At 43.1% G+C, this 60,948-nt stretch overlaps 7 protein-coding genes across 8 annotated transcripts; 2 read left to right on the plus strand and 5 right to left on the minus strand.

The window, feature by feature from the left end:
* Positions 1–3,001: 3,001 nt before the first annotated feature.
* Positions 3,002–8,609, minus strand: LOC115674448 (calcium uptake protein, mitochondrial). The gene is made up of 7 exons (XM_030596841.2): positions 8,072–8,609; positions 7,663–7,730; positions 5,759–5,982; positions 5,590–5,673; positions 4,991–5,204; positions 4,150–4,446; positions 3,002–3,661 (listed from the first exon to the last, which is right to left on the minus strand). The coding sequence occupies exons 1-7, from the start codon at positions 8,487–8,489 to the stop codon at positions 3,446–3,448; spliced, it is 1,521 nt and encodes a 506-aa protein (XP_030452701.2). The 5' UTR covers positions 8,490–8,609; the 3' UTR covers positions 3,002–3,445.
* A 3,755-nt stretch (positions 8,610–12,364) lies between these two features.
* LOC115674251 (uncharacterized) lies at positions 12,365–13,401 on the minus strand. The gene has a single exon (XM_030596595.2). It carries the CDS (start codon positions 13,308–13,310, stop codon positions 12,615–12,617), a length of 696 nt encoding a protein of 231 aa, XP_030452455.1. The 5' UTR covers positions 13,311–13,401; the 3' UTR covers positions 12,365–12,614.
* Positions 13,402–18,054: 4,653 nt separating this feature from the next.
* LOC115674363 (uncharacterized) lies at positions 18,055–21,984 on the minus strand. Its single transcript, XM_030596730.2, has 10 exons — positions 21,852–21,984; positions 21,605–21,747; positions 21,087–21,277; positions 20,372–20,553; positions 20,007–20,291; positions 19,849–19,907; positions 19,704–19,740; positions 19,476–19,547; positions 18,837–19,161; positions 18,055–18,677 (listed from the first exon to the last, which is right to left on the minus strand). Exons 1-10 carry the CDS (start codon positions 21,860–21,862, stop codon positions 18,321–18,323), a joined length of 1,662 nt encoding a protein of 553 aa, XP_030452590.2. The 5' UTR covers positions 21,863–21,984; the 3' UTR covers positions 18,055–18,320.
* Positions 21,985–25,167: 3,183 nt separating this feature from the next.
* Positions 25,168–27,084, plus strand: LOC115674364 (40S ribosomal protein S11-like). Its single transcript, XM_030596732.2, has 6 exons — positions 25,168–25,251; positions 25,351–25,391; positions 25,872–25,972; positions 26,358–26,502; positions 26,579–26,668; positions 26,764–27,084. The coding sequence occupies exons 1-6, from the start codon at positions 25,240–25,242 to the stop codon at positions 26,855–26,857; spliced, it is 483 nt and encodes a 160-aa protein (XP_030452592.1). The 5' UTR covers positions 25,168–25,239; the 3' UTR covers positions 26,858–27,084.
* Positions 27,085–27,874: 790 nt separating this feature from the next.
* LOC115674447 (uncharacterized) lies at positions 27,875–28,276 on the plus strand. Its single transcript, XM_030596840.1, has one exon. The coding sequence runs from the start codon at positions 27,875–27,877 to the stop codon at positions 28,274–28,276; it is 402 nt and encodes a 133-aa protein (XP_030452700.1).
* A 4,186-nt stretch (positions 28,277–32,462) lies between these two features.
* On the minus strand, positions 32,463–37,308 carry LOC115666465 (homeobox protein knotted-1-like 3). Of its 2 annotated transcripts, none has more exons than XM_056310708.1 (6): positions 36,467–37,308; positions 34,120–34,240; positions 33,459–33,652; positions 33,251–33,382; positions 33,016–33,152; positions 32,463–32,932 (listed from the first exon to the last, which is right to left on the minus strand). In XM_056310708.1, the coding sequence occupies exons 1-6, from the start codon at positions 37,169–37,171 to the stop codon at positions 32,929–32,931; spliced, it is 1,293 nt and encodes a 430-aa protein (XP_056166683.1). In that variant the 5' UTR covers positions 37,172–37,308; the 3' UTR covers positions 32,463–32,928. The 2 variants fall into 2 exon arrangements, with proteins under 2 accessions (XP_056166683.1, XP_030444045.2); XM_030588185.2 differs by having other exon boundaries at positions 32,463–32,940; positions 36,467–37,307.
* Positions 37,309–50,051: 12,743 nt separating this feature from the next.
* LOC115674296 (trafficking protein particle complex II-specific subunit 120 homolog) lies at positions 50,052–58,608 on the minus strand. Its single transcript, XM_030596651.2, has 10 exons — positions 57,917–58,608; positions 57,399–57,605; positions 57,086–57,268; positions 56,645–56,754; positions 56,372–56,431; positions 55,072–55,360; positions 53,870–54,150; positions 52,524–53,386; positions 50,893–51,852; positions 50,052–50,625 (listed from the first exon to the last, which is right to left on the minus strand). Exons 1-10 carry the CDS (start codon positions 58,493–58,495, stop codon positions 50,405–50,407), a joined length of 3,753 nt encoding a protein of 1,250 aa, XP_030452511.2. The 5' UTR covers positions 58,496–58,608; the 3' UTR covers positions 50,052–50,404.
* Positions 58,609–60,948: the final 2,340 nt, after the last annotated feature.

Below are 60,948 nucleotides of genomic sequence, written 5' to 3' on the forward strand. Positions count from 1 at the left end.
TTGGGCTGAAATTTAGGGACCTCATTGAACAAATTTAAAAGTACATAGACCACAATGCATATTGGATCAAAGTTAAAAGTACATGAACAAATATAAAGAAAGATGGTCCCCGAGTCCCAAGTCCAAACCAGCATATTCCGCAGAGGATGTTCCAATTTACATTTTTGTTTTTTGTTCCAATTTACTTTATTTGCCGACATAATAGCACAAATAGTCTCTAAACATTAAATTTAATGTGTAATGTTATCCGTGAATTTGTAATCTATTAGGTGTGATTTCTGAATTTTAGCTCAATGTGTAATGTCGTCTTGAAATTTTAATCTGTTCGTTGGTAAATATTCAAACTAGTCCAAATATTCAATGTTGTCCTTCCATTAATTTAAGTTCAGGGACAACATTGAATATTTTCGTACAATCAAGGGATTAGAATGTTCGAAGATCATATTAAACAAATTAAAAGTTCAGGGATAATATTGCACATTGGGTTGAAATTTAGGGACCTCATTGAATAAATTTAAAAGTTCGTGGACCATAATGCATATTGGGTCAAAGTTTAAAGATCATTTGCGTCATTTTGCTTTTTCTTGCCTCTTCGCATCAACTCTTCCCATGATTTTTCTCTTCCTTTCTTTTTTCCTCTTTTTTTGCTTCCTTTAATTAATTGCAAATTGATCATTTTGAGCCCCGATGTCTTAGATGGTAGAACATTTCGATATTTATTTATTTTCCCCTATTTCACTGGGGAAAGAAATCGAGCCAAAAAAAAAAGGGGGGAAGAAAATCGATAATTAAGATGGAATAAATTGGAGTGATTATTTTCCGGAATGGGGCAGGCACCTATGGCTTTCCCTACACCACATTTTCTGGTCACTGTTGCCTCCAATCATTGAATTGAGGAAACCCCCTTCCATATCTTCTGTTTTGCTAATAATTATTAAATCGATTCGCTACACACACATATATATATATATACACACATCTTTCTATATGGCATGTCGGACCCGCAAAGAATTTGAAAAAAAATTTACCCACAAAAAAAGTAAAAAAATAATTATTTAAAAAGAAAATTAGCTGTAAGTGGGGAACAATGGTTTACGAAAAGAGGAGGGGGAAAAAGAAATCATTAGGGCTAATTAAGCTTTATTTAAAAGCTCCATGATCGAGGAGGTGATAAGAAATCATTAGGAATGATGGTTGGAATTGACCACCCAACCACGTGTTTTTTTTTTCTTTTATGGTTTCAAATGCTTAGATGGAAGATGATATGGAATTGATTTGGACCGATTCTTTTGTCCCTTCTTTTAATGTGCCAAAGGAGGCTTCTGTGATCGGAAAGTTAAAGTCAATGCCATGTTAGGAAGGGACTTTGAAGAATTAGGTTGTGCATGGCAATCATTCTGTACCCGAAAATAGACTCTGCATAGAAATGATTCTTTTTTATTCCGTGCCTAGAAATAATTTCTAAGCATTTGAAGGCGTTTGGTAACTGCCTAAAATTTCTGTTCTTAAAATAGAAAAAAAATAAAAATGCATTTGGTAACTACACAAAATTTCTTTTTATTAATAATATTTTGAATTTTTTAATATTTCTTTCTTTTTTTCCTTTTTTTCTTTTTTTTTCTTTTTTGTCTTGGCCACCGGCCACAAGCCAGGGTCGGCGAGAGCGTCGCGGCCCTCACCGCCGCCCTCATCGCCGACCTCACAGTCGCTAGATCTGGGTAAGGTCGAGCCTCGCCATGGCTGGGCGAGACCTTGCCGTCGCGACCACGAGCTGCGCTCGCCCAGGCGGCAAGGGTCGCGACGCCCTCGCTGACCCTGGCCTGTGGCCGATGGTGGCGGCCGACCAGAGGCAGGCAGCAGCAAGCGGCGATAGGTGGCGGCAGGCGGGTGGCAGGCAGAGAAAAAGAACAACAACAAACCAAGAAAAAAGAAGAAAATCAAGAAGAATCATAAATGGAAAAATTGTTCCAGAATCAAGAAGCTACGTTTTTTTTGCTTCTTGATTCTGTTCCAAAACTAATTCTGGGAATAATTTTTTGCAAAATTGTGCCTAGGCACAAAAAATTTAACAAACTGATTTCTGTTCCCAAACTTATTCTGGGAACAAAAGAACATAAATTTTCATTATTTGGCAAGTTGTCAAACGGCCCCTTAGAGTCTACTTGCTCTTCGAAACCACTCCATTTTACTAGAGGTTGGATCGAGTCGAGTCATGTTGATACGTTGCCATGTTCGAATTCGAGTCGATTATAACGGAGTCATGTGCAGAAACTCGAGCTCGAGCTTTATAAACTCGACTATTTTTCGTGCATTTGTATGTATGTGAGTATATTATTATATAATTGAAGCACTTTTTATCCTTTATGTAATTATAATATGATTTTCGAAAAAAAAAAGGTAAGAGAAACTCGATTAGGATTCCGTGTCGAGCTTTAATATTGGTGAGCTTGAGCTCGATCCAACATGATACACTCGAGTAGCTTGAGGAGTTGATCTCAACCAGTCATCGAATCAAAGCTCGAACTGCTCGGGAGTAACTTAACACATCACATTCCCAGTATCAAACTTAAAGCTACTCCAACGGTTCAAGCTCACACGTCTAATGTCTCCATAAAGATATTATTAAAAAGTTAAGAAAAATATCACCACGGCAGAAACTAGAGATCAAACATGGACAACAAGCCATTCCATCGAATATCAAATTTGAAAAGTGCCCCCTCGAACAGTTGTTAAACCTTATTAAACATTGTTTGGGGATTTAAGATTTACTATTTGAAATAAATGATCTGACTAAAATGGGTAACTCTTCTATTTTCAATGTCTTAGAAAGTGTTAATTCCTCTTTTATTAAACTTAACGAGTACCTTAGGAAGACTGATTAACAATATCCCTCTACGAAAGCCAAAATCTTAGCACATGTTCACTGAATGCTTGCATCACAAGAAATGAAGAATTCTCCAATCACATCAAGAGAAAAGCGGCATATATCCAACATGACGGCTCACAGGACCGCATCTATTTCAATGCTCACTCCAAAGTTTGCGAAGCCAATGAGCTCGAATAATCCGTGTAATGTCCGAAGCCATACTCGATTATTTTTCTGTACATTTGTAGTGAACCATACCGCTTTGCTGTTATAAGCCAGGGTAAACAAGCCGGCTATGATTGATTAAACATCGGCTAGTGCCCGGTGAGAGCCTCTTCTCTGTTATTTTTGACACCCCCAGTGGTTCCAATGTGAAGCTATTGCTTGCCTCCATCAGTACCTCGCTGCTAGGCAACACTCTTCGGCATCAGATCACTGGAGTTGCTAAGCAGTTCGAGATTCATCACCAATCCCGAGAGGAGTCATGGGATCATTGAATCTCACCAACACTTCCAGCAATCAAGACCACAGAGAAGTCGTCGCGGAAGATTATACGGGACCATGCACCTGAGATAAGACTCAAGAAAGCAAGCGCTCGATTGTGTACTTGTTTCCACAATTGTGGCAACAAGACAGCAATCCCATGAGACCATCGCCCTCGGGATTTGCAATGTCCTTTTCTCGTCTGCGAAGGACTCTAACAAATTCCTTCGAACTTAAGTTTCCATCCTGATTGAAGTCGAATATGTGGAATATGACCTCGACGACATTATCCGTGAGCGAGATACCACAGACCTGGAATTGAGTCAAAATTCCCACCAAACAATTTAGAAAGGATTCATTGCAGATAGTAACAACAAAAGGAGTCACGTGGAGTAGGAGAAGCAAGCATTCATTCACCATTTCCATGGAAAATCTAAAGGTTTGCACTACAAAATTGCCGAATCACATAGCACAACAACATTGATGAAATCGAATTCGTTCTCTCAGTGTTGTTTGGTAAGAATGTGAATCCATGTTTGTAAACCAAAACCATTTCCATCAAATTGCGTGTGCTGGCATCATGTTATAAGTTAAAGCTATGATATCTGCTAATGTGCTACAAGCTACGGCATCTGCTAGTCCTGAATGCTAAAATTACACAACAAAAGAGACTCCCCATGCAAAATAGGTAGATAGCTTAACTGGCTTTTAAAGTGCAAAGATTTATCTATTGTTAACGTATCCATTCATACCATGAATAAAACATGTGTTAAGGTATGGAGAAGAGACAGATGTCTTACCTGAGATGCAGCTCGCTGAAAGTCTTTTCTTGTGAGCAAACCACTTACTTCTCCGTAACTGAAAAGGGCCAAGGAAAATGGCTGCAATTTTTTGCGTAGCTCTGCAAAGTTCTTAAATTCCTCTAGTGAAATATGCACATTTGTAAGATGTGGTTCTTTGTCTAATCGATCAACTCGATCCAGCAAACGGTGCAAATGCTTCATGTCAGCAGAAGCAACCATGGACAATGCAAAATCTTTAGCAGATATAGTCCCCCTTTGTTTGTAGTCATAATGAGCGAACTCCAAATTAAGCATCTATAAGATGGAGATAGATTGCTCATATTAGCAAATGTAAACCAAAGTGAATCGAAGCCGGCGAAAGAAAATCAGCTAGTTTACTTCTGATCTAAGCAGGTTCCATTTAACCTAAAGTAAAGAGAGAGAGAAAGGATCAAGGCCGTCTCCTTACAAAAAACCAATAATGTGATACAAAAATTTAACGAAGGATAGTGAAAGCATTGATGAACAACCAACTGGTCTTGTTAAGCTTATTTATCCACGATGTGCTCTACCTGCTTAAGATTATGGTATTAACCTTGCAATTGGAAAAAGAACAAAGATCAACAAGCAGAAACGTTCTATCTGGGCCACTTTGAAACCTTGATTTCTGATGGTAAAAAATAAGGCATTACACATGAGATGAGCTAATTATAAGGGACAAGAGAACCACGGCACATATCAAAAGTAACAAAAGTTCCTCAATTCATAATCAATTAAGTGAAGAAGAAAGCTTGATAACAATTCAAGTATCAGATTCCGAGTGTCCACAGTGTTGAGAATATTGGAAGTGCCGAGTTACCTCATCATGCAAATCTCTCATGAACTGGACAAATTTATCATGCCGAAGACATGCCTTCCCATCTGTGCCAAAGAAGTACTCAACCAGGCCACCATCTTCAACAGAGCCACTAACTTTTAATCCAGTTCGACGTCCATCCCTATGGCGTGCCCCATGTCTGTTGTGAGCCCGCATGAGAGACATCACTTTCTTAAATTCTTGCTTGTCTATCTCCCTGTGGAATGATAAAGTTACCAGCAGTTGATAGAACCAGCAACAAGAAATTTATAGAAAGATAGGCAGTGGCACATAAGGGAGTTCATTCACATTTAAAAGCAACACATATAAAAGCAATCGCACCACAAATTCCCAGAGTTTAAATATTGTAGTTGCAGATTAAGAATAACCGAGTATTTGAGCATTAAACTATGACATTTGTGAATATGAACAAATATGTCCAGAGAGTTAAGAAACGATGCTTACAAGTCAAACTTGACTATGAATAATACAACATATTTATGAGTCAGTATCCAGAAAGTAGAAGCAGTAAAAAATTAATGTTTACAAACAACAGACTTGTGGGAATAGGCACAGGAAAGAAAAGGATGCTGTATACAAACCCGTTATTGTCTATGTCAAACATTTTGAATGCGACTGAGAAGCTTGATTCTGGGATACCGAGTAGCGTTACAAAAAATATGTACCTGGTAAAAGTACACGGAACAAAATTATATTCCTGAAAGCAAATAAGATGTAACAGAAAAAATCAACGTAAGTGGTGCAACTAACTCTTTAAACGATATTAGTCCATCATTGTTCACATCAAAAAGCATAAAGAACTCTGATGGACCGCATCGTAGCTCCCCAGGATTCCTCTCTCCAATCAAATACCCATCTCGAACCAGGTCGGATTCAGAAGGAGGGAAAACAGGAACAACTGCACGCATCAAATCTGCTGGTTTCATGAGTATTTCTCCTTCTGGGGTTCGGAAAGATGCAAAATATTCAAAAACCTACGTGAAAAAGGCCAGCACACTTTAATTGTCAAATCGACATCCCTTGACAATGACATTTAAACATAAGCTCTGAAACTATGGATTTTATGCATAGACTAGTGACGCATTCAAGACCCCAAATCTAAAGAATTTATCGGCCCTATTCTCCAAAATGTAAGATCAAGGCCGTATATAGTAGCGAATAGCTGCAAATTTAGCTATTTAACAAGGATTTTGATAAAAGTGTCCCCAGCAACCAATTAAGGAAACTTCACAGTCCAATACACTGTCTGTCCTTATGTTCTGTGCAACCACTATATTTAACCAGTGCCCGGAGGGCACTCGTTAACAAGATCCATTTTATAAACTTGGATCCAGCATCATGATGTTAAAGTTGATTTCATTTCACATCACCGAGAAGCTATAAAAGGAAACCAAGATAACATAACTGCTATGAGTTAAGCCATAATAGTGCAGTGTGAGACAAAAATAGGAAGATGGTAAAATCATGTGCAAGCAACAGTAGTTTTCCCATTTCAATCTAATCAACCCGAATAGCATTACTTTTCTACACGTTAAAACAAATTTATAAGCTAAGGTAAATCCTGACTCTCCTGATGCAGTCGTTAGTTTCTTGTGCATTAAGAATTTAAACAGCCATAAGGTTCTGCCTTATACCATGTATTTTCAGCTAGATGGTTGTGTAGCCTTTATCTTCATTAAAATTCCGACATTTTCTTTTTTCCTTCATGACTTGTTTTCTTAACAATCATGAGAATACTGACTGATCTTAAATGCCTACTAGTGAAATAAAACCCTGTGACAGAATGTGTAAAGAAGCATGACAAGCACAAGCAGATTGTCAAAATAAGGCCTACACGATGTAAGAACATTTATCTAGATAGCTAACATCAGCCAAATGCTATAAACCCATGCTCTTAACTATTTAACTAGGTTCTCAAAATTTCAAGAAGCTCTCATCCTAGAGTGACCAAATAAACACACTCCTATGGTTCACAGTGATTACAGTCTGGACTAACCCAAGAGGAACTGACTTTTGTGTGTAGATTAAGTACCCAACACCTACACCACGAATAATCCAATCTTTGGGCCATCAGTGACTGACCATCCAAGCTTCACGCCTTTAGTGATGCATATGTTTGATGGGTCACAGTTGTCGACACAAGGAACTTTGCACATGATAAAAATAAAAACTTAACCAAAAAAAAAGGAATCAGCGACAAATAATTATCAACGATAATTAAGTTTCCAGCAATGGAGATCTTATCAGAAGATATCACGCGGCTGTAAAAACACTTTCATGGACGCCAAACAGCATAAATGACTTTGATAATGTCCACTTGATAGTACATATCATAATCACGACTAGCCTTTCGTAAAACTACCATGCCTATCTAGATGATCCGTGAAATTATCCCATAGAAACCAAATAACTATAGTTGTCTAAAAGAACAATGCATAAACAAATAAATAAATAAGCACAACATGCGCATTAGATTCAGCTCAAAGAAACATACACGACCGTGTTAAAGATTTTCCTTAACCAGGTTTCTCTTCTCTTAGCAGTTTGTAATAAGTGCCATAGAGTAATTATACACTCAAAGCTAGAAAAATTGGGATTTGGAAAAATTACAGTGCAACCAGTGAAAACGCGCATAATCAAGACAGAAGCATCACCTTCTCAGGAGGACTTCGCAGTCGAATTCGCTTCTCATAGTTGAAGAAGACCTTCCTCCTATACGCATCTGCACCACGGAATTAAACAAGAGGCCGCACAATCAACACATAAATTTCATTATGGACACGGAAATTGCAGATGCGAATTTTTATATTACGCATTATATTTCCAAGCTCAAAGGTCGAAACATGCTCTCCAATTCCTGCTTATCAAACCAGGTTGATGAAGGAAATAATCTTGTGCCTGAAGATCAATCAAGCTAAAAACAAAACTACCCTTAGCTGAATCAATTAGTTCAACTCTCCTATCCGGGGTTTGAAATCCACTGTTAGCTCAAAACTTTTACAAATTCCACTCAAACCGCGAGGATTAAGCTATCGGACGCTCAACAGTTAACAAAACGCGTACCTCCAAAGAGATACTTGGGGCTGTAATCGGGCAAAGACAGTTTCCGGAACAGCGAGCGCGACCAGCGACCGTCGACCGCAGATTCAGCCGCGGCCGCCGCCGACGAGTCGGCGAAGGCCACGAGCGGCTTCAGACCGCCGTCGCCGCCCTCGGAAGCGCAGCGCCAGTACGCGATCCCGAGGCCGGAGCCCAGGGCGACGCTGGAGAGGAGCTGCAGGAGCGTGCCGGAGGCGAGGCCTCGGCGCCGATCATCAGCCTCAGCCTCAGCCGCCGCCGCCGCGGCGACGGCGGTGGGGATCGTCGGCGGCGGCGGCGGCGGTTGGGCCGAGGCGGAGCGGGCTGAGAGGCGGCGGCGGAGGAGGGCGGCGGCGGGGGAGGAGGGCGGAGCACGGTGGTGGAAGGATCGCGAGGCGAGCATAGTGAGAGACTGAGATGGCGATGGCGGGCGGAGAGAGGGAGGGGATAAGGCGGGGTCGTTTAGATCGAGACGAGTAAGATGACTTTTAGGTACGGGGATCGACGGGTTGACTTTTGACCGGTCGGGCTTCCTTCCTTCTCCTTTTTTTTTGTCCATGACTAGAGGTGAAAAGAACTAGGATATATGAATTTTCGAAAACGCGTTTTTTGGCAAAATCGAGGAAAAAAGTATTTTTTCCATCTTTGAAAATATCGTTCGAGTTTGAAATAATATTATTATTTTGTAATTTAGTCAAAGCCTCGAGTCTTGCGGAATTTATAAAATGTCAAGGCGCGTGAGCCGTGGGTTTTCGATAAAGTAGGAAAAAAAGTGAGAAATGGAAGTCGGTCCAGTCGGGATAACGGAAATTTTCTGGGAGTTTGTATTATTTGTAAAGTCGAAATGATAAAAGTAGAAAAAGAAAGAACATTGTCTCTTTGCCTGGAAAGTCGAAACAAAAAGGGATAACGATATAAACGGTTTTTGAATTTTGGCTCAACGTGCAATTTGGTCCATGAACTTTTAATTTATTCAATATAGTCCCTGAATTTTATATTACTGTTCAATGTGGTCCATGAATTTTTATGCTGTTCAATGTCATCTCTGAACTTTTGGTACATGTTCAATTCGATCCATAAATTATATGAAAATATTCAATGTAATCCCTGAATTTGAATTAATTGAAAGGACTGCATTGAACATTTTCATGTAGTTCGGGGACTGAATTGAATATGTACCAAAAGTTTATGGATGACATTGAACAAATTAAAAGTTCAGGAACCACATTACACATTTGGTTAAAGTTCAGGGACCACATTGAACAAATTAAAAGTTTATGGACCAAATTACACATTAGGTCAAAGTTCAGAGACTGTTTGTGTCATTTTCCCAAACAAAAAACTACTGAACCCACGATTATCGTTGTCGGATCGTTTTTCATTTTATGCTTGATTATTCGATTAAAGTATAGCGACGTTTCTCTTCTAAAACGAGTCTATCACTGAATCTATCGATACAACAGATATCGAGCGATTTGATCGATTATCGCTCATTATATTTTGTCTATCAAAAGACATGGTTCTTTTTATACTAAATCGTGTCGTATATTAGATTAATGACATTTTTGAGATAATATAAAGTAAAACCCGTGAAATTACAACCCAATCATACATACGTCGGCACGCGGACTTTCCTTTGTACATTTAAATGCGGAACCTTTTAAGACAAGTAACGTGCCGCAGCATCTCATGTCGTGCTCATAACACGTACTAGAAATCCAATATATTTTACTTTCGAAAATGAAGCTCACCGAGAACTCCTAATTTTGGCAATCGTTTTTAATGTGCCCGAAATTCCAAGCTTAATATGGCCAAAATTTACTAAATCAGATTCAATTCTCGAGTCACAATTTTCGAATTTGAGATTCCGATTCACCATTCACACCTTGATCTAATAATCATGTCCGGATTGAATTGATCAAAAACGGGGAAAATTGTCCAAAAAGTCATAAATTTATTGCACTTTTACCAATTCAGTTATAAACCTTTCGATTTTGGTAATTGAGTCCTAACCCTTTTCACATTTTACCAATTGAGTTCATTCGGCTAATTTTGACCGAAATTCGCTGACATAGATGCTAGCCGTCTTACGTGCCACGTCCGGCAACGACGCTGAAGTTGAGAATTTTTAATAATTTTTTTATTATTTTTTTCTATTTTTTTTCCTTTTTTCTTCCTCTTTTACCAGTGGCCCGCCACCAGCCATGATGATGGGTGGGCGGGTTGGCCTCACCTGAGCGAGGGTCACCATGCCTACCATAGGCGAGACCTGGCTAGGCGAGGGCGAAAGTGATGCTTAGCGAGGCCGCCCTAGCTTGGGCGAGAGCCGACCTCGCTGGGGCTCGCCCTCACCCAGGCGAGGCAACGAGGCCAACCCTCGCCTAAGCTAGGGTGGCCTTGCCAGCCACGCTAGTTCTTGGCGAGGGTCCCCTTGCCAAGGCTCACCCTTGCTCAGCAGGGGACGACGACCCTCGCCTAGGTGAGGCCAGCCAGCTCAATCATCGCCTGTGGTCAGTCACCGGCAAAAGTAAGAAGAAAGAAAAAAGAAAGAAGGAAAAGAAAAAAATCGAAAAAAATATTAAAAATATTATTAAAAATGGCTACTTCGGCACCAGTCGTGCCATTTAGGATGCCCGACATCCACGTCAACGAATTCCTCTCAAAATTGGTCGGATAAATTCAATTGGCAAAATTAAAAAAAATTTAGAATTAAATTGGCAAAAGTGCAATAGATTTAGGACTTTTTGGACAATTTGACCACCAAAAGCGAGAAGATTCGGTTCCGTTCGTTCGGGTTTCCAAATCCCTATCGCAATTTTCCATCCATACTTAGTCCAACCCCCCACGATATCAGTATCTAGAATCATTTTCAATTAGTCCGTCATGTCACGAGGGTATCGTGTATTCCTCCAATTCAAAGCTGTGGAATGTCTATTTCTAGATGTTCAACGCAACATCAACAATTCAAAATGGGTCATAAGATTCGTTAGCACGATAGGCCCGATCGAAGGAGGTCAACGGCCAGCCACGGACGGGGGGCCCCCGGGGGCCATGGAGATCGGAGCCGCACCTTTCGACCGAGGTCACTAGCGGGGCCAACGGTCATTGGGTCCCAATCGTGCCCCGCATTCCCCCGCGCCAATCACTGACCATTCCCCACCGCTCCCCACCTTCATGCCTTTCCCACCTTTGCCGCTTCCACGCTTTCGAATTCCTAATGCCTAGTCAAATCATGTCTTGAAGCACTGACCCGAACAAAAGAATAGCATGATCTGAAAGTCACTCTTCCAAACTTGCCCTATAGAACAACGTCCCATCGTGATTTCATCTCCGCCGTACGTTCCAATGGCCGTGATCAATAATACAGTTCACAAACTTCGTAGTTCGAATTTTAATGCCAAATGTCCAGATCTTATCAAATTGAGTCTCCAAAACCACACGATCTGGAAGGATCGAGATGAATCATGGCTCCTCCCCCACAATTTACGGTCCAAAGCCCGATTTTTCCTATCTTTTTCCTCTCGATTTGGTTAATATCTACGATGGACCCTCATATCGTGCGGAACATTCAAATATTATTCCTTTCATCGGATTAATCAAATGCCGATGCGACGCCAGCTGGCATCATTCGGGGCCTTCCAATGTCAACGAATCAGATTCAATTTATTTTGGTTTCATTATTGCCAAGTGGGGGAGGAAACTTCCCCTAGCTGTCCCCGTTTCGTCTCCTGATAATATTTTTTTTAAAAATTTAATAATTATTAAATAAATTCGGGGCCGTCATTCCAGGTGGCCTAGTTCTACGCAAATGGCATCACACCCACCTGCACCAGCAAAAAATACATTAAAAATAACGACAACAGAAACAATAATAATAATAAGCGAAATTAAATGAGGAAAAAAAAAAGGGGGAATGAATTAGTCAGCAAGCATATACGATATACCTCCCTCGAGCACCGCGACGACGACGACGGACGGAACGTTGCGGCGGCCAAGTCAACGGAGCAGGTGACGGACGGCGACGGCGACGGCAACGGCGACGGCGACGGCGAAGGTCAACGGCGACGACCCAATCAAAAGTCGTACGGTGGGCGAGACGAGACACGCGACCGAACGTCACGACTCTCCGGCCAACGGTTTCAGACCTAACGAGCTTTTTTCTTTGGCTTGCAAGTTTGGTTGGTTTAATTAGGTTAGAAGTGATCCGGATTCAGGGGTTAGAGTCGAAGTTGGCGGTTGCTTTTGGGATTCGTGAGGGGTTTGATTCACGGCAAAGGGTAAAGTCCAAAACTTTCTTCCGTCACCGGCCGTCAACGGCCGTCAAATTATTATGTACAACCAAAAGTCAGCTCTCGCGGCGAACTCCGCCGCTCCTTCGAAGCCAAATGAAGCCGCCGACGATCGATCCGTCGAGAGCCGATTCGGCGGCGGCAGCTCCTCGCGGCCGTGGTCGAGCTCGCCTGAGTTGACTCGGTCCCCGGAGCTGCACACGCGAATTTCACCAGCCGCACGCGTAAAATCAACCTGATTAGAGATCCTCCGCCGCGGCCGCCTTGGACATCGCCGAAAGCCGACTCGGCCTCGGCCGGAATGCGCCCAGCCGCCTCTGCTGGTGCGAGGACGGGCGGATCAGAGCCGTCAGGGCTCTCATCACCAGGTCCCCCTCGACGCCGCCGATGCTGACGATCCTGTTCCTCATCGCCGACCGCAGCATGATCAGCCGGTTCGGCACGAACGAGTCAGAGTGACCGCTTCCCTCTCCCCCGCCGCCGCCGCCGCCGCCGCTGCCCGAGTGCTTGTGCAAGCTGCAGCGGAACGAGCCGGGGTGCGACGTCGGCGAGCACATGCACGCCTTCCTCCCGATCGAGCTGCCGCGGCGGCTGATCACCGGATGGCGAGGCGAGACGGCGAACGACCGCTTCGGGGACACCGGGCCGTCCATGGAGAAGCGTACGGAGGACGACGAGAGCAGCTGCGGCGGCGAGGAGGAGAGGTTGACGCGGGTGGGGGAGGACGGCCGCCGGCCGAAGAAGGAGGAGGCGGACGGGGAGGACGGGGAGTAGAAGCCGGAGCTCATCGCGAAGTCGGAGGCCATCGTGGACAGCGACGAGGCCGACGACTCGATGGCCGTCGTCGCCCTGGCGGTGAGCGAGTTGAACCTGCCGGGGGAGAGGGATCGGAGCACCGGGCCGCTCGGCCGGTCGCTCCTGGAGGAGATCGCCATCGCCGCCGTAGAGAGAGAAAGCTGCGCTCTAGAGAGAGAAAGGGAGGGGAAGAGGGAGGGAGGTGGGGCCTCTCCCGTAAGGGAGGAGACTAGGAAGGTTGGTTTCGCAAACCTAGCGAAAAGCGAAGGGGGAATTTATAGGTGGGGAGTGGGTGGCGTTTCCGTAATTACGCGCAGGGGGTTAGCTTGGCCTAACCATGATTAGGAGGACCGGGGTTAAGTGGGTGGGTGCTCATCCAGGTTTCCCAACGGCTGGCTCGATGCGGGGTAGGGGCCTTCCGGAGCAAAACGACAAGAGAACGTGCCGTTTGGAGCAACTGCTTCTCGAGGCAACCTCAAAGACTGTGCCTCGTATTGGGTACTCGGACGAGGAAACGGTAATGCGTTCCGCGATCCTGTTCCCCTCCGCAATTAGAAAAAATTTAATGCTGTTTGCCTCTATCGTGCGAATTTAATTAGATCGGATCTATGTATAATCCATCCAATCAACGGTCCACGTGTCATTTATTCATTTATATATATTTAGCGGTCTTGGAATATGATTTCTGAAAAAACATTTGCTTTTATGACGAAGTTTTTCCCGGGGCAAATACACTCGATAACTCCGAGAAACTTGAAAAGTCAAAAGAAAATCAAACTAAATTTTCAAACATGTTGTATCATCATCTTACTATTCATCACCCAGTCACTTCAATATATATTAAGCGGGAGAAGAACAGTAAAAGTGCCAAAACTTGTGTACGGCGCTCATTTTAATGCCAAAAGTTTTTTTTTGTTCACTTTAGTACCAAAATTTTTGAAAAACGATCACTTAAATGCTAACTCCGATCAGTTTGGCCGGAAATCAGACGTGATATTTTTTTATTAATTTCTGAAGCTAATCTGGTTCGCCGGAGGTTTAGTCAGCATGTACACATCAAAACGACGTAGTTTAGCATGTACACTTGGATTTTTTAAATATTTTTTTCTGATTTTTTTTCCTTATTTTCTTTTTTTCTTCTCTTTCTTCTTCTTCTATCTTCGGTCACCGCCGGTGACTGGAGGCCGGCCACCAGCCGCCTGGCCTCGCCCGGACGAGGCCACCGTCGCCCTTCACAGGCGAGGCCCGGCCGACCCTTGCCTGGGCGTGGGCGGGTGAATCCCTGCGAGGGTCGGCCTCGCCTCGCCCGGAGGAAGGCGACGCCCCGCGAGGCCACCGTGGCCACGGTGTCGGCCGGCCTCGCCGGATTTGGCGAGGGTCGACCTCGCCTCGCCAGTCCGGCGAGACCGCCGTGGCCTCGCCAAGGCTCACCCGCCCTCGCCCAGGTGAGGGTCGGCCGAGCCTCGCCTGTGGCGGGCGACGGTGGCCTCGTCCGGGAGAGGCCAGGCGGCTGGCCGTGGCCGACCTCCGGTGACCGGAGGAGGAAGAAGAAGAAAAAAGAAAAGAAGGAAAAAAAATCAGAAAAAATATTTAAAACATCTAAATATACACATGGAAATGCCATGTAAACTTATTTTTTTTAAAAAAAATCCAACTAAGATTAAAATTTTAATTATAAAAGCCACGTATTAATTTGGCTGGAATTTCTCACCGTTGGCACGTAAGTGATCGTTTTTCCTCCGATTTGGCACTTAAGTGAGCCGGCGAAAACTTTTGGCACTAAAGTGAGCGTTGTACATAAGTTTTGGCACTTCTAGTGTTCTTCCCCCTATATTAAGCTATTCGATATAGTTTCTTCGCAACATTTATGTAAAAAAGCGTTGCCCGAGCCAACCCCGGCTCAGTCCAAAGATTCATACAGAAAAATTTCCATGGGCAAGTGAGAAAGTTCTTAAAGTCTGACCTTAAAGGTCCAGCCTAGATCACCTCTATTTCTTGCAACCACAACACCCACAAAACTATAGATTGTGATGGCGTTGAGGAAGCAAGCTCGGTTTTAAGATGTTGCGATTCTACGAGGTGTAAGTAATATCAAACACACAAGTTATTTACTCGGTCGTAACTGCTCCGATGTTGATCATAGTGGTACCCAATGGAGATAACAACTTGCATCATATGGCGTACTCTGCCTAGTTATCGAATTTTCTTTCTAAATAGTCGGTCCCCTCTCTCATTTTTCTTACTCGAGACGTATCTGCGACGACTTTCATTTTTTTTTTTTCGTATCAAGTCTGGCAATGCACACGCCCTTTGACTTTTTCAAAAACCCGGAATTCCCATGACCTATAAATATCGACACGTAGATTCACATGTAATATTTCATAGCACTTTAAATTGTGAGTATATATATATTTTTTATGGAATTTTGGCAAGACCTTAAAACTCTAGCCATAGAGTCAACAACACCGTCTTTCCATGAGATTAAACTTTATCACTAGCCCTATTGTTTCTTCAAAAACAATGTGAAATCCCGTGACGTTCCAATCGGTGCAATTCGGAACGCATTATGTCGACACATACCATTCATTAGATAACGACTCCGATATTAATATATTTGCTAATTCTTCGACACCGACCAATCACAACTTGAAATTCCATCTTATGCCCCTCGTTTTTGTCACGCTGCCAATTTTTTAAATTTTTTTTATTTTTTGAGTTTATACATCGTATATTCCTAAATTATTTGTCATCTACACGTAGACTGATCCATTCTTCTACGCAAACTATTAAATTTTTCCGAAACAGATAAAAAAAAATTAGGAAGTGAAAAGGGAAAATGGATATTTCTCTCTCTTTTCACTTCTTCTTCGTTGAAGAGAAGAAACAGAAAAAATAGATTAATCTTTTGATTTGAGCTCAATTTGTTCCGGAAAAAATGAATGATTCGAAAAACATTTTCCTAAAAACGATCCATTACATCAATTAAAAGAACGAATAAACGGAAAAACATTTTCGTCGTCTACGAAAATGTTTATGCATTTCTATCGATTAATTATTTCAGGCGACACAAGCAATTAATTTTAGGAAATTACTTTTTGAATCATTCATTTTTCGCGAAACAAGCGGGGTTTACTAAAAGGTCAATTTGATCGAGCTGTCACTTGTCCGAATCGCAACCCTTCATTAACCCTTTGATTATCATTTTCATTGTACTCACGAGATAAGATCACGAATGAAAAAGATGTGTGCAAAATGTATAGAAAATGGCAAGATGCCACCACGAAAGATCTTCTTCTTCAAAATCCGGGACAAGGTGTCGAAAGAACCGAGGCAAAATGATGGCAAGAGGCAATACAAAAATCACGGGCTAATGATGCTCAGAATCTAATCAGAGGTGTTAGGACAGCTGTGATGGATAAAGTGAAAGCGACTCAAGGATCTTTGCTCCATCTAATCCTCAATGTACACCAAAAAAAAAAATCGCTTCCTTTTTTTTCAATAATTAATATGAAAAAAAATATCAAATTAATACATTTATGATAAATTTAACCTTTGTTAATTTTCGTTAAATTTTACTATCAAATTACTGAGTTGGATGACACGTGACAATTAATGGGTATACCAGTTTGGGGTTTTATGTGATATTAATCCAATTTAACAAAAGTTAACGGAGGGTAAATTTTTCACAAATGTATTAATTTAAGATTTTTAGTGGTAAAAAACTTAGTTTGGGTAAAATTTGTCACAGGTGTACTGATTTATGGCTTTTGATAGTCAAAAAATTAATTTTGAATAAATTTATTACAGATATACAAGTTTGGAGTTTTCACGGTATTAACCCTTTTTTTATTGATTTGTCTATGAATTTTGGTTTGAAGATGAAGCAAAGGTGAGGTGGAGATGGGGCTTCTTTGAGATAAGAAGCATGCTCCCCTTGTTTTTATCCATAATCCTCCTGTCTTATAATGGCCAGCACTTCGTGCTGCTGTTTCATCAAACGTGTTTTGCTTGTCTTATGATCTGTTGCAGCCTGTTTGATTCGGCAGAAAGAACCTAATCAAATAGTGTCCGAGATTCGGTTCGAATGGGAAAAGACGTGTTTTTGTCGTTGTTTTCATTTAGGCTGCTTTGCCTTGCAGTTTCGGGACATCCGGATGGATATAGATGTGATCGAGTGGACGTGCTTATGATAGGGGAGCCGAATTCTGAAGATCGAATGAATAGAAAGGTTGTTGTGTCACGAATTCATTAATTCGACACGGTCATCCTAGCTTCAATCATAAGATAGAGAGATGAATTTGGTCCATGTCGATGGATTAACGTCAACTCAAACTCAGAATATAATTTGCAAGACCCGTGATGATGCCTACTCTCTCTCTCTGTCGTGCGCACACTTATAAGATACATCAGATGAGATTTGCTGCAATGTGCCGCGGAGAATATTCCTCCACGTTTGCAGGCAATTATTGACGGGAACACATGCTTGCGATGTTGCAGCTCAACCTTGGAAGCATATTCACGTGGACGCTTGTAATTCGCAGTCGCCAACTGGGCAGGCCAGCTCGAGACATGCATTGCCTCCAACCAGACATTGAATCATTGGAGCATCATGGGCATGTCGATGCCCACTTTGAAGATGATGGACTGTGAATACAAAACTGTGAAAGAAGAATCCATGGAATCAATGCCATGAACCATATGAGCTCAAGCAGTTGTTTAAGTCCTCCTCTTGAGTTTGGAGATATAGGAAAAGAATCAAGACTCTTTCTCGTAAATGATGCAGGTGGCCAATTTGGCCATCAGCGATCATCAATGTAAGGTGCGCATGCGAGCGACAGAGCTTTTGGTGATACTGCGATTGTTTCTGACATATGATCAACTTGATTTAGTGCCTTAACTTTGAGATCTGCATAAACATACAAGAGGAATACGAGATATGAGCTATGATTGTGCATTCAGACCAGAAATCTTACAATTTCCCACATTTTATCTTACAGGCATTAAAGGGTACAGTCACAAGGTCCAGAAGAACTGATCATTGAAGATTTCACATCACACGGACACAACACCAAACCCGTCCGAACTCGAAACTCCAAGTTGAATTCCAAGCCATTCTTGATCGAAATCATCGGTCCACACACCCTTCAGCTTCACTGAGAATGTTTGTGCTCTTCAAATTCCTTTGTATAGACATACCCGTCGTGCTCCCGCCTAAACAGGAGGCACAGGATGAGAGAGAGCATCACTGAAACGGAGACCATCACTAAACCAACGTACACCCATTTGCTGTATTGCTGCAAACCAGGACAATATTTCGCATGTACTTCGCTGAATGTTTGGCGAACGAATGTGCAGTCTTGCAGGTCAGTTAGGGAAGGAGCGTCGTAGTACAGCCCGTAGCTCACATTCACCGCAGCTGACATCTGGTCATAGAAGGATGGCGTCAAGCGTCCGGTTGTCATGCAGATTCCTGTCGCTGAAGCCTGACAGACAAAGCCCCTCCAGACCTGCATAAGTTTGTTTACAGCAATTAGATGGCAAAAAGAGGAATGCAATTTCCTTATTGATTTCCAAAGCCAATCTCAGTATTCCTTCAATGCAAGCACTCATACTCTTTTTTCAATCCTTAGGTTTCATTGGATATGCACTGGGCAGAGAGAGAATACCTCTCTTGCATTATTGAGGTCTACTTCACCAGATGAGCAAGCCCGATCCGTCAGATCGGAGTGAAAAGGATTACACAGGATTGGCACTGGAGGACCCGATTGATTGAGGTACATTGTCGGGAAGTTGGGCGAGAAATTAAGGTTGGAAACGTTGGTGATGACCTGGTTGACCACCTCAGCGAGTTGATAAGTCACTTCCTTGCTTCGCTGTCGTGTTTCTTGGACAGTCACGTCATCCATGCAAGGAAGTATTTCATCTAAAGCAGTGTGTGCTGAAGGGTACTGAATCCATTCATCCATCGCTACACAAGTGTCTCCAGCCACGCTAACATAGCAAGAACTTAGAATTAGGCCTTCTTATGCAACATCTGCATCCGCTGGTGTCGTTGTTGACAGGAAAAAAAAAGGGAGATAATGACAAAATGGAGGCGATATACTTTGAACAAGAAAAAGAGGAGTTTGCTCTTTGAGAATAAGATATGTCAATACAAATAAGAGGGCAGTATCGCGATATCTTTCATCTTATGAAGGAGTACTTATAATTACTTCTAGTACCCGATGCGTGATATGGTAATGCAAATTATTTCAGAGAACTCAATCAGAGAGGCTTTGAATTTCGATACACAGACAAAAACTTACTTATGGAGGACCAGAAATGTGCCGGATAAGATAAAACTGCCAGAAACAAGTAGCCATCCAACGATCACTAGGCTGCAATAATTTTCAAACGATGGTTAATTTTCGATTATGAGCATTAGCCCGTGATTTGATCACTAAGCTTGCAATCCAAATGCCCCAAAAAACCACGAGAAAAGGCTGATTTGATCCCCATGTGGAAGCAACTTCTACAAGTCACTCTTCACTTACATGTACACGAGAAATTGCATCCGAATGACAGATAGCACTGCATCACGAAATCAAAACACAGAACAAGACAGGGATAAGATGGAATCAAATAAGGCCGTATATTTAACACAAGAAGGCATCTTGATCATGGAGAAGAAGGCCTTACAGAGTCCGGTCAGTGTCAAGGAAAGCATGACTGCAGATGTTAAGATAAGTGCCAGTCTCCTGCAATGAATTGAGTTAGTCTTTCAAGCTTAGTACTTAAGAGAGTAACATCATGAAAGCACCAGGATATACAAAAGAGAGCCAGGTCATCCCTCTTACACTGAATCCAGGAGATGCCGCATATCGTCGGAATTCTCAACAGTTTGGCCAGCAAGAGCATTAGTTGATGAGTCAATTTTTGCTTCAATCTGGTCAATATCAGTCTGAACACTAGGAGGCACAAAAACTTTATCGACTCCAACCTGCTTGGCTTGGGCAATATTATCTGACACATCTTTCAGTTTCCCGACAGTGAGATCAGCCTGATTCACAACATACTCTAATGCTCTGCTTGTGGTTTTGTGGAACTTCCCCTGACCCGTATAGATAACAATGCATCCAATGCTGTTGCACAATGTCAAAGTCAGTTTTCTTGAGTTGATTTGTCTACTGTCAAACAGAGAGAGAGACAGAGAGAGATGTACATTGAAGCAATGCTGAAAACGACAAGAAAAATAAGAGACAGTGGATAAGCAGCAGAACTCTTTTGTCCATCAGGCTGCTTTCTACTGCAAGAACAACAAACCATGACCAACAAGCAAACACCAAAGCCGAGGAACCACATTGCCGCAATGACAAGCCAGGGAGCTGCAGTAAAACCCACAGACTGCATTCAGACAAAATTGGAGGGAAGACATTGTTAGCCATCCAATCCGATTTCAAGAGAACTTAAATATTCAAAACAATGCAAATGATACTAGATGATAACTGGATATGTTTCGCAATTGATGTGTCAACAAGCGCAATCTTGGATATCCTATGACTCTGAACGTGCAAACTAAAGTAAGATCTCCAAGACAAAAAAGCTTCAACCCTATCATTTCAAACTTGTACCACCGTGATAGCTTCCCCAAATAAGTTCACTGGATAAGCAGCACTGCAACATCCTCCATGCATCTGCTATATCGTTCATATGCCATGAACAGAATACACTAAAAAGTCATACTACCGGACAGCGATTGGCACGCACTGCACAGGTTTCACTAAAAATCATGAACTTTTGATGGGTCTTCTTTCAAGTCAGCTGACAGTTCATTAATTTTGCGTAATCCACTTACCAGCCCAAGTGTGAATTTGCTTCAGCATTGCCATAACAAGAAAAGAAAAGAAATGCACAATATAGGCAGAAATACTACTCACACCCCAGTAATGATGGTCTTTCAGATTCCACCCCCCTGTGTATCTTTTGAACCCATCGAGAGGGTCTCTCCTGTAAGTCCTCTCAGCAGCCAAAGCAGATATTGAGTTCTCAAAGAGATCAGTACTCGGTCCTATAACATATTCTCGCCCGGTCGTCCCCAGCAACTTCGCTTTGCTTTCCCAGTCCCACCCTGAAAAATGCAATAGAAAGTTCATCACTAGAACACCAGCAGTGTTTCGACCCAAAAAAAAAAAGAACACCAGCAGTGACTAGTTCCTACAACGGATCACAACGCGGGCCAAAAAGATTGAAACTTTACGAGCCAGTTGCTAACAGAAGATGCTTGGACTTAGGGAAAACAAACATCTTGAGCTGGGTTCAACCGAAAACTTCAAACAGAGAGTTGGGTTAGGACAAGAAGAGCGAGCTGTGAAGCTTCGCTCACACTCTCTTTTTTCTTTAGCTGCAAACAAACGTAAATGCAGTGACGACAGACCCAGAAGAGAGAGAGTAGTACCTGAAGGTGAAGGTGCTTCAAAGGGTCGAGAGAGAGAATCTCCATGCGAGGAAGCGGCGAAGGCTGAGGAAGAAAGGAGGAACAAAGTGGGTGCAAGAAAGAGTTGCAGAGCCATGGCGAGAGGAAGACCTGAGCTCGCTTTACTGGTTCACGCTCATGGACAAGCAGACAAACCGAGGGGGCTTAACAGTTGCAGAGCCAAAAAGTTGAAGAAGCTGAGCTGAGTGTAAGTATCGTCAGTCACTACCCGTGGAGCATTCCTGCAGAAACGTTTGTTCCAGGTTCCAACAATGCCCTTGAAGATACCTTAATCTTTCACTTTCTTTTCTTGGGATTTAAGCCGTTGAAAAAACATGATTTTTGCTCCTAAGTTTTTGTCCAGAAGGCACTTTTGGCGATTACAGTTTTCTTTTTTTTCCGCCAAAAGTGGCAGTAATAGGTCTTCGTTCCAGTGCCGGAACACTATATGGATGAAAAAATAGGTAAAGTGCATCTCAAGATCGATCCTTCAAATGGATAATAACTCTCATGCATGTACAATCCAATGTTCTGTTGTCAATAACACATTACCAAAGAAAAATCACTTCTTTTTTCATGATTTCTTGATCCCTCATTGCTTCCTATCATCTTCAAGTCTCATGTTGCATCTATTTTTGCGTTTCCTATCTTGAATATCTTGCACGGTATGAGTCGTGCTTATTTCATGAAAAGAAACCACAAAATCACAGCGATATCTCAAATCAAAGTATTGGAAGGGCCTAGTCATCTGTCATCTTATATGGCTGGCTAGCGTGTTATGGGTTACTGCAAGTCCAAGAAAGGAAAGAACACGAGCAAAGCAGACCTTAAGAAGAATGAACATCGCTTTCCTTTCTTGATTCTTTTTGGGTTTTCGAAAAACTAAACGAATTAACATTCAAGTACTAATAATTTTCACGGGGAGAAAAAAATTTGCGGGGGCGGGGCAATAATATGGGGGAATCCAAAAGTATGGAGGCAGGGGCATCCTACGCGGGAAGGACATAAATTTGTCTGCTTGTCAGGGGCTCTTTTCTCGAAAAACTCGACTTTTTTGACAACATTGCTGTGGTTTCTTTGACTTTTCGAACCCCACAGGACCCTTGATCCCCGGCTCACATAACTGGCTCCCACTCCTTCTCTCCCCCCCTTCACTCATTCCGACGACAAGTCGTTTCGAGGCTGATGATGATGATCTGAATCTCTCGCGCTGATGTTTGAACGGAAATGGTATAAGACATGAACGTGAAGACTTCACTGGTGTGAAAACACAGCCGCCGAGAAATGCAACGAATGGTAGTCCCTAGGATAGCTCGAAGTAGACACCAGCTGGGGCTTGGCTACGTTTGGGAACACTTCAAAGAAAAATCTTTGAAAAAATACCAAGGAATTTGAAGGATTTTAACAAAATGTAAATTGTGCTTGGTAAATTATAACTTAAAAGTTTATTGTAAAATAACTTTGGGTAAAATAATGTTTTGAAAAATTATACTTGTAGGGCACTTTTTTCAATTTTTATTAAAGAAAAGTTGAAACCCTTCACCGGAACCAGCGAAAGGCAAGCGGTTGCTAGCGACCCAGATCTGGCATCAGCTGCCGTCGTTTGAGGTCGAACGACCTTAGGCAGCCCCGGCGACCGCTGATGAGGGCTGCCTGGGGTCAAGCAACCCCCGACGAGGGCCGTGCGGTGTCAGATTTGGGTCGCCGGCGGCCCTCGCCTGGGTTTTGCAACCCTTGTCAGGGGTCGCTTGATCCCAGCCGACCATCATCGGCGGTCGCCGGGGGCTGCCTGAGATCGTTCGACCTCAAATGACGGCCGCACGGTGCCAAATCTGGATCGCCGACGACCCTCGAAGGTTGTCTAGGTCGCGCAACCTCAGGCGGCCCTCGCTTGAGTTGCGTGGCCCCTCGCAATGGTCGTGCAAGCCCAAGCGATGGTCGCTGGGTAGCGCGACCACGCCGGCCCCCCTCCAGTCGGTCGCCGTCGCCTCATAGCCACACCAGGCAAGGTGTAAGCGAAGAAGATGATGAACAGTGACAGACGATGCCAAAATCGAAAAATCAAAAAATAGATGATGGCAGTTTCGGAAGAAATTTTTTTTACTTACTTGGGGGACTTGTATGCCAAGAAAGCTGAAAGCCCAAGATAGTCTAGGACCTGCCTTGGGCTTTCAGCCTTTACAAGGCTCAGTTTTACTGAAGGGGAGTTTTTAAAATTGTTCCCAAACATCAAATTTTAGCCCAAGGGGCTTTGGGTATGTTTGCTATAGTTTTGAGCAAAGGACTTTTTGACTGGAGGTACACTTGTTCAAAGTAAATATAGTTTGGCTTTGTGACTTTGGGTAAATCTTTTGCAAGGTAAGCTTTGAAGGGGACAAAAAGAAGAAAATACAAAGGGAATGGCTACTCGTAAAAGCAAACCTGATGGAAGCAAATCAATCGAAGAAGTCATGCGACCCCAGGTGGCCCAGGCAAGGTAATAATGCTAAGAGTTGCATGACCTTGCGAACCAAATTCGTGTGAGCTCAGACCTCGACGAGCCATACTAACGATCATTACAGACCCTCGGCCCTCAGTGACTATAAGTGAGCCTTGCGCAACTCTCGGTAGAGCGTCAGATCGGCAATCCGAATTTGGATCGAGAAGGTCCGTTTCAGGGAGGGAGATGAACATCGATTATAAGGGCAAAGATGAAATATGAAAATATTAGTGAGGGCAAATTTGGAAGAAAGAAAGTCATCAACCTTGAAAGTAGCTTTATGAGAATGCCGAATGCCAATTCTGGATGGGACTTGCATTGAGTCAAAGGACTTTTGCAAATGCTAACTTTGACTCAAAGGCCTTTGAGGATAAAGAACCAAACATCTCAACTTTGTCCCAAAAGCTTTTGGAGGGCTTTTGCTGATGCTGAACCAAACACACTCGAAGTGGGGTCTGTCCTCTTGTTCTTCTTAAATTTTGGTGGCGTGGCTATTTTCCCATCGAAAGGCATGCAAGTTGAAAAATTCCTCCAGATGTCGGAATTGTTCGTGGCCTTGACGACCAGCGGAACGGCACGGGCCGGCCTGCGTCTGGGATAAGTTTCGGAACGCCTGTTGGCCCGGTCTAGCCCGAGCTTGTACTAGCCCGAGTTTTCACTGTCCCAATGCATGGGCCCGGAGCAGACGGCTCCCCCAGAAGGCCCCCCGGCCCGGCCCGCTAGGCCCAAAACAAAAAAAGTATATATTTTTTTCTTTTGGGGTCGAAGCCAAAACGAAGGATTTCGTTGCGTTTCTCTTTACGTGGCGGGCGTCCGGCCCGATCTTTGCTCAGAATTCGGGCCTCCGAATTTCACGAAGGCCAAGCCCATGGTCAAGCCCAATTAGACGCAGAAGCAATAACGGGCTGCTCTAATGGGCTTGGGCTTTCAGAAGCCCGGACTTACTAGAGGTGGGCATTTCCGTCATTTCGGAGCTGGGGAAACCCTAATCATAAGCCCTACATCTTCCCTTCCCCACTCCCACCTTGCCTCCGACGAAATTAGGGTTTCTCTCTCTCTTTCCTCCAGCCTCCTCGCCTGCCGGCTGCACCTCAAGCGCTAGGCCGCCGCCGCCGCCGCCGCCGCCGCCGCTGCTGCCATGGATGCTCAGGTAAAGCTACGGAACTTCCCTCGTGCTCTTCGATCCCAAGCTCCCGTGAATCGCTTCTCCGTGTGTGATTTGAAGTGATTCTTGTGCTTGCTCCTGCAGACTGAGAAGGCGTTTCTGAAGCAGCCCAAGGTCTTCCTCTGGTGAGATTTTGGGAAAATTTTTCTCTTTACGATCTGATCGAGTCTTTGTCTGTTGGGTCGGTCGTGATTGGGGAAAAAGGTGTGAGCTTGAGTCGAGAGTGCCGTGTCTCTGGCCGACTGCTGTTTTTTGAGCTGCTGCTTATGTAGTATATGTGGACAGTGGAATATGAGCAAAAGTGGTTTGTGGTTATCGGCTGTGGTGCTTTCTTGTGATGGGAAACGGCTTTAGGGGTATTCTGTTGTTGTTCTTTTGGTAGATTGTGCGTAGAGTTGTTGCTCCAAATCTTTTGTTTTTGTGTGGGGGAACTGTGCAAATCGTGGATCTGGGGACGGCCATAGATCGGCGCTGAGCTAAGTCCGAAAGTGAATAAAAACTGGCACTTTGTTTGAAAATATGTTAAACAAATGTGGGAGGGAGGGGGCTCTGTATCGGTTTCTTTTTACGCAAGGTGATGTGACTGTGGTTATCGGACTTTTCAGCTCGAAGAAGTCTGGCAAGGGGAAGAGACCTGGTAAGGGAGGGAACAGGTACTATAAGAGCGTTGGCTTGGGCTTCAAGACCCCGAGAGAGGCTGTTGAAGGTACGTACATGTCGAGTTCTTTATCTGGTGGAAGTTGAAATTGTGCAGTTTGAGGTGATAAAGTACCTCCAGAGAGGCGGAGGCTTTGGGTTGCGAATTCAGTCTGTTAGAACAATCCTTGTTTGTTATGTAGCTGCGTCATTTTGTGCATATCATAGGACTTATTAAATTAATGTAGGATGTAAACATTTACCTGAAATTTATGACCTGAAATGTTTGATGTATGAGGAAGTTAGTTTTTGGTGTGGCTGAAGAAGCTCGGCAATGGCTACTTAATTATTCACATTGCTGAGTTCACAGTTTCTTCTCGCGAATTATTCTCTTTCTAGTAGCAGTGATGAAACATGACGTCGTTTTGTCTGGTGTATGTTTGACTTGGTCGCAGGGACTTATATTGACAAGAAGTGCCCATTTACTGGCAATGTATCCATCAGGGGTCGTATTCTTGCTGGCACTTGCCACAGTGCCAAGATGATGAGGACCATCATTGTCCGCCGAAACTACCTGCACTTTGTCAAGAAGTACCAAAGGTTAAAGACTACTCTAGTGATTACATCTCTTTTGTCTGACCTCTTGCGATAATACTGATCAGTGAACTGATTTCAGATATGAGAAGAGGCATTCCAACATTCCCGCACACATTTCTCCATGCTTCCGTGTAAAGGAGGGTGACCATGTTACTATTGGCCAGTGCAGGTTGATTTCAAGACTTCTTGCCTTGCTCCCTTCCTTGAGCTTTCTTAATTTGTGCAGTTCTTTCCCCTGACTACTTAAAATGAACATTGTTACAGGCCGCTGTCAAAGACGGTGAGGTTCAATGTCTTGAAAGTGATCCCAGCTGGGTCATCAGGTGGAGGCGGGAAGAAGGCATTCACCGGGATGTAAGGGTAGCGGCACAGTTCTTCCATTGAAGCTTATTTGTGGGAGTAATGTTAGGTTCAATTTTGTGGGTCTAGATGAGACTTGTTTTGAATTTTCATGAATGGATTGCGTTACAGTTTCAGTTCTGCTATTGACTGAAAGGTGCTTTGCATTTTACTGTGGACTTAACTATGGTAATATATGCATGAGGTATTTGCTTTGAGAGAAATTAAAGCATAATTTATACACAAGCCAGTTGCCTACTCTTTTAGAAGAATCCAGAAGTCTATGAGACATGCTCTTGACTGTCAAATCTTTTGCGGTATTTTTAGTTTAAGGGATCATCGAGATGGTCCTTTAGCAGAGCTAGCAATTTAAAAGTATTTAAAATTCGATAATGCGGTGGGTACCGACGTCATTTAGAAGAACTAATTCCTTAACTTGTGTAACGAAAGGGCAAACACGAAGAATTTCACTCTTGAAATAATCTCCCAACTTGCATAAATCTTTCTTTTTCCGTAGGGGGATTTGCATTTGCGGAGAGTACTATAAGGATGAACGTTGGATGTAATCAAATTTGCTGGAGTGAGTACAGATGAGCATGGTTGCACACCAAATTTTGGAATATCGAAATGCCAAATTGCTAACAGACAAGAAATTGTGCTTTAGCCCTTAGAACTGTCGATTAAGAGAAACAGCTGGTCTAAGTCGGGCCGGCATTGCCACTACTATAATCCATGAATATTGATTACCCCTGCAACGAAGAAATTATTAAGTCATCAGTTTCTCAGGATATAGTCCATTTGGGATTCGATGAAAGTACTAGTTTGAGTTCGCAAAGTTTATTATATAAATCCAGCTTCTGGACAGTTATGCTCGTGTTCTTCTACTAGGAATCAGTCTCACACAGAATCTATAAACAGCCTTTCATGCCTGCACGTCCTTAAGTTTTCATTCAAGAGCTCATTGACAAACCATCTCTCTCTCTCTCTCTCTCTCTCTCTCTCTCTCTCTCTCTCTCTCTCTCTCTCTCTCTCTCTCATGGTTAACCCACATGAGAAAATCGCCTCATTATCTGAGACTTTGCCCCTGAAGAGCAATGAGGACGTGGAAGACTTTGAAGATGCGAATACGCCGTCGAGTTGCGGGTGCTTCGAGAAGCTGTGCTTTGGATGGAGCGCGAAAAGAGACGGGTCCGTGGATAGTCTGCCAGCACATCAACCGGAAGAAGCAAGAGAGACTTGGTTCATGCGAAACTCGAAGAAGGTCCAGCATGTCTCGGAGGTTTTGGCGGGGCCGAAGTGGAAGAACTTCATCAGGAGGTCCGGTTCGAGAGGGGTTGGTAAGAAGAAGAGGACCCAGTTTCAGTACGACCCGCATAGCTACGCGCTCAATTTCGACGATGGGCTCAAAAGAGAAGAAAGCTTGCATCCTGGATTTTGAGATTGAGATATATTGTTTGTGTTGATTCTTTACCTTCTTGTTCAAGTTCTTTTGTTGCATGTGCAGAGCTTGGTTAATTTGGTATTGTGTGGAAAGATTGTGTAATGAAGATGATGATCAATGACACCCAACAACTAATTTGGTCACTTTGTCGAGATAATTACCCAAAAAAGTCATAAATTTATTGTACCGATACCAATTCAGTTTTAAACCTTTCGATTTAGCCAATTTAGTCCTAAATCTTTTGACGATTTGCCAACGTAGTCCTTCTAGCCAATTTTGACCAGTAATCGCTGACGTCAACAACTTTTACAATTTTTTGTATCTTTTTCTTTTCTTATCTGTCATTGTGGTCGGCGAGGGTCATAGCCCTCATTTAGGCCCTTGTTGGCCATAATGAAAAAAAGAAGAAGAAGAAAATAAGGAGAATAAAATTGTAAAAAAATTATAAAAAAATTAATCAAATTTCCAAAAAAATTATAAAAAAATTAATCAAATTTTCGAAAATCATTGCTGGCCATGCCACGCAAGGTAGCTGACATCCACAGAAATAATTTTCGGTCAAAATTAGTCAAAAGAACTGCATAGACAAATTGTCAGAAGGTTTAGTGTCTACAATTTTTTTTTGGGTTTATAACTTTATGAATTACAGGATTTCAATTTAAAGCTTTTTTCTTGTATCCCGAGATATGTGTAGCATATAGATAGTGAAAAATGTTCATTTCATAAGCAGTGCAATGTGCATGTATGTGGCCCATTTGAAGCCCATTTCTCTAGGGGACTCGGAATGAACAGATCTTTCCTTTTAGGGTTAATACCACGAAAAACCCTAAACTGGTACACTTATGACACATTTACCCCAAACTATTTTTTTGACCACAAAAAATCCAAAACTGGTATACCTGTGACAATTTTACCCCGAACATATCACAAAAAACACAAAACTGGTACACCTGTGACAATTTTACTCCGAACTTATCACAAAAAACCCCAAACTGGTACACATGTGACAATTTTACCTCGAACTAATTTTTTAATATTATTTTTATTATTTTGAATTTTTTATTTTATTTTTTATTTCTTCATCTTTAACCTCTGGCCGGTTGCCGGACCGGCGACCGGCCAGAGGCGGATGCCGGCGAGGTCTGCCCCGCCAACCGCTGGCAAGGGCCGACCTCGCCGGCTGCCGAGCGAGGGCCGTCCTCGCCGCCCAGTGAGGGCGGCCTCGCCGGCTGCCGGCGAGGCGCCTCGCTCGAGTCGAGCGAGGGCCGCCCTCGCCCGACACCGGCGAGGGCCGCCTCGCCGGATCCGGCGAGGGCGAGGCAGTAAGGGTCGCCTCGCCATATCAGCGAGGGCGCCTCGCCCGACTTAGGCGAGGGTTGCCTCGCCCGCCCAAGCGAGGGCCGTCCTCGCTCGCCTAGGCGAGGGCCGCTCGCCCGGATGTCGGCGAGGGCGCCCGCCCAACGTAGGCGAGGGTCGCCGACGCAGCGAGGGTCACCTCGCCCGCCCGCGCCCGCCTGGGCCGCTGCCTGTGCGAGGGTCGCCCTCGCCGACGCCGGCGAGGGCGGCCTCGCTCGACGCCGGCGAGGGCGGCCCTCGCCGACTTCCACCTCTAGCCAGTCGCCGGTCCGGCGACCGGCTAGAGGTTGAAGATGAAGAAAAAAAATAAAAAATAAAAAATATAATAACAATTCGGAAAAATAAAAAATAATATGAAAATTTTAATTCATGGTAAAATTGTGACATATGTACCAGTTTGAGGTTTTTGTGGTAAGTTCAGGGTAAAATTGTTACAGGTGTACCAATTTGGGGTTTTTTATGGTAAAAAAAATAGTTCGGGGTAAAATTGTCACAGGTATACCAGTTTGGAATTTTTTGTGGTAAAAAAAATAGTTTGAGGTAAATGTGTCATAAGTGTACCAGTTTAGGGTTTTTCGTGGTATTAACCCTTCCTTTTATATGTTAAGATAAGATGCCAAAGGCTCGTTTGGCAACGTGCCAAATAGTAAAAATTTATGTTTTTTTGTTCCCAAAATAAGTTTGGGAATAGAAATCCGTTTGTTAAAATTTTTGTGCCAGGGCACAATTTTGCAAAAAATTGGTCCCAGAATTAGTTTTAGAATAGAATCAAGAAGCAAAAAAAAGTAGCTTCTTGATTTTGGAACAATTTTTCCGGAACTGATTCTTCTTGGTTTTCTTCTTTCTTTTTCATTTATTCTTCATCTTCTTCCCAGCCCACCGCTGGCTCGCCACCGGCGACCATCCACCGGTGACTGGCCACCGGCGATCGGCCAGGGCCGGCGAGGGTGGCCTTTGCCGCCCCTAGCGACGGCGAGTTCGGCCTTGCCCAGATCTGGCGAGGCCGACCTCGCCGTCGTCAGGGGCGAGGTCGAGCCTCGCTTGGCCAAGGCGAAATCAACCTCGCCGTTGCGGGGGGTGGCGACGGCGAGGTCTGCCTCGCCAGATCACGATGAGGTCGAGCCTCGCACGGCCAAGGCAAGGCCTACCTCGCCGTCGCGGGGGGTAGCGACGGCGAGGCTCGACCTCGCCGTGATCTGGCGAGGCCAACCTCGCCGTTGCGGGGGGTAGCGACGACGAGGCTCGACCTCGCCGTGATCTGGCGAGGCCGACTTACCGTCGCAACTGGCGAGGGCCGCGACACCCTCACCGGCCTTGGCCTGCCGGCGACCGGCCATGACCAAGGAAAAAAAAGAAAAAAAAAGGAAAAAAAAAAGAAATATTAAAAAATTCAAAATATTATTAATAAAAAGAAATTTTGTGTAGTTACCAAACGCATTTCTGTTCTTTTTCTATTCTAAGAATAGAAATTTTGAACAGTTACCAAACACTTTCAAATGTTTAGAAATTATTCCCGAGCACAAAATAAAAAAGAATCATTTCTGACCAGAATCTGTTCCAGGGCACAGAATGGTTGCCATGCGCACCCCAAGTGATCTTTCCTCTGGTGGGATTTTGGCATCTCAGCTTCTTTTTGTCATTATGGTTTTGCCGCCAGCTCTCAAAAAAAAAAATCTTAATTTGCAAAAAATAAATGATTTGAAAAATAGTTTTTAAAAAAAGATCGCTTGTATCGTTTATGAAAACGAATGAACACGGGATATTTTTTATTGTTTATAAAAATGTTTAGACATAAATTATCGTCGATAATAAAAACATTTCTCATTAACTAATTCTTTCAAGTGATACAAGCGATTATTTTTCGAAAATTATTTTTCAAATCATTCATTATCCGGGAAACAAACGAAGCCTGAACATGAATGCTCATGTATTTTTGAAAATTCGAGATATTCGACATATTACATCGATAGATCTACATATACATGCTCTTATGAGCAAAACACAAGATAACTGACTATACGTATAGCCGGCGTGCGCCGTGGGGTGATAGTTTGCCATATGCTTCATCTTTTCTTAAGACATCGTAGGTAGCTGGCGCAGGACAAATTTTAACTTTCGATCCATATGGCACTAACTCAATAAATTGAGGTGATTATTGCACAGTTTAAATCGTTTATAAAGAGGTAAAGGGGAAAAGGCCTCAAAAAACTCTAAACTATACCCACTGAGATATATTTACCTTGTAACTTTTCCTGTAAAATAAAAAATCTTAAACTTATACCTGTGTGACATATTTACCATCCATCAAATTTTCATTAGTGAGAACCGTTAAAAATCTGTTATGAATGACGTGGTTTAAGTGAAATGATGATGAATTTTTAGCTGAAAAATCATTTATCAAAACTTTACAAGTTTGGAATTTTTTATGTAACAGAAAATACAATAAGCATAATTTTTTTTTGGTAAGGAAAAAATACAATAAGCATAGTTTGAGTTTTATAATGTCATAAAAAAATTCAGTGTAAATATGTCACAATGGGAACAATTTAAAAAATTTTACGACAATTTCTTTCGATAAAATTTCTACAATATAAGTTTTACTTTCCCTCACGAGCGTGCACTTTCGCGAAACCTCGACAACACAACCCTAGCCCGAAGCCAGATTTCAAGTTTACCTAGCTGACAAGGATCACACATCATGATCCGACAGAAGGTACACTTGCTGATATCTTCACGTCAAATTTGAAGACTATGGCGATCTCGCCCCGAAACGCCGCGCGGCGTTATTTTGTCCGTCGATCGATACCATCAGCCAGCTCAAGACGGATTTGTGTTAATCAAGACCAAGCTACATTTGCTTCAGAGTGTACACTACAGTAGAAATGACACCACCTAAGAAGCTATGATCTCTCTACTATACGTGTATGGTAACTAAGCGAAAGCTATCCCACTATACACCCACAACCCCTTCTCTGTACTTATTCACATATATGAATACGGTACACAAAAATTACACCCATCAGCCGATGCAGCGGAATCGTTTTGCATAATTTACGAGACAGCAAGCTTTTATTCCAGGACCTCCAAATGACGCGGGTATAGTTTCGAATCTGCCGTGTGGATTTTACTTTGCGGTTTTCTTACAGCAGCAGAAAGTGGGCAGATTTTTCTCACCTATGTTAGGCTCTTTCCTCTACGGCCATATGTGCCGCTGGATCGTGAGCACGTGCAAGACTCGACAGGAGTTTAGTTTACAAATTTCCTTCATCTACATGAAGCGGTCGCTGCTATTTTCACCTGCATTACTTCATTTCGAAATTTTGTTGGTGAGAAGCTCTATAAGGATCAAGTTAATTCACTCGCTGGCTTAATTTAGTTACCTTTTGCGCTTGCTCTTCAGTACTGTAGAGGTGGACGGGTTACTGTGCCAGTTCCTCTTCCTCTGGTTGATAAACCAGTTGTTTATCTGCTTTAATTGCAAGCCAGTTTCCTGCACCAACCTTGCCTTGTCCTCCTCCTAAGAGATCATAACAGAGGAAGATAGTGATTATAAAGTCATCGGACGCGTTGAAGTATCATCTTATCACTTGGAAAATCTAGAAAGCCAAAACTTACCGTTGGATATGGCCACTTGGAGTGCGATTGCCACCATGATTTCAATACAGATGTGGTGTCACCGGGAAGTTTTCCTGCTCTTCGCTTACGAAGAATCTCTTCTCGTATATCAATTATCTTTTCCTTATACCCCTACATGAAAAGATAGCAGTTGGTCAACACCAAAATATAGGAACGCCTTTCAAAGGTGCTAAAATCACTTTCTTACCTGTTTCAATTCATGCTTCAACTCTTGCCTCACACGCTCCATTAATGATCTCTCAGTCTCAGTTGGGATGAGAGGACCAAATCCCAAAGTATCTGTACCATCTAGACTTCCATCAAACAAGTTGGCATCACTATCCACTTGATCATCTTCGTCATCTGACATTGTTGCCCCAGTACCTTCACCAGGAGAAACACCTGCTCATGCAGTACAAGAAGATAAAGTGTTGAGTAAATGTTAAGTTTCATAATGGAGGTAAGAACATGCAGGTATCATGCAGTGTGTACATTTAGTGGCTTCAAGATATGAGCAAGCAGGGTGTATCAGCCATCTTGGGTTACTTACATGCACCACAAAAAATATAGTCCATTTGATTCTCCATTTTATTAATAATTTTCACCGAACATCCAAAATATGGATTCAGGGCTTAACTTATGCTCAGCGTTCTCTCCCACGAGAAAACTGCAAAATCTCTGACCCGTTACGATGATTGCTACCAAAGTATCTATTTATAACAAGTTATTATTAGAGGTTTCTTGGTTAGCAAGGAAAGGGAAAACAAACAGTGCTAGGGAAGGTTGCAATTTGACAATCCAGTGAGAACTTTACGTACCAGATGCAAAATGTAGCTCAAGCGAGATTAAAAAGGAATCAGAAACATCACCTGTCAAACTTTGCAGGGATTGCTCAATTTCCCAGCACGCCATTACAGCTTCCATGGCATGGACACGGACATGTTGCTGCAGTTGTTCTTTGAAAGAGCAAAGCAAGAGGACATAATGTGTCTGCCACATCAAGCAAGGAAAAATGAAAACGTGGCCTGCTGAATATTGAAGCATTTTATCTGGCCAATTTCCAAATCTAATATTTGACAATCATCGCAAGCAGCAGTAAAGATCTCAGACAACCAGCATGTGTTTTCTCCATCATGTGTCACTTAGAAGGCAACTTATGATGCATGGATGCCACTAAACATTTTCCACTTAAAAGTACGGCACATGTATGAATCAAAGCAAAAACTCCTGAAAGAGGGAAAACATAACCACATGAAAGTAAAGCATATAATCATGTAGAAAAAGGTGATTTCAATTTAAGTAGCATTGGGGAAGTTGAGAAGTCATCTTTCAACTTCACTTGATTAACTTCAAGATATTTTGTTTTTCAACGCCTTAGAATAACCCCGGCCTAAGGCAAAATCCGTTAGTAATATGTGGAAATTCCATTCAATTTGGCAACCAACAACTCTACAAACTTCCCACCGTTGAAGGTCAAGATGAAGATGCTATCCAGTAAAGTATGCTTCATCAATTCTTGCTTTGGTTCTACTACTTAACAAACCAGAACCTTCCGGACACTTCCTGAGATCGTATCCCCAGCAATACAAGTAAATCGAGCAGTAAAAGCAGTTTAATGCTTCGACGTGAGAACAAAACATGAACCAGCAGCCGCTACAACCACCACTGTTGCATCTTTCCGATAACAAAACCATCCCAATAACCAACAAATTTGGCAAGCAATTACAATAACAATTTAAAGATATGAGAAGCGAAGGTAACATAGATAAGAAGATTAGCCTCTAATAATCTGAAACTAGGTTGACTTCAACTCCAAAGAGAAAAGAAGACTAGAGAAAATCCCTTTCTACGGCTCAAGCAGAGAAATTGACTAAATAGGCACATTAGTAACTAATCATGGAAGCGGATGGAAATGAGAACTCAGAAAATACACAGAGTACTAAGCATGCAGATAGAAATTTTCTAAATGAAACCTGGACAGGTTAAAACAGTTACATGGTATAATGGTTAAAAGTTTGAGCAGTTCTTCCTCAGCTGTCTTTGCCTTGGAAACCATCCGAGAAATTAAGAAGAATCAAGACCAGTACTCTTAACGAGCTGTAGACATAAGAAAGAAGCCTCAACAATTCGTAGTGCTAAAGTCATTTTGTTTGCACTCAAACTCATCTCAATTTCTTCCGGTATTTATTTTAATATTATAATGATATCTCTGTGCTTGGATGCACTTCCTTGTGCGTCTGCATCTCTCCAGTTTTAGAAAAGTATTCCTACTAAGAGGAGAACAAGACATGAAACCCTTCATACGCATGCTGACCTAAATTCGAATTCAATAATCCACCGAAAGCAAAAGAAGACGAAGAAAACCGAACAAAGAGCAATTTCCATTTTCCACTGAACTTTGCTTAACCATTAATCTTCTTGTTAGATTATTAAAAGTTCTCATTGAGCCTCTGCTTCATATGGGCTATACTAATTTCCATTCCGACGAACACTTGAGATTTAGAGGCTCTCTACACCAGGTCAGGAAACGAAGCGGCAGCAGCCATGTCAAAGTTTCTGAACAAAAAGAAAATGGCAATTTACATAGTACTGTGCTAGTAAAGTCAAGCATTTAAGTGTAAATCTCATTCTTCCAACTAGCTTCTTGCAATAACCGCAGAATCACTGCCAGATTTGGATTGGCTGAATTTATGTGCAAAGACGCCGTCTTTCTTGTTGTCCCCAATAAAGAAAATCCATTGGAAACAGCAAACCACAATGAAAATCTGCTGGATAAAACTCAGAATCAAAAGCCCGTGTTCTTCGCGTTCCCATAGTAATCTCGGGGCTATTCCAGGTCCCAATTCTCGAAGATCAAGCCAGGAACATTTCATATCAGAAAGTCAACCCCGCTCAACAAGTAACCTTCGAACATTTGTCGCATGCTCGAGAGTAGATTAAATTTCGCACTCCTCTGTAAGCAGAAGTATTTCTCGACTCTCTTTCATCTCGATTCATGTATATGGTAGCAAAATCGAATCAAAACACGAAAAATGCAGAGCATACGAATCATACCGCAATTTCACTTCGCAATTCCCAGTATCACTGCAAACCTTGACGGCGATGACAACAAACACCATTGACTTCAACCAAAATCCAGCAAACACGATCGGACACATGGAACGAGCCGTACAGGAACACGCATAGAGAGAGAGAGAGAGAGAGAGGTGAATATACCATGAACTGATCAAGCTCTTTATCATCCCCAACCAATCCTTGACTCATCGCCGAGTACTTAGCCACCACATGCTGCGACTGAGCCAGCTGAGCGTCGATCCTCGGCAACTGGTCGACCGGCGTGGCAATCCTCAGGCAAGCCACGTGAGCGGACAGCAGCTGCTCGTACAACGGGTGCGACAATATCTCCGCCTTGTACTTCGCGTACTCCCAATTGCTCTCCGCCCCAGCGCCGCCCCCGCCGTCACCGCCGCCCCCCTTGCTCACGCTCTCCTTCAAATCCGCCGAGTCGATGATCGAGTCCGCGTCGATGACCTCGCTGTGGTTCCGCTGCAGGAGCGACGAGTGCTGCCGCGACAGCCACTGGTGGTGCCCCGCCGCCGCCGCGGAGGCCGAGGACGTGGACGGCGCCTGCGGCGACGCGGCGGAGTCGGAGGAGGTGTGGAGGTTGAGGAAGCTGCTGCCGCCTCCCCCCGCCGCCGCCGCCGCCGCAGCCGCGGCCGCGGCCGCGGCGTCGGAGCGGAGGAGGGCGGTGTTGAGCCAGCTGGGGGCGGCGGCGTGGAGCTGGTGGTGGACGGAGGAGGCGGCGGCGGACGAGTCCGGCAGGTGCTGCTGCTGCTGCTGCGGCTGCGGCGGCGGCTGGTCGGAGGAGAAGTGGTGGAGGGAGGAGAGGTCCTGGTGGGAGAGGTGGTTGTGGAAGGCCATGCGGGGGTGATGGTTGTTGATGACGACGGTTACCTCGCGTTCATACTTCGTTCGGCTATGGAAGAGAGAAGGAATTCTCGCTCGCAGAAAGAGAGAGAGAGAGAGAGAGAAGGAGAGAGATGGAGATGGGACTTACTATAAACGAAGCGAATAAGAGTAGCTGTTAGAGAGAGAGAGAGAAGGGCGGTTTTGGATGGCGGTTTTCAGGCGACCGGGTGGTCGGGAAACAGCTCCGACCGGCCAATGAGGAAATATCTAATTTTTTTTTTCCCTTTTTTATTTTTCCTTTTCCTTTTTTTTGCCTTTTTGTTGGTGTTGATTAGCGAGTATTATTTTATCGATGAGTATTATTATATACGCAATTATCATCGTTGTCGTTGCTGTTAGTGACGTCAGCGTATGCGGTGCGCGTCTGTTATATTATATGGCGCGGGTCAAGGTCAACCCGGAGCGTCCCTCCGCGTGGCATACGAGGAGTCCTCGTTTTTGTTTTTGTTTTTGTTTTGTTTATCGGTAATTAAGGTAATTAAAGCAATTGACGCATGGTTAAAACGTAAGCATTCTTTCTCTTAAATACAAGGTACTCGCCTCCTAGACAATCCAATTTTTCTAAAAAAAATTATCTTAAGATATAACTTTATCTATTTTTTATTTTATTTTGGTGTTAAGATTGCTTGATCAAACCCCAAACCGTACCGCATATGACCCGACACACGTGCCGCTCTTTCGCCCTTTTCACGGCACACTAGCAAAAAGTTGTGGGTGGCATCATGCATGTGTAAAGTTGTTCTTTTCTTTTTAAATTAATTAATTATTGAATTAATTAATCTTTTATTGGATGAGGAGGAGGAGAAGAATACGTCGTCGTATGAGGAACACTTTTCTACGTATGGTTAGGGAACAGCCCCTCCAACCTTGGAGCGTGTCTTCCACGTCACCTGACTAATTTCATACGCCGGCCCCCCCAAAAAAGAAAAACAAAAACAAAAACAAAAATAAAGACAAATGCTGAGGTTAAATTGCATGACAAAAATCAGATTTTCGACCTATTTATCGGATTAAAACTTCCTATCGCGGCTAGAGATTTCGCTTACCTTTTTTCGGTGGTCCACACAATAAGACGGGAGCGAGACGATAGATGATGGTGGGGGCGACGGAACTTTGGATTTTTGGTAATCCCGACAAATTCGCTTTTAATCTTTGCTAACACGTATGACTATTCGAGCACCGGAATAGTAATGAGCGAGGTGCAGTCAGCCGACCCAGCAATCCGATCCCTTACGGGTTCTTATCGATGTCGAAGCGTGCACGCTTCCAGCAATCTCGGTCGACCGCCCAATAGCACGAAAAGGGGGGGGGGGGGGGGGACGGAAATATCTAGGAGATAAGCCAACGTAATTAGGAGATTCCACGACCCCCCCTTCTTTTTTTTTTTTTTTCCAAAAGCATCTTTCGCAAGTCGAAGGAGTTAGTCGCTGTCCCACTGCATCGGTCATACGTCGTCGCGAAAAGAGGGGCAGATTAGGCGCCGTCCCGTTTCAAATTTCGAAAGATGGGGAATCAGCCCCCCGATCGGGTCGGTTCCTCGGGGGCGCAGAATAAAAAAAACCATGTCCTCAAATTAAGTTCGCCGCGAGGATCGGACGGCATGGCGAGATGAAGGTGAGATGAAGCTATCTCGAGCATGGTGAAACATCGTTTGGCAGGTCGCTTAATAATCAACCCGCACGCGTGGAGCTTTAATCCGTTTCGGAATTTCGTTCGGGAAAATTTCTTTATATTATATATATATATATTTTTTTTTTATTTTTTTTTATTTTTTTTTTTGGGGGGTGGAGGGGGTGCAGGGCAATAATTGAGAGGACCAATGGAAGAAGCGGGACTCCGCCACTCACGGGGCGGCGATCGGACCGACACGTGGCGGTCGCAGGGCGGGGACCCCGCCGGGGGGCCGTACATCTGGATTGGGGGACCGCCCCGGCGGGGATTGGTTTTTGTTGTTACATTTATTTTTACTTTATTTATTTGTGTATATATATATATATATATATATATATATTTTTTTTTTTTTATGGGAAATAAAAATAGTGATTTTGACTTTCCCTGACAGCCGCCGGCTTAAAATCAATGCAGGGGTGGTCCTGAAAGGGAGGGGGGGAGGGGGTAGGGTGGGGGGCCCACCGGGGCGAAGATAAGGGTGAGGGGTGGGGCCCGCGGCGTTGGTTTTTTTTTGCCCTTTGCTTTCCTTTCCTTCGTTTTTCGCGGTAGTTGCTTTCGGTACGGCGGCTTCGGTGTTCATGGCGAACTGTCCGACGGAAAAGACCAAAACGCCCCCCCGGCCTTCGGTGCTCATGGCGGGCTGTCCGACGGAAAAGACCAAACCCCCCCCCCCCGCCCCTTCCCTTGCTTCTCGTTGTCGATTGGATTCTTCTTGCGATTTCGAAACTCTATTGATGATGCTTTTTTTTTTTTTATATTTTTTATATTTTTTCCAATTTTCTTGGGGAGTTGATATTAGCGTTTTTTTTTTCTTTCCAAATATTTGGTCGCTCCTGGAAAAGGAAATATGCTGAGCCGAGGCTCTATCGTATTGCGCTGAACGTCTCCAGCGCATCGCATCGGCGTGACTCGATCGAGACTTGAGGACGCGTTGGCTGGGTGCTTTAATTCGTGTGTGGGAAGTTGTGTAGGATGTTACCGGTCCGGAGAGCGGGCCCGAGAATAACTTGGAAGATAGTCGGTTCTTGCGTGCCTCCGTCTGATGTTGTTAGTAATAATATCTATGAAATTGAGGGGATGGATTTTCTATTATGTAAGTCTCCCCCCCCCGCGTCCGTTATGATCTTTACGAATTAAGGAATGGTCGTGTGATTTTACGGTTTGTTGGGTATCTAACAAATGAATTCTTTTCATTGATTATCGTAGGATAGCAATACTTACATTTTCATCCGTACCCAATTATAGCTATTTCTTGTCAAATGAATGAATTATATAATTGTCAAATGAATGAATTATATAGAATAAGGACTTGATTTTTCTTCTTCTTTTTTTAAACATTGAAATTCAAGGTTCAAAGTTCTTAAATTTGCTTTCGAAATTCATAAATCAAGAAAAGAATGGGAATTGGCTAAATAATCTCCGATCAATGCAAAAATTGGGAGCTCGTGAGTGCCCAACAAGCCCAACTTACCACATGTAGAATTTCCAATGCAAAGATCATCGCCATATCCGAGATAATTACCATCTCGAGATATACTCTTATGTGTTCGTGCCCCTGGCGAAGCGATCTCCAAACAGCCTATCCAATAGACATCTATCCCGAGCACATTCCATTATCAATCCTCACGCACGGTCCCCTTACCCGGTCCCGAGACCACCTAATTTTCGCGATACTATAAATCGATCATCCAAATTATATTTAGCAAAAAAAAAAAGGGAAAGAAATGGATAGTCTCGTTGTGTCCGAATGAATAAATCAATTGATGCCACGAGATTCGCCGTCAATACGTTGGACGCGAATGATGATGATCCCAAGAGATTTCTTGCTTTCTTTTTGGTAAACGAGACGGAAGAACTTTCCATCCTTCGCGGGATGCCTCCAAAACCAGACAATAAATTATCTTAATTTTTTTTTTATAAAAAAAAAAATTAATTGACACGAGAACGAGAGTTAGTCCTTGCACCTGCAGACAACCCCAAAAAAAAAAATTAATTTAATAAAGTGGGGATTTATTATTAATTTAAGATGAAATCCCAATAATAAAATAAATTCGGTCCATGGCATATTCTAACCCAAAATGGGCTCTGGCTCCTAACGTTTGGATTGCCGACAAGGATGCATCGAGAAAAGTGTCCATGCGGTCGTCCTTCTCGAGTAAGTTTTGTACGTTGGTTTTAACCGATTGTCGAGCCGACCGACCGCTGTGTAGATACGGACGAGGTCCAATTAACGGGGAGCTGTCCGGTCAGTTCCGAACTTATTGTACGGATACCCAATTCAATCGAGTCACGTCTTTTTTCGCGAAATTCCAATAATATAGTCCTTCCGGTCAAATTTCCTCCCTGCCGATATGATCAGCGATGACTGGGCAGTCGTGCCGCGCGACTTCCGGCGAGAACTGACCGGGAGGGCCGCATTGGAATTTCAACGCGGAAAGATTCCGGGGTTCGATCGGCGAGACTTGAAAAAAAATTCGTGATCGGAATTATCATCCGTACAATAGGCCGCGGAACCACCGGCGACCGGGTCGGTAACCATATGTCGACCCGACACGGGCATTTATGTGATGGGGAAATTTTAGGTAAGGACTTTGCGTGCAAAACGGAGAGGGAGTGGAAGCACATGATTTGACCGCGACTCAGGACACGGGTCGGCGAAATTTTTTTTTTGAAGTCGAGGACAAGACGGGTCGGGGTCCCGCGACCCGTCAAATCCGTTTGGTTAATTTACGATTCGGACCCTCCGCAAATGATCGAATTGGGGACGGATCGCACGCGATGAGGACCATTGACTTTCACGCGCCCCCCCCGTTTGACCGATGCCCCAATTGGTTTTCCACGAGATTAGAAAGCGATCGAAGGATCGCATTAAAACTTGTTGGTAAGGCCCGATTTCTCTCTATCGGATATTTAATTTCGATATGTTTCGACATCGGAAGGACCCATCTTGGCGATTTCGAAACGTAAACGATTAATCCGTTGTCGGAAAACAGATGCGATGTGTCGGGATTATGTTGGTGCTGTGCGCGAATTTGTCCGGCGGAAACTGCAATTGGGGATGATCGAGCGGGGTACGTATGGATATAGAATAATTTCGACCGACCCGCGTGATCAGATCATCGAACTTATTCGGAGGTGCTCATTCCACTAAATCCGTGAGCATGATTCACTGTGGTTCAACATAATTCTCGTCATGTCTCGAGAACGCAAAAATTAATGTTCTACGTTTGATATTGAGATGGAATTTAAGTTGATCACACGAGAAGGAGAGTGCCTCCCACGCGACGTGGAAGAGAGTGGGCGGAGCGTACCGTCTCACCAAATTAATAGAAACATCGATATTGAAAATTAAAATAAACATAAATAATCGCACCAAAAAACTAGCAAAAGCCACAAAAAAAATTTAACCATGTCCATTGTAACACATTTCATCCAAACTTTTTTCTATGACACAAAAAATTTCAAACTTGCACTCATTGAAAACAATTAAAAATCTCCCCACATAGGCATCGGAAAGCAAAAGTTGTTGACATAGCGTTCATGTGACTTGAGTGAAATAAAAACGACGTTGTCTTGGCCAAAAAATCATATGACGGAACCTTGATAGAGGATAAATTTATCTCACAGGTACAAGTTTGAGATTTTTTTATATCGTAAGAAAAAGTTTAGGATAAATGTGGCACAATATGCATAACACAAGGTTTTTTTTTTCATAGCTTAGGGTTTTTGATATGATAATATGCATCACTTGAGGATTTTGGTGGCCTTTTTCCCTTCATATCAAGATAAAAATTTAGTTAATTACACGAGAAGGAGAGTGCCGCCCACGCGACGTGAAAGAGAATGGGGAGGAGCAAAAAACCATCTCACCATATATATATATATATATATATATATATTTGATCTTGTCATTCTCTAACTCTCAACTTATCTTCAGACTTTTGCCCTACCTTTAGCCAGACCCCACACCTGAAACTAAACATCCCTAACCCCAGCCCTCCTTAAGAAGGTGTGGATTCGAACTCCTCATCTTTCCCCTATCCTACACCTGCTATAAGCTGACCTTGTTTTCCCTGGCTCTCTACATAGATCCCCTCATTGCTCTGATACCAATGAGGGGATCTATGCGGAGAGCCAGGGAAAACAAGGTCAGCTTACAGCAGGTATGTTATCTCACACGGGCGAACCTCTTGTTCAAGCCCTTCAGGGACTGCCTATTAGCTGCAAAGAGGTAGCCACTCGGGCAACCTTCAGTGGTTTATTTCACCAAATTACATTAAAAAAAAAATAACGATATCGAAATTTAAAAAAAAAACAAAACAAAACCAAAATAATCGAACGAAAAAAAAGAAAAAGAAAAGAAAAGAGGTTGGTGAGGGCTTGACGAGGCGACACTTGTCGATCTCCGAAGGCCCCTCGAAGAATCCGCTAAACCCGGGTCTAAGGTTTCGTGGAGCACCCGCCACTCCTACTCGCCCGGTGGGCCCCACCCCACGGAACGACGCGCGATTCGCGCCAGCTGTCGACCGCTTGGCCAATCGCCGTCCGGTCCCACCAACCAATTCCCCAATTCGGACGGTCGCGATGGGGGCCCCCCACACGTTTAGCACGAGCCAACGACGCACAGGATGGACGCCCTCCTCCCCCAATTCGGTGCACCTTTTTTTCCCTTAATTGATTGATTAGATTAAACTAATTAATGTCGATTGATTGATTTTTTTTTTAAAGACCAAGGCGTGGTGATCATTGATACGATAACGATGCAATTATTTTTAGCAAAGTCGACGAGGGCGCGATTCGCATTAAAATAAGCGGGGGCATTTTTGTCTTAATGCTCGGCGGGTAGACGGGGTGGCGGGGGAGCTTAATTAATTAATTCATTCGTTTTTTTTATCTCGTAATTCGATGAGGGAGGGAAAAGACGGCCGGCTTTTTATTTTTTTTAATTTATTTATATAGAAATTGTAGTAGGAATGGACAGAAAAGATGTCTCCAATGAAGACCCGAAAAGTCTAGCGATGAAGGTTTTGCCCTTGTCTTTTTCCCCCCAATCTTGCTTAATTATGTCCTTGGTTGGTGATTAGTGACTTGATAACCTTCTCTCTCTCTCTCTCTCTCTCTATCTCAAGATGAATGATGCATAATTATATAATCTTTTATGGACTGAGCCAATGGCAAATCATTGCTTAAGTTTATTGAAGCAAAGTCGATCGATTTGACGATGTTGATGGGATATGTTGAAACGATATTTATATCTTACCCGGTGGCGAATGAAATGTCGCATAGTTTTTTTTTTTTTTTGGTTATTCAACACTTGGTTCCGTTTTACAGGTTCTGTATAGGTGCGCGGTCGGAAATATCACGGTGATTGACAATTTCTATCGCTAATTAAATACGATGACCAAAGAAGTGGTTTCGGACCGTGCGAATTAGTTGCCAAAACTTGTCGATCCGAGTTTCAAACTGCTGGAGCGCGACCCGTAGTAGAATACTACGTAATAATAGGAATCATCTTAATCCCATCAAGAAGGATCACATCTCATGATTATCTATGGCCTGTTTATATCTTTAGCATGACAACTTGATGAAAGAAAATAGCGGAGGGAAGCGGGCTAAGTGGCCTATACTTCTAGAAAGATTCCTCTTTTGACAACAGGTACTATAACGGTATCCTTGTGATCGGTCGAATAGGTATTTTCTTTTATGATCCACACTCCATGTTAGGTTAGACTGAGCTTAACTTTTTTGCCACAAAATATCTCTTACGAGCGAGTTAAGTCCAAGACCCTTTTGCATGAACGATGCACGGGAAGACCATAGTATATAATAATTCTACATACGCGAGTAGAAAAGATGACTTTGACATTAGGCAAACTCTATTTTAATGAGCAAAATCCACATATTTCAAATTATTGGTGAGATCATCCGTGGGACTAGTTTGGTCCTTTCTCTTTAGCCTTTAGTGAAAGTCTTTCATTTTGATGTGATCTTTTCTCTCATGACTTGACCTTTTTTTCCTTTTAACTCACCTACAAATTGTGGAAAACAAGGGTCTATCTACGATGGGAAGGTCTGTCTGAATAGCAGAGTTCGACGACAAAAAAATGTGGGGTTTGGCATTCATTTCACGGGCACAAGTTAGCGATTGGTAGTAAAAGGAGGAAGCCTTTCATCTGTAGCATTTTCACCACATCATTTGACCAATGACCTATTTATTGTGGTGCTACTATTCTAGCATTTATGAGCTTTTCCATTGTTGCCCCTACCCCCAATTTTTAGTCATTATATTAAGCTGACCGTGTAGGCTTTCCTCGGACCCTCGGTGTCGGTTTAGTGGAACCTCACCAAAGAAAGGGAGTCGAAACACCTGCGAGGGCCTTCGCGGCTTGTCCCCATATTGTGGGGTGGACTTCACAAATGTGTTCCTTATTTTAACATGTCTGTGCCCACACATCTCGTACCCTCGAGTCTCATCGAAAAGTTTTACATTTTGGTGATCTCGAGGTCCGGATGAGGAGCGAGATGAAGCCTTTTAAAGACTTGCTTTGGTCCGTACTATTTATTATGGTGCTACTATTCTATCATTTATGAGATTTTCCATTGTTGCCCCTACCCCGATTTTTCGGTCATTACTTTTAGCTGACTATACTTTTAAAAAAAGGAACAAATATGCTTTCAAGACGTGCCCTAACTAGTTATGACATGGAAAATGATGCCTTTAGTCACAAACATCTTCTTGAAAACCCAACTAAAAAGTCCTTCTTTGAATGGAGCATGCCAAACGGTCGATAGCGATTGAGCTTTCATTTGAGGATAATGTTTGGCTTTGTCTAAAAAAGCTTGATGAGGCTTTTGATCAATTGTATGTTCCACGGGGGTCCAGCAATAAGGGGGGGAAGCTTGGCTTTTTGTTGTGAAGCCTTTTTTCATGCACTTGGAGCTAGATAAGATGTAGACAAAATGGTAGCAATCACAAACTTTTGTTATCTCAATTACTTAAGCTATGTAGAGATTGAATTTGCCCAAACTCCTTTAACATTTCGGTACGTCCGCATCGAATCATTCAAAGTCTCTTCACGCGTGAAGGCAGTGTGGTGCACCCCCACTTGTGGGGTCGCCAGTCTCTCTTATGCGAAGAGAGCTAACAAAACGTATTCTCTTTCCTAGTATTTTGGATCTGTTCGATTCGTGTCTTTCAGCGCGCACATTATGCGTGGAACGAACTGTAACAAGATGGAGGGGGGGAAAAAGGGAGATGGTGGTGTCTTTCTCTTGCATCAATTATGGAGGGAATAAGCTACTCACTGATAAAATGTTCTTAGGGTGTTATAATAGGGACATCCCCTCTTTGCTTTGCTTCACTAATGTGCTATCAAAAAAAAACAGAAAGATGCCTTCAACGTATAACTCCAATGAATCAAGCCATCCAAAAGAATTGTGAAGATGAATGAGATTGAAAGACAATGACGGAGAGAGTGCTAATTACAATTGCATCATGTCATATTATCCACTCAAAACTTTTTGGGTGTCTCTTTTGGAACCATTGTTAGGATGAGGAGGGTTGCTGTGAGGGAATTTGGATGAGACTGTCCCATGCATTTAGTGGCATTTCAAGCCCACACCCCTCGATTCCTACCCTCATGTTCTCTTGTTCCTTTTCACCTTCAAATCAGGCTTTCTTCCTGCATGGACCACAAAACCACTCCCAAGGCGAAACACTTGCACACTCACGCGCACACTCTCTCTCTAGGACCACTTTTGCACTTGTCTCCTTGCTTTCCTTTTCCCTCCCTCTTAAATAATCAGAATCTCTGCCCTATTCCTGAGATGCCAAAAAGTCGGATAGAAAAATGGAATTGATAATGGGGTGTCCAACAAAGCCCTAAAACTGTACATTTCTTGCTTCTTTTGATCAATGCCCTAAATGGTCTATATCCAGATCTCTATTATAGGCCTTTGAATTGCCATGTAGCATGCCAGCCTTTTAACAGTATTGGTGAAAAAACCTATGGGGCATCGTTTTTAGGTGGTGGCAGGTCCTAACTTGTTTTCCCTCTCCTCTTTTTTGGCACCATAATTGCAGAAATAAAAGCTGCATACAATGTAAGGTGTCCAAGCACGTGGGTCCAAAATACAGTTCAAACTATGGAGGTCATCATGTTGATGTGGGAAGGGGGGTCTGCATGTGTGCAGCCTCTGAATTCGTCAAATGGGTATGATATCAAATCGTTAATGCATGCTAATCCAAAGGGTTTGCATGAATGTTTTGCACGCAATGAGACTTGCTCAAGCAGTGACTTTCAGGACACACCGAACAAGACGAGCTTGTAAGGCCACTGTATATACCAACAGAAACTGCGAGTGTTTGTGCTTGTGACATGACAGATGAGGAAAAGGCAAAGGACAAGACATATGGGCTTTATTTCATGCGGCACATGGAGGGGTTTCGACCATATTTTTTACTGTCCGTTTTGCTCCATGGCATACCAAACCGACACTGCTGGGGTTTGCTTGAAGGAATTGATGAGAACTAGAAGAGAGACTGTACTGTAGATGAGACAAGCATATATCCTGTTTGCATGATGCTTGTTACACACATACACTCAGTTTGCGGGATACTGATGTTACATGTATATATATCCACACAGAGAGAGAGAGAGAGAGAGAGAGAGAGAGAGAGAGACCAAGGAAGGTGCTATGTGTACAAGAGATGGAGAATTGCCGGGCATGTTTTTTCTTGCACAGACAAGTCAATTCAACACATTGGAAGTATGTGAGGGCCTTGTCTGATGGAGATGGAGATTTTTGTGAAAACTTGACGTACGACGGTTTACAAGGAAATGAGGAAACATTGGCATCATACTGATTGCTTCGGGAATCACAGAAATGGTACAGAAAGTTCATTCGGTCATTGATTTGGATCTTCAGTATGAGAAGCATGAGAAGAATGACTACTTCCATTGACCAGAGATTTTGCACATTAAAATTTCTATTGTTTTGAAGGAGTTATTAGTGAATATCAGGTAACGTAGACAATTATTGCTCCATAAAAGATGTAAATGATAATAACATCAATTCAAATAGAAACCATAGTCTGTATATAAGACGTATGTTAGTAACAGTGTCCCATTCGCATTCGTCGATATATACTTCATGGAATGAACATTCTCCAACCGGGGTTTTTTTTTTCTCTTCAGATCTTCTATGTCAAGTATCATTGCTGGATATTAGAATTTGTTGGTGAACTGGTGGATGTAATTCTTAAACCACTTGTTTAGAATCAAAGATTAATCGGTGATGGAAAGATTTTTAAGGGGTAAAAAGCGACTCTTCACCAGCAGACTGGGCAAACAAAGAGCAAAATCTTGTATGGAGTAGCAACTTTGTCAACCATACCTTCAAGTTCTAGCATCATTACGAAGGCGGGATCTCTTAGATGCAAAGTATAACAAGTCGGACATCGTTTTCTTCTTCGGTTGAATTTTTCAGGAGTATTTTTGTTAGTGCGTAAACACGCTTGTTGAAACTTATCTGCGGCTTTAAGCTTCCCGGGATCGAAACAAGGAAAGGAGAGCATTGCGTCGAAGTTTGCTCGAAGAATTTAGGTGAAACTTCGTTGGTTCTAAGTTTAGGTCGTTAGGTTTCCTCAAATTAGGTCTCACTTAAGGTTTCAAATCATTTTTACTGTGCTTATAAGCATTAGACTGACAAATGTTGAAGCCTACCTTTTACCATTTTGTTCTCTATGTGCAATGAAAAAGATCATTATCTAGACTCATTCTTTTAGACAAAGTAAATCATATTTGAGCTCCACAAGATATATTATGTAGTCTCACTTATTCTCTAACTAATTGATTGATTTAGTCACCACACCATCATAAAATGAGCAAAGTACAGACCTTGTTTGATTAGGGCATCTATTTTTGGCACGCTTTGCTTCGTCGGGGCAAAATAACATGTATGCACAACATTTTCTTCCTCACATCCTATTGTAAATTCCCCATTAGACTTATCAAAGTGGAGATCTAAGCAAATAATATTTTGACAGAAACTTTCGTAGCATTTCCCTGTTTTGAATCCACATCCTAGGGTTTCTTCGTTGGAGCCCATGGAAGATGAGGAAATCATTAAAAAATAACATGTAAAAAAAGCACCACCAATCAGGGCAACCAGATTGTTCAAGTGAAGAAGACAATGTCTAACTAGACAAGTTCAACATCCTTGGCATAAAAGCATGTCCTCGACAATTAAGAACGACGAACGTCCGAAATTCATCGATTGAATGATTCAATCCATCGAGAAAGCAGGGACGCGAAACAAATATCAGGGAAAGTGAATGTCAACAGCTACGCATACCAACTTCTTAGGGTTTCCCACCTTGCAATTTGGTTTCCTAGGACCACTCGAATCGACCCTACATTGAATGTGTGTTCTATATATAAAGCCATGTCCATTCTCTGGTGATGATGAAATGGAGGAAACCCCACCACGTTTAATCACTCCATCAATAATTTAGGGGGAAATTATTCCGTGGAAAAGAGCGCCGAACAAGGAATTCTTCGGTGATCGAGGGTCTCTATTTTCTTTTTGCCTTCAAAATGGTTTTTTTTCCTGATGCCAAGCGTTGCAAATTGCTCTTTCATTTTCACATCATGTACGCATTTTCTTGAATGAAAATCGACGAGTAGAGGCGGGCCTAGCTGGGTGGGTTCGGCCCAAGGAGAAAGCGACATCGAACTCGGAGGGCCTGGACGGACGGATCTACGGTGCCCATTAAGTCTATGATGAATGATAAGCTGTACTCGTACATTAGGTGACGTAACGGTTCAAGAGCGAAGTTATGAACAAGATGGGATGCGACAAAGTTCGATTCCTTGTTACAATATCCAGTGAAGTCACTTGACTATGCAAGGGCAGGTTGATTCGTACATCGAAGCGGATCTCAGACAAATAGAAAGCCCAAAAGGTTTCGTAAGCATTGGGCAAAGATGGGAGGCCCGACCGCCATGAGCTACGAAAAGCTCTGATACAATGTTAGACAGATCTTGGGTATGTCTTTGTTAGGGCCAATTTCACTTTGGCACAAGACCTATGTGCTCAAATGTTTGATCATTCATTAATAGCCTCGACGCTAAAAAAGAAACTAATTGTACAAAAAAGATGCAGGAAATTGCTTAAACTACTCATTTTCCTCGTGATTTCTTCATACATGGTACAAAATTACGCCCCCCCGGATGTCACCGGTCATACACAAATGCACAAATTTCCACAACCGGACTAATAGTCCGGAACCTGATATCAGCCAAATAAGCATTGGCATGAACATTGGTCATTAATCTAGGAATAGCCAATACCGTGAAGAGAATTGCCTCTTTGCTGAGACCTTTAAGAGGAAGAAATGCATCTTTGCAATTGATGATGGGGTCAAGAAATCAATCCCTTCCCATTTCCAATCAGGGAAGAAACCAAACATCAGACAATACCGTTAGTTGATGCTCCAAACGTCGGGCCAGGTCAAGCAGTGCCCATGACACAGACGTGAAATGGGGGCCCACGACAGCATATAGGCTCGTCGGGAGAATCTGCTTTGGCACGTGCCCTCAGGATGTCATTAGCATCCTCAATCACTGAAGCAGCCACCAGCGTGTACTCCCCAGGAACGAGAAAGTAGAGGGAGAACGAGTGCTTAGTTTCCTTAAGTGGGGGAACCTCCACGGTGATCCCATTCAGGACACCTGCATATAAAGCTCAGTATGAGGAATGACTCGGGACTGATCTGCTACTCAAGAGGACTATTTTCGTCACAGGTATATCGCGAAGAAACATAGAGGAACAGGAGAGGGATGAAGGTGCTAACTTACGACGGTTCAAATTCTTTTATAACATGAAGAAATCTAGCAAAATAGAACAGAGAACCCACAGGAGCTGACATGGTCAAGTCCACAGCGAATTGACTACATTTCTGTCCGAAAATCTTACGGTAAAGAACATAAGAGCATTACCTGACCATAATACAGTAGCATTGGCTCCTTCAGTACAATTTTCCCCAGCTACATCCCGACACGTAATACTTAGGCACATCCTGATTGTCTCCTTTGTGTTATTACACACCAGAACTTCCATGGGAGTGACCTCATTAGCCATCATAGAGCCTCTTGTTGCGGTTTTCTCCACTTGAGTCATAGATGCCGTTGGCATGTCATGTCCTGCAGCATCACTAGAACCATCTCTGACCAGTCTGAAGCCGAATGTCAACGGATCTGGTAACAATACATCCATAACAGAAGCCTGGAGGGCTTTCTGTATGGTGTCCTTAATATTTAATTCTCCTGAGCTGTTCCGTCCTGAATGCCATTTAACTTTGATTTTGGAAATCAACTTTTCAATAGAGGCATTTAATTCAGCTTTAGCATTCTTCTCTGAGAAGCTTGAACTTTTACTTGTACTAACCCCATTGGAAAGAGTATCTCGCATAAAAAAGGAGTCATCAAGAACGGGTAATTTGAAATGCTCCAGTGGTATAAGTACCCTTGCAGAGTAATCACGGTCTATTCTAGTTTTTGGACAAGAATATTCAAGGGCATCTTGATCGATTGCATTGTTACTATCAGCAATAGGATTTTCCAACTGAACCAACACACTTATTTCAAAAACTACGTCTGTCGGATTAGACAACTCAAGCTCCAAAAAACGCAGTCCCCAGCTCCCTCTGAAAGGATCAATCTTTACCAGTCTCTCCAACTTACGCTCTGAAGAAAGAGCTTCTTTAGTGGAATTACCATCTCCAAAAGCTGGTATAGGACTGCTTTCACTGACATGCGCTGGAATTTCCATGGACAGTAAACGAGCCTTGACAAAAGACAGGCCTTGTAGCACACAAACTGGTAATGGGACCACCAGTCGTCGGCCAGGGGTTACAGCAGATCCATTAGCCGTGGGATCTCCAGAATTTGTAAGCGGCCCTGAGGATGGAAATGAACAAAGTAAGCCGTAGAAATTGGATGTAAATTCATCAGCAAAAAGCATTCAGTATGAATATCACCACTTCGTTCTGGCTACATACATATCACCAGTTTGCACGCTAGAAGTTCTCAGTGACGAACATAGACATGAAAAAGAGCGGCATGTAGGGGTAATAGACATGTTATACAGCTGAAGACAGCAAAAAGAGCTAGAGCAAAAGTGTCATGCAACAGTTTGATTTAAAGGAGGTAAATTAAACAATGACGTTTTCTCCCTAATCCATGTTAAGTAAGAGTCATCAGATCAAGTCAAATTGGCCATCATGCGCTCTCGTGATTGGGAAACAATCATAAGAAATTGTGAACTGGCTAGAAATGCTATAACATATGGAGAGAATACACTCTAGCAACCCCAGTTCTGAGATGTCCCATGATTTCTCCCAAGACAAACATTATCTTTTTTCATTCACCACTGACTAAAATTATCCTTCATCATTGTTCATAAAGGAAACCACGAGCACAGGCATTGGCTTTAGACTATCAAAGTTAACCACTAGATTCCGTGAACTTGATAAAAGGCCTAAATATCAATCTGATGAAGTGGAAAAGCACAATAACTAGACAAGTGCAGGCAGTGATGAGAGAGAGAGAGAGAGAGAGAGAGAGAGCACCTGCATAATGGATTACCAACATAGGGCTGTTCCCATCCTTATGATGCCTGCCTCCACTCTTGCCAGTATTATCAGGATCCACCAAACCAAGCTGCCACGCTTTCAAAGTAACAGGTAGAGTAACTTCGGCACCAGGTTTCAAAGGAAGAGAACCTCTTAAGGCTTCATATGCAACTGAAACAACAGAATCTTGGTTCTTTCCAGACAAAGATATGTGAGCCTGTTCAACTGGCACTGTACCAGCATTAGACAGACTTATCCACACATCACGAATTTCTCCTTCATATAGAATTATAGCACCATCACCCCCTATAATGTGTGGCACCAAAAGTGGAAGCTGGGGTACTACAGATATACTTGGAACAGAAACATTTCGCAACTTTGCAGATCCACAACATCGGAACGGGTCAGAAAGAACAAGACCTTGTGCAGCTCCAAGAAGCAGATTTTCAACATCCCTAAAAAGGTGTTCAGTAACTACCCCATAACAATGAACCATGCACCCTGGTATAGTGACCTGCCCTACTGATGTTGGGATCCCAGACAAGGTTATCACTTTTGATGAGTTAGGCGGAAGATTTACACTAACTGGAAAAGGATCGACGTTTCCAGAATGCACGGATAGATATATACTATCAACCCGTAGATCAAAACCACAAGGATTAGCCAGTTCAACCAAGACATGGACCGGTTCTCCAACAATCCATATTACCTCCTGCTTGCCACTATCATTCGAATCACCCTTGCTAAATGGTGTATATATGAAAGGCCCCGATGAAGCTGATCCCATCCACCAATCTTCTCTAGACGGGTTGCGTTTCACAATGTCTACTTGTGAAGAGAGTAGAGGGAATGAGTATAGTCTGCAAAGCATGAAAAAATTACTCAACCTTCTTCAGTCTATTCCCTCCTCCGTCCAACAAGAGAGGAAAGAAAAAAACTCCCACGAACCAACAAAAAAAAAAACTAAAACTGAAGGCAGAATGCCCACACGAATGATTAAACAGAAGAATATCGGAGGTCAAGCTTTCGGATAAACTGGAAGAGAAGTCATCAAATGTTCACAATCAGCCCCAAAGAACTCAAGAGGTGAATGCATCAATCTGAAAAATTACAATATGGAAACATCTGAACTGCAAAATCAATGCTTACAGAAAGGAGATGGCAAAGAAAACCATAAAAACCATCAGAAGGAGAAGCCCATTGTACCAGAAAAAATATCAGCATTTGCAGGGAAACTAAAAGGACCAAATGCAGCATTGTCCCCTCATCAATTACTTTTCCCAGTGAAGGCTTTACATTTATGGAGCTTCTAAGACATGGAAATCATTATGTATTATAAGTACCTTATAAATGGTAAAGCAGGATCGGCACATCTAGTTCCTGACGGAAGCCTCTCCGCTGAATTTGCAAGTGCATTAGCAAGACCATTCTGTCCGACAGGCGTAATTAGGGGGTAATATGACCTTAGGAGACGAGCTGATGCACTCCATGCAGCCAGGGGATCCCCTGCGCGAACAGCAGAAAGTAGTATCTCTCGCAACACAACCATCTGTAGAGTGCTCCATTGACACTCAAAAAGGGAAACTATTGATTGGTGCAGCACCTTTCCACCATTGGCAGAACCCTGTCCATCAAAGCATATTACAGAACTTGTTATGCCCAGTAAGAATTTGACAAAAAAGAAAACTCATTGTACAACAATTTGGCTTGCCCAATCATTTTACTGCTTTAGTTAACTTTGTACCTTTCCACACAGTGTATGCAACTATCCACAAAGTAACAACCATTTTTGGCCAAAGTAATGGGCAGTTAAGCATGTAGAACTGCCTTATCTAATCACAAATATCCTTAGTGGTTGCTTAAGTTCTCTAAAAGTAATTTTCCGGTATTCCTGGAAAAGGTAAGCTTCTGAAAATAATTTTCAAAAAACCACTAGTCAGGAAAGCTTGCTTAACGAACTTTCCCGATGAAACTAACAAGCTCTTAGAATTGGGTGTCCAACCATTGACCTTCTTGATGCATAGAAAAGAAGCAAGGGGTACTGGATGAACATGGGATCTGGGAAAGAACCTCGTAGGAGCTTAAACAAAGAGACATGATAAATGTGAAATGAATAAGTCATTCGATGTTTGTCCCAATGCGTTAGTTGAGTGGCACAGAAGTTGAAACAGCAGACACTAATCGGATGTATGACGTATGCAGTAGTAACATGATGCCAGAGTACAATGGTCATAGGAATTAAGAAAGTTTACTTCCCAGTAATGTGTTTGACGGGCTCAGACAAATAACGAGCAGAAGATTACATGAAAAGGGAAAAACAAATCTTGAAGCAACTGATGAGTTTAAATACATAGTAGCGAATGATTCATTATGTTGTACTCAGTGTCGCACATCTCTTAAAGAATCTTTAACGATTCGGCATTAACTTTATTCTTCAACACCCTAAATGTCTTAAGTATCAAAATTTGTAATGGCATCAACGGTTGCATTTACGCAGAGTCAAATATAAGCCAAGATTAACCAAAGTTTCATTCTCTTCACTCACATCATCAAGAGGATGCTCGGACACAGATGCTCTACTTTGAACACGATATGCTTTTGTTGTCATTGCCAGTACTTGCATGGCACTAAGAGCGGCCAATCTGTTTTCTTGTTGCAAGTACAGCTGAGCTACTTGCCTTGAAAAGAAGGCAGCTTTCCTTTGATAATTGATTTTCCCATAGAGGCGAGCTATTTCGACATATAATATGAGTCTGTCACTTGCATCAATCAAAGATTTTGCACCATCAGCAGCATTTGTCAACAATTCAGCCACATCCTTGGCCAGATCTCTTCTGTAACATTAAAAATGAAAGGCCAGAAAACTGATTAAGATTCTGAGGGTCATATCATGGTACCATTTTACCAGAGGCAAATGCATCATAGTCAGACTTATAAATGCACATCTTAAAATTTAGCTCTAAAGTAAAAGTTAAAAAAAGCAACCACCTGAAGCTGCTTATTTCAGGCAGGAAGGGACATAAGTATGACCACAAAGGGAAGTCAATTACTTATGACAACAACTAGAGAGCTTACGATAGGCCAAACATATTCTGTGTCTACAAAGTTTCAAGAACAATGGAGGTAATTATCCCATTCAAAAGCATCTGCCAGATCAAAATCAACCGCAAGTGTATAATGAAAGGACTTGCAACCCTCTGCTCCTCCGTGTTTTGACAAAAAGTCATCTCGAACAAATCTATAAGAGCTTATTCTCTGGAATTGTATGCCACGGATACTACTGGTCTTCACTAATGATAAGCCACACCACTATCAAACTTATTTCCACCATAGTAACTTGTTTAGCAATTATTGCCAACCTCAAGAAGATTGACATTGAAGACCTCAAATTTTCCATTTATGAAATTGCTAATTGTAAGAGGAATCCACATGAAGTGCCCATGTCATATGCCACTCACGGCATTTTTAAAACCTCTTGCTCAAGTAGCATGTATGGCTGGCATTAATCTAGTAGGTAAGGAAAAATAAGTGATTGTGCAATACTGACAAATTTTGATCCAGCTTTATAGAGAGAAGTCTCCTACTGAACAATAATTAAGGTTTGTTGCTATATGCTACAATAACCAATCAATGGTTTAACTGCATAATTCCAACATCTGAGAACATGATGTATGTTGGTATATATCAATATCACCTCTTGGTAGTACAAAAGTCTTGTTACTATCCTCGTCCAGCAGTAATATCTGGAGTGACCGACAAAGGGTATACTGCTATCTTACTTAAGTTTATTCAATAAAAGGGGACATCAAGCAAGTTCAAATCAATAAGCTTATTTTAGAATTTACCTGCAAAGGAACCTTGCTACTTTCAAGGTAGCCTCAAGCTCAAAGCTCAATGGTGATACTCTGTATATAAAATAAAAGAGCGTTATCAGCACCATCACCTGGATGCCGCAAATTCTTATAGCTCACCACAAATAACTGAACCAAAAGAGTGAGAAAGTGCTGTCTTCCAATGAAAATATAGGAGAAAATAACACAATGCTTCTTGGGAAAGTGCCGTCTTCCAATGAAAATATAGGAGAAAATAACACAGGCAAAAATAGAAGCACTAGTTACCTCTGTGCATTATCCTGAATAGATGACTTTCTGTAATGCATGATGACGCTGTTGTACCGATACTTAACCTCATCCACTAATTCTGGATCCATGTGTCCCATCCGATCTAACTGATAATGAGTAAAAAAAGGAAATCAAATGAAATCACATGGAAAACAAAGCTAAAGGCATCCAAAGTCGTCAGTTATACATATTATATCAATTTCTGTATATAATGCAAATGGAGGACTATTCACCAGCCTATTCTTTGTATTAGTTTGCCTAAACATTGTCCAGCTCAAGGGATCGACATAAATAACTGGGCATACATGCCTAGAAGTATTTCAAGGTGATCAACATTCAACTTCTTGACAGTTCCATAGGGAGGGCAAAAGCTTCAGAGACAGAAATAAGATACCATATCACGAAGTAAATCATATCGCATAGTCTGAAATAGCTCACCAGTAATGCGCACACACTGCCCTCTAATGCTCCAGCATACCAGAAATAATCTCCCGTCAACCTAGCCAGTTCTAATGCTGTAGAATAATGGGCATTGGCATCAACAGGTGATCCTGCCAATAAACAGTAGTCCCCAATGGTCTTTTGTGCTCGACCAAGTCTTCGCTTTTTTGCCTTAATCAACTGCATTATATGAAATCAGTTAAGCTTACGGAATAGCATTCAACACAGTTTTCCAATGAAAACCACAAACAGAAACCCAAAAAAAAAAAAAAAAACAAATTCCCAATTCATAGGACACCTAAACATAAACCTCCTCTGAATTGAAGTTCGCTTGAGAATCAAGAGGTGTCTTCAGGATAGTTCCGGCAGATTCGGCCTGAAGAACCCACTTTTCAAATTCCATCAGTAATGAAGCAGCAATCTCTTGCATCATAGTTTGCAAATGGAACTCTTGCGTCTGGCGATCAGCAGGCGGGAACAGCTTGAAATTAGAGTCCTTCTGACTTCCATCCTCTAGCTGCAGTAAATCAGAAAATTAGACATACCTTCCATATTTTTGGGAAACAAAGTCTACACCAAACTGCCGTCGCTCGAATTAATTCTCACATTACAGAATGCATATTCCAACCGGGTGTGGCATCACAGAAAAGCGAAGTGACCCATAACACTAACAGTCTTGAAGCAGCGACAACGGCAACCCAACAAGATGCCTAAAAACTATAAACTAAGCCAATCAGAAAGCTAAAGTTTCTTTCTCACCTTAAAGACCTCAGCTACCATAGTCAATCAAAAGAATCGACTCTATCCACCAAATGGAAAGGACCGAACCTGAGCATCGCTGGGGCAGAACGCGAAGCACCTCCGAACAAGCGCCGACGCGTACCCCTTGCACTTGACGCCGAACTGCTCGATCACGTCGTCGAGATCGGGCGAGGAGGGGCAGTGGCAGACGCCGACGACGGCCAGGACCTTGCGGTTCGACTGGAAGTCCTCCCAGGGGCTGGGCGGGGAGCCGCCGATCACGAACTTGAAGCGGAGGGAGCCGGAGTCCCAGGGCTGGTGGGCGAAGGGGGACTTCTGGTGCTCGGTGTAGAAGGAGCTGGTGGCGGAGAGGGAGACGGCGCCGTGGCGGAGGAGCATGGCGGTGTAGTCCCGCAGCAGCGGCGTGGGGATGGGGCCGATCGGGAGGACGGCCACCCGGATCATGGCGCTCGTCTCGATGCTGACGTCCGGCTCCATTTTCCCGGCGACCCTGGGGCCGGAGATCGCCGGGCGATTCGGGCGGCGACGGGGAGCGCCGGGAGGAGATCGGATCGAGATTGAGGGAAGAGGAGGAAGAGTGTTTGAGAGTTTGCCAGAAGCTTCGAGCTCGCTCGCTGGATCGGGGGCAGTTGCATTTTCTTGCATCGGGGTGGACGATTGGTGGGGCTGTTTGGATGCGGGAGTAGCGTGAGCTTTCACTTGGGATAGAGATATCCCTGGACCGGTTCGGAATGTTTTTATCCAAGTGAATTTCTTTTAGGAAAAATGACACAAACGATCCATGAACTTTAACCCAATGTACAATTTGGTCCATGAACTCTTAATTTATTCAATGCAGTCCATGAACTTTAACCTAATGTGTAATGTGGTCCCCGAACTTTTAATTTGTCAAATGTCATCTCTGAACTTTTGGTACATGTTCAATTCAGTTCCCGAACTTTTGGTATATGTTCAATGTCATCTCTAAACTTTTGATAAATGTTCAATGTAGTCCTTCCACTAATTCAAGTATAGAGACTAGATTGAACATTTTCATATAATTTATAGACTAAATTGAATGTGTACCGATAATTTAGGGATTAAATTGAACAAATTAAAAGTTTATGGATCACATTAAACATTGGGCTAAAGTTCGGGGACTAAATTAAACAAATTAAAAGTTCAGTAACGAAATTGCACTTTATGCCAAAATTCAGAGTTTGTTTGTGTTATTATTCCTTTTTTTTACTCTCTATTTTTTTCCCTTTGTTTCCCTTTCCTTTTTGGCTACTAAAGTCCCCAAGAAAATAATTTGTCACTAGCGTATGCCCGTATTCCTGAAGTACTAACTGAATTAACACGAGATTTCAGTTCATGATACTCAACTCATGAGGATGGGGATTTGGCTTGAATGCATAAAATAGTGCGTGCATGACCAAACCGCCATGTTGATAATGCATTCTGGCCTTGTCCGATCCGAAGATGTGATCACTTGAGACCCGGTGCACCGGCCACCCACAAGCCACCGGACCATCAGGCCCGTGAAGAACTGATCCGACCCAGCGGCCCATGCGCTCGGTTAGGGGCTGTTTGGTAATCGGCCAAACAGTACCCGATTCTATTCTTTTGTTCCAAGAACAAAAAAAGAATAGAAATCCGTTTGATAAATTTTTTATTCCCGGGTACAAATTTGTTCACAGAATTAGTTTTCGAACATAATCAAGAATAAAAAAAAAAGTTGATTCTTGATTCTGGGAACAAGAATCAGAAATGGAAAAGAAATTTTTTTTTTCTTCTTTTTGTGACATTCCGAATTTTGGCCCATTTTTGGGATTTATAAAACGGGTATTCCGTCAGTGCGCTTATAGTAAAAATCTCGCCCGGGAACTGATCACTCCCGGTTATTATTTTTAAATCTTGAGCTTTCGCTAGAATCGCATTCGATCGAATTTGGCCGTTATTTAGACCTCAAACTTGGCAGTCGATTTTCGGGAGTTTCAGGACGAAATAAATTGGACGGTGTCAATATTATCGTAGCCAGCGTTGAGATTGTCAGGAATAATGGAAAAATGGAAGTTTTTGACCGGGTGCGAATTTGGACAAGTAGACCTCCCTCGCTATAGTTTGATTTAATTAATTCGGCCTTTGTCCCTTTTTATATGCGAGGCTTATCTTGGACCGGTAGATCGCTTTCGGTTTTGAATTTGGGTCATCGGATCGCATTTAATATTTGAATCGTGACCGTTAAATCGATATTTAGTTTGAACCGTGTCCGTTGGTTCGCGCTCGAGGATAAATATTAACTTTTCTCTCTCTTTCTCTCTCCTCTCTCCTCTGCCGCGCCGCCCGTCCCCTCCCCCGCGCACGTTTCTCTCTCTCTCTCTCTCTCTCTCTCTCTCTCTCTCTCTCCTTTCTTTTTCTTCTGGCCGCACGTCTCCTCTGCATGCGTCCCGTCCCCTCAGCCACGCCCATGCAGACCCACCCCCTAACACACTCTCTCTCTTCCTTTCTCCTTTTCTTCTCCTTCTTCTTCTTCCTTTCTCTTCTTCTTCTTCCTTGCCGCGTCTGTTCCAGCCTCTGCGTCCGCTTCTGTTCCTTTTCCCTGTTGCCCGACGCCGATCGCCTGAGCTCGCCTGGCCGTCGCGCGCCGCCGTCGCTAGCTCGACCGCCGCGCCGCGCCGCCTGACCAGCCGCTTGCAGTTCCCTCGGCCGCCCCGTCACCTGGTCAATCTCCCCTCCCCCGACTCCCGTCCACCGCAGCTCCTCCCCGCCTCCGCAGCCGCCACTCGGTCGCCCTCCGCCCGACGCCGCCCTACTAGCCGCCGCGCCGCCCCACAGCTCCGTCCCGACTCGGTCTCTTTCTCCTACCCCTGTTTTCTTCCGCCCCGAGCTCGCCCCTACCCAGCTCAGCTCGCCGCCGCGCGCCGCCGTCCCGGACGCCGTCGCCCCTCCCCTCGGCTCGCCACCGCCGCTCCAGTTTCCCTTCTCAGGCCGCCTTCGCCCTGCCATTCCGGCGACGACGCAGCTGCCCCCTCCTTGTTCTGGCCGTGCTAGGCCGCTGCCGAGTCACCGCCGTCCAGTCTCCATCGCCGCCGCCATGTCGCCAGCCGGCCAGCTTG

This window comes from Syzygium oleosum, unplaced genomic scaffold (assembly GCF_021117445.2).
Source record: "Syzygium oleosum isolate NSW1041296 unplaced genomic scaffold, Sole_v2.1 Sole_v2.04, whole genome shotgun sequence".
NCBI lineage: Eukaryota > Viridiplantae > Streptophyta > Magnoliopsida > Myrtales > Myrtaceae > Syzygium > Syzygium oleosum.

Coding starts and splice junctions, on each gene's coding strand:
- LOC115674448 (XM_030596841.2), bottom strand. CDS start 8,489: ATGCTCGCCTCGCGATCCTTCCACCACCGTGCTCCGCCCTCCTCCCCC. Junction 7,731..8,071: donor CCCCAAGTATCTCTTTGGAG/GTACGCGTTTTG, acceptor TCCGTGGTGCAG/ATGCGTATAGGAGGAAGGTC. Junction 5,205..5,589: donor TTTGACATAGACAATAACGG/GTTTGTATACAG, acceptor ATCATTCCACAG/GGAGATAGACAAGCAAGAAT.
- LOC115674251 (XM_030596595.2), bottom strand. CDS start 13,310: ATGGCGATCTCCTCCAGGAGCGACCGGCCGAGCGGCCCGGTGCTCCGA.
- LOC115674363 (XM_030596730.2), bottom strand. Junction 20,554..21,086: donor AAGACCATCATTACTGGGGT/GTGAGTAGTATT, acceptor GTCTGAATGCAG/TCTGTGGGTTTTACTGCAGC. Junction 19,908..20,006: donor CGGCATCTCCTGGATTCAGT/GTAAGAGGGATG, acceptor AATTCATTGCAG/GAGACTGGCACTTATCTTAA.
- LOC115674364 (XM_030596732.2), top strand. Junction 25,973..26,357: donor CCCGAGAGAGGCTGTTGAAG/GTACGTACATGT, acceptor ACTTGGTCGCAG/GGACTTATATTGACAAGAAG. Junction 26,669..26,763: donor GTTACTATTGGCCAGTGCAG/GTTGATTTCAAG, acceptor ACATTGTTACAG/GCCGCTGTCAAAGACGGTGA.
- LOC115674447 (XM_030596840.1), top strand. CDS start 27,875: ATGGTTAACCCACATGAGAAAATCGCCTCATTATCTGAGACTTTGCCC.
- LOC115666465 (XM_030588185.2), bottom strand. CDS start 37,171: ATGGCCTTCCACAACCACCTCTCCCACCAGGACCTCTCCTCCCTCCAC. Junction 33,653..34,119: donor ATCCCTGCAAAGTTTGACAG/GTGATGTTTCTG, acceptor CTGCATGAGCAG/GTGTTTCTCCTGGTGAAGGT. Junction 33,153..33,250: donor CCAAGTGGCCATATCCAACG/GTAAGTTTTGGC, acceptor ATGATCTCTTAG/GAGGAGGACAAGGCAAGGTT.
- LOC115674296 (XM_030596651.2), bottom strand. CDS start 58,495: ATGCAAGAAAATGCAACTGCCCCCGATCCAGCGAGCGAGCTCGAAGCT. Junction 55,361..56,371: donor GTAGCAAGGTTCCTTTGCAG/GTAAATTCTAAA, acceptor TTAATGTTACAG/AAGAGATCTGGCCAAGGATG. Junction 50,626..50,892: donor TGCTACTGTATTATGGTCAG/GTAATGCTCTTA, acceptor CTTTATATGCAG/GTGTCCTGAATGGGATCACC.